Below are 71,042 nucleotides of genomic sequence, written 5' to 3' on the forward strand. Positions count from 1 at the left end.
TTCCCCAAAGGTGAGGTCTTTATTCCATAAATTTTGTTCATCTTACAAAAATAAACTATCCAAACAATAAATAATCAATACAACTTAGGTGTGTTCATATGCCCTTTTGTCCTTCTGTAGAGAAGAAACCGATACCAGCTCCAACCGGAAGGTTGTCCCCTCTCCCCGGTCCCTCCTCCCCCCCTTACACCAGAAATTCAGCCGTCCATGTTGGCCCCCAGTTCTGAACAGACACCCCCCCAAAGGTGAGTTCTCTTAAATTCACATTTGTGTGTTTGACTATAGCAATTTCCCTTTGTGTAATGTGTTATAATAAGCCACTACCTGTGTTTCCCTCTGTAGACAAGAAACTGAAGCCAGCTCCATCTACAATCAACAAGGGGGTCAGGAGGAAAGATAAGCGGCACCCATCAATAAGCAAACCCCCTATTGCTAGAGTTGTTGCCGCTTCCACCCCCACAAAAGGGTCTCTCTCCCCTTTTCTCTCTCCCCCTTTCGCTCTCTCTCTCTCTCCCCTTTTCTCTCTCTCCCTCCTTTCTCCGCTCTCTCCCACTTTCTCTCTCCCTTTTTCTCTCTCCCTCCCTTTTCCTTTGAGAGAAAATGGGGGAGAGAGAAAAAGGGGGAGAATGAGGAGAGAAAAGAGAGAGAGAAAAGGGAGAGAGAGAGCAAAAGGGGAGAGAAAAAGGGAGAGAGAGAGAGAGAAGGGGAGAGAGAAAAAGGGAGAGAGAAAGCGAAAGGGGAGAGAGAGAAAAGGGAGAGAGAGAGAAAGGGGAGAGAAAGTGGGAGAGAACGGAGAAAGGGGGAGAGAGAGAAAAGGGGAGAGAGAGAGAGAGCGAAAGGGGGAGAGAGAAAAGGGGAGAGAGAGAAAGGGGAGAGAGAAAAGGGGAGAGAGAAAGGGAAGAGGGAGAGAAAGGGGAGAGAGAAAAGGGGGAGAGAGAGAGAAAGGGGAGAGAGAAAAGGGGAGAGAGAAAGGGAAGAGGGAGAGAAAGGGGAGAGAGAAAAGGGGAGAGAGAGAGAAAGGGGAGAGAGAGAAAAGGGGAGAGAGAGAGAAAGGGAAGAGGGAGAGAAAGGGGAGAGAGAAAAGGGGGAGAGAGGGGAGAGAGAAAGGGAAGAGGGAGAGAAAGGGGAGAGAGAAAAGGGGAGAGAGAGAGAAAGGGGAGAGAAAGTGGGAGAGAGCGGAGAAAGGAGGGAGAGAGAGAAAAGGGGAGAGAGAGAGAGAGCGAAAGGGGGAGAGAGAAAAGGGGAGAGAGAGCGAAAGGGGGAGAGAGAAAAGGGGAGCGAGAGAGAGAAAATGGGGGAGAGAGAAAGGGAGGGAGGGGTAATGTCCTGACGGGAAGGAAGGGGTAATGGCCTGACAGGAAGGAAGGAGGGAGGGGTAATGTCCTGACAGGAAGGAAGGAGGGAGGGGTAATGGCCTGACAGGAAGGAAGGAGGGAGGGGTAATGTCCTGACAGGAAGGAAGGAAGGAGGGGTAATGTGCTCTGCCAGCTGAGGCCTGCTGGGAGTCCAGAATGGCACCCTATTCCCTACATAGTCCATTATTTCTGACCAAGGCCCATAGGAATAGACAAACTGTATAAGTCATAGTGTTTCTCACATCTTATAGAGCACTAATAGATAGTGTAGTGCACTACTTTAGAAGGGCAGAAGCCCCCACAGGGTTCTGGTCTAAAGTAGTGCACTATAAAGGGAACACCATTAGGGACTAGACCCCGCTCCGTTCCCTGGTCAGAAGGGAGAGAGGCTGGGCACTTTGATATTGATGTCTCCGATGTTTATGTTGCGAGGCATTTCTGGGAGGTTCATGTTCTTCACCGCAGAGATCGCCCGCCCTGGCGCCGCCGAGAAGCCCCCCTGAAACAGACACAGATCAGTCAGAACTCTGGTTTTAGGGTTTTCTACACCAGCTATGTGGAAGATAAAATACAATGCAGTAAAAGTAACTAATCATTTGTAACACTAGAAATCATGTTGAATGGAGAATCTCCAGTAGGCTTCATCTCTTTCTGGGAGACGAGGGTCGTATTCACTTGGAACCTAGGAAGCAAACAGGCCAAAACGGGGAGGGACCTACAGTACCTGAATTTGTCCAATAAAGACTTGTTTTCCGTTGCAAATGTTTTAGCTTACGGTGTTCACTAATGAATAAGACCCAGCCCTAAAGGTCTAGAGTCAAGACTAACATAATACTACTAATAAATCCATGTGCCTTTGTTGGTAAACCAATGCCTGCAACCTGGTTCAGGTTATCAGTCAACCTACCAGGTTAGTTACAAACAGCACAGGAATGAAATCATCAACATGTATTGATCACATCTTTACTAATGCTGCAGAAATGAGCTTGAAAGCAGTATCCAGATCCATCAGATGTAGTGATCACAATATAGTAGCCATATCTAGGAAATCCAAAGTTCCAAAGGCTGGGCCTAATATAGTGTATAAGAGGTCATACAATAGGTTCATATGTTGATGATGTAAAGAATATGTGCTGGTCTGTGGTGTGTAATGAGGAGCAACCAGACGCTGCACTGGACACATTTATGAAATTGATTCCAGTTACTAATAAGTTTAAGAAAATGACCCTGTGGATTAATGAGGAACTGAAAATGTGTTTGGTTGAGAGAGATGAGGCAAAAGGAATGGCAAATAAGTCTGGCTGTGCAACTGACTGGCAAACGTACTGCAAATTGAGAAATCATGTTACTAAACTGAATAAAAAGAAGAAGAAGCAACACTATGAAACAATGATAAATAAAGAATAAAGAATGATGATAGAAAGCTTTGGAGCACCTTAAATTAAATTTTGGGAAAAAAGGCAAACTCAGCTCCATCATTCTTTGAATCAGATGGCTCATTCATCAAAAAACCAACTGATTTTGCAAACTATTTTAATTATGTTTTTATTAGCAAGATTAGCAAACTTAGGCATGACATGCCAGCAACAAACGCTTACACTACATACCCAAGTATAACTGACCAAATTATGAAAGACAAGCATTGTAATTTTGAATTCCGTAAAGTGAGTGTGGAAGAGTATTGTTGTCTATTAACAATGACAAGCCAGCGGGGTCTGACAACTTGGATGGAAAATTACTGAGGATAATAGCAGACAATATTGCCACTATTTGCCATATTTTATCTCCAGTGTATATTTGGCCTTGTATTTTAAGTTATTGTGCTGCAGAAAGATGAATTCATCTTCCAGTGTCTGTTGGAAAGCAGACTATCAGGTTTTCCTCTAGGATTTTGCCTGTGCTAAGCTCTACTCAGTTTCTTTCCATCCTAGAAAACTCCAGCACCATCCCCCCATCACCATCTCCTGAAGAATGAAGTGGACCTGTAAATGATGGGTATATACACACAAGGTAATGTAGTGGACCTGTAAATGATAGGTATATACAAGGTAATGTAGTGGACCTGTAAATGATAGGTACAGTGCCTAGCGAAAGTATTCACCCCCCTTGGCATTTTTCCTATTTTGTTGCCTTACAACCTGGAATTAAAATAGATTTTTGGGGGGTTTGTATCATTTGATTTACACAACATGCCTACCACTTTGAAGATGCAACATATTTTTTCTTGTGAAACAAACAAGAAATAAGACAAAAAAAAACAGAAAAGCTTGAGCGTGCATTACTATTCACCCCCCCAAAAATCACTACTTTGTAGAGTCACCTTTTGCAGCAATAACAGCTGCAAGTCTCTTGGGGGATGAGAGATGTTGGGTTTGCGCCAGACATAGCGTTTTCATTGATTGGCAAAAAGCTCAATTTTAGTCTCATCTGACCAGAGTACCTTCTTCCATATGTTTGGGGAGTCTCCCACATGCCTTTTGGCAAACACAAAGCGTGTTTGCTTATTTTTTCTTTAAGCAATGGCTTTTTTTCTGCCACTGATACCAACCTCCGCTGTGGAGCTTTGCAGCTCCTTCAAGGTTATCTTTGGTCTCTTTGTTGCCTCTCTGATTAATGCACTCCTTTCCTGGTCTGTGAGTTTTGGTGGGCGGCCCTCTCTTGGCAGGTTTGTTGTGGTGCCATATTCTTTCCATTTTTTAATAATGGATTTAATGGTGCTCTGTGGGATGTTCAAAGTTTCGGATATTTTTTAATACATCTCCACAACTTTGTCCCTGACCTGTTTGGAGAGCTCCTTGGTCTTCCTGGTGTTGCTTGCTTGGTGGTGCCCCTTGCTTGGTGGTGTTGCAGACTCTGGGGCCTTTCAGAACAGGTGTCTATATACTGAGACCATGTGACAGATCATGTGACACTTAGATTGCACACAGGTGGACTTTAACTAATTATGTGACTTCTGAAGGTAATTGGTTGCACCAGATCTTATTGGGGGTTCATAGCAAAAGGAGTGAACACATATAAACACACCACTTTTAAAAAAATAATTTATTGAAACAAGTCATTTTTTTCATTTCACCAATTTGGACTATTTTGTGTATGTCCATTACATGAAATCCAAATAGAAATCCATTTCAATTACAGGTTGTAATGCAACAAAATAGGAACAGTACAGTTGACTGTCTGTCTGGGAAAGGAGAGGTGAGTGGACAGTACAGCTGACTGTCTGTCTGGGAAAGGAGAGTTGAGTGGACAGTACAGCTGACTGTCTGGGAAAGGAGAGGTGAGTGGACAGTACAGCTGACTGTCTGGGAAAGGAGAGGTGAGTGGACAGTCCAGCTGACTGTCTGGGAAAGGAGAGTTGAGTGGACAGTACAGCTGACTGTCTGGGAAAGGAGAGGTGAGTGGACAGTCCAGCTGACTGTCTGTCTGGGAAAGGAGAGGTGAGTTGACAGTCCAGCTGACTGTCTGTCTGGGAAAGGAGAGGTGAGTGGACAGTACAGCTGACTGTCTGTCTGGGAAAGGAGAGGTGAGTGGACAGTCCAGCTGACTGTCTGTCTGGGAAAGGAGAGATGAGTGGACAGTACAGCTGACTGTCTGTCTGGGAAAGGAGAGTTGAGTGGACAGTACAGCTGACTGTCTGTCTGGGAAAGGAGAGGTGAGTGGACAGTACAGCTGACGTCTGGGAAAGGAGAGTTGAGTGGACAGTACAGCTGATTGTCTGGGAAAGGAGAGTTGAGTGGACAGTACAGCTGACTGTCTGGGAAAGGAGAGGTGAGTGGACAGTACAGCTGACTGTCTGGGAAAGAAGAGGTGAGTGGACAGTACAGCTGACTGTCTGTCTGGGAAAGGAGAGGTGAGTGGACAGTACAGCTGACTGTCTGGGAAAGGAGAGGTGAGTGGACAGTCCAGCTGACTGTCTGTCTGGGAAAGGAGAGGTGAGGACAGTACAGCTGACTGTCTGTCTGGGAAAGGAGAGGTGAGTGGACAGTACAGCTGACTGTCTGTCTGGGAAAGGAGAGTTGAGTGGACAGTCCAGCTGACTGTCTGTCTGGGAAAGGAGAGGTGAGTGGACAGTCCAGTTGACTGTCTGTCTGGGAAAGGAGAGGTGAGTGGACAGTACAGCTGACTGTCTGTCTGGGAAAGGAGAGGTGAGGACAGTCCAGTTGACTCTCTGTCTGGGAAAGGAGAGGTGAGTGGACAGTACAGCTGACTGTCTGTCTGGGAAAGGAGAGGTGAGGACAGTCCAGTTGACTGTCTGTCTGGGAAAGGAGAGGTGAGGACAGTCCAGTTGACTGTCTGTCTGGGAAAGGAGAGGTGAGTGGACAGTACAGCTGACTGTCTGTCTGGGAAAGGAGAGGTGAGGACAGTCCAGTTGACTGTCTGTCTTGGAAAGGAGAGGTGAGGACAGTCCAGTTGACTGTCTGTCTGGGAAAGGAGAGGGTGAGTGGACAGTACAGGTTCCATGGAATCCATTAGTTTGCTGACTGTTGCACGCATGATGAAAAGGCACCAGGTGTCTCTAAAACAGCATAGTTTGCTGACTATTACACGCATGCTGAAAAGGCACCAGGTGTCTCTATAACAGCTATACCGTGGGCCTTTTGAAAGAAAAGCAGACAGAGTGAAGTAACTGAGGACTGAGTATGTTCAGGTATGTTCAGTTTCATGATGCCTGTTGTGAAAAATTCCCCCCCAAATTCTATATCATTGTAATCAGTAATTCTCTTTCCAAAATGCATTTTGTGTGATGGAGTTGGACGCTGACGAAAACCATCACAAATTCCTCGTTTTTGGATGAGGCAGGCTTCAACCTGGTCAAGACAAGGAGGAGAGGTCAGAATTCCATTGGCCAGCGAGTAACAAATCAGGTCTGTAGAGCTGATGGAGTGGTGGGATGCAGACCTCCTATTGGATCATATAATGCAGCTCTCCTTGTATCCTTCCTTGATGAGATAAATCAGGTCTGTAGAGCTGATGGAGTGGTGGGATGCAGACCTCCATAATGCAGCTCTCCTTGTATCCTTCCTTGATGAGATAAATTAGGTCTGTAGAGATGATGGTGTGGTGGGATGCAGACCTCCATAATGCAGCTCTCCTTGTATCCTTCCTTGATGAGATAAATCAGGTCTGTAGAGATGATGGTGTGGTGGGATGCAGACCTCCATAATGCAGCTCTCCTTGTATCCTTCCTTGATGAGATAAATCAGGTCTGTAGAGATGATGGTGTGGTGGGATGCAGACCTCCATAATGCAGCTCTCCTTGTATCCTTCCTTGATGAGATAAATCAGGTCTGTAGAGATGATGGTGTGGTGGGATGCAGACCTCCATAATGCAGCTCTCCTTGTATCCTTCCTTGATGAGATAAATCAGGTCTGTAGAGATGATGGTGGGGTGGGATGCAGACCTCCATAATGCAGCTCTCCTTGTATCCTTCCTTGATGAGATAAATCAGGTCTGTAGAGCTGATGGTGTGGTGGGATGCAGACCTCCTATTGGATCATATAATGCAGCTCTCCTTGTATCCTTCCTTGATGAGATAAATCAGGTCTGTAGAGATGATGGTGTGACCTATGTCATTGTGTGGGATAATGTCAGGTTCCACCATGCTCAAATGGTGCAAGCATGGTTTAAAGGCCCAACCACAATTTACCACCCTGTACTTACCCCCATTCTCTCTTTTCCTTAACCCGATTGAGGAATGTTTCTCCACATGGAGGTGGAAGGTATATGATAGGCGCCCTCACGAACAAGCCGCCCTTCTCCAGGTCAGGCCAGTGTCAGCCTGGATTCGCCCGAAGATTCTTCCCAAGATGTTTGGCTGATGAAAACATCCTTTTTGTGATGTGGATGAGAAGCTGAGCCAAATCCACAAGACAAGGTTGATGGAAATATAGAAGTACAGTAATCAATCCTTTGCTTTTTACAGTAAGCCAGGTGAGGAACACTGCAGTTGATGTTTTACTATTATTTTCCTTTTTTGTAGCTAATTATTTTTGCTTTGATTCAAAGAAACCTATGTTGTGATTTTATTGTATTTCATCAATAAATTTCATATTTTGTTCAGTGATTTCACTGTGTCTGTAGTGATGTATTTATGTGTAGTAGCATAATGAAACATGTATCACATATTTTGTACTACAATATTTAATGATTGTACGAGCAACTACACAGTGAAACTATCGGTAAAACTCAAAACGGTCATCACTTGTAACACAGGCTGTCCAATGTTCAAAACATTGTAGATTCATATCTTTAAAGAAACTGTGCACTTGCAGAATCATTGGTTCAAATAACTCATTTATCATGAAATACCATAGGAACATTCATTTAGATCAGCCACACACAAAATGCCGTCTAGAGTTTTGAAAAATGATTACAAGGTTCTGAAATTAGTGCCAAAGTGATTGTAAACAACTGTATGATGCTGAGTAGGACTAACAGCACAAATGGCCATAATAAAACTTGGACTTTTGACGTTATTTGTATAACTTTTACAGAGCCTTTGTCGGGCAGTGTGGACCTCCTGGACGAACCCAACCCCTCTCTGGATTCAACTTTATGGGCCAGAGAGTCAGTGGGAATGTAAGGGTGTGTATGTATCTGTGTGTGTATGTGCATATGTGTGTGTGTGTGTGTGTTGTGTGTATTACTCACAGGTCTGCTTGGTCTCATGGCAGGTGTTGTTGTCCTCCAGAGAGAAGATGGGGGGAACACAGGCTGCCGTGGTCCCCAGACCCTGGCCATGCCCTGGCCTAACCCCTGGCCCAACCACTGGCCCAGCCCCTGGCCCAGCTCCTGGCCCAGCCCCTGGCCCAGCCCCTGGCCCAACCCCTGGCCCAACCCCTGGCCCAACCCCTGGCCCAACCCCTGGCCCAGCCCCTGGCTGAGGTAGGAGGCAGAGGAGTAGTAAGAACGCATCCGGTACTGAGGAGACACTTTGTGGCTGGATAGACGACTCTCGCCGTTCGGCATCTGTTGATAACACACACACACACACACACCACACACACACCACACACATACACACACACAAAGACAGGTGGGGAGAAAATAATTGGCTTTCTCAATTTCAAAATTATATTTAAACAGAGCTTTAAACAGATCTCAAACAGAGCTAAAAGGAAGCTAAAGGTTAAACAATGGTTAGAGACAGGTAGCCTAGTGGTTAGAGACAGGTAGCCTAGTGGTTAGACAGGTGGTTAGAGACAGGTAGCCTAGTGGTTAGAGACAGGTAGCCTAGTGGTTAGAGGCAGGTAGCCTAGTGGTTAGAGACAGGTAGCCTAGTGGTTAGAGACAGGTAGCCTAGTGGTTAGAGACAGGTAGCCTAGTGGTTAGAGACAGGTAGCCTAGTGGTTAGAGACAGGTAGCCTAGTGGTTACACAGGTGGTTAGAGACAGGTAGCCTAGTGGTTAGAGACAGGTAGCCTAGTGGTTAGAGGCAGGTAGCCTAGTGGTTAGAGACAGGTAGCCTAGTGGTTAGAGACAGGTAGCCTAGTGGTTAGAGACAGGTAGCCTAGTGGTTAGACAGGTGGTTAGAGACAGGTAGCCTAGTGGTTAGAGACAGGTAGCCTAGTGGTTAGAGACAGGTAGCCTAGTGGTTAGAGACAGGTAGCCTAGTGGTTAGAGACAGGTAGCCTAGTGGTTAGAGACAGGTAGCCTAGTGGTTAGACAGGTGGTTAGAGACAGGTAGCCTAGTGGTTAGAGACAGGTAGCCTAGTGGTTAGAGACAGGTAGCCTAGTGGTTAGAGACAGGTAGCCTAGTGGTTAGAGACAGGTAGCCTAGTGGTTAGAGACAGGTAGCCTAGTGGTTAGAGGCAGGTAGCCTAGTGGCTAGAGACAGGTAGCCTAGTGGTTAGAGGCAGGTAGCCTAGTGGTTAGAGACAGGTAGCCTAGTGGTTAGAGACAGGTAGCCTAGTGGTTAGAGGCAGGTAGCCTAGTGGCTAGAGACAGGTAGCCTAGTGGTTAGAGGCAGGTAGCCTAGTGGTTAGAGACAGGTAGTCTAGTGGTTAGAGACAGGTAGCCTAGTGGTTAGAGACAGGTAGCCTAGTGGTTAGAGACAGGTAGCCTAGTGGTTAGAGGCAGGTAGCCTAGTGGTTAGAGACAGGTAGCCTAGTGGTTATAGACAGGTAGCCTAGTGGTTAGAGGCAGGTAGCCTAGTGGTTAGAGACAGGTAGCCTAGTGGTTAGAGACAGGTAGCCTAGTGGTTAGAGGCAGGTAGCCTAGTGGTTAGAGACAGGTGGTTAGAGACAGGTAGCCTAGTGGTTAAAGGCAGGTAGCCTAGTGGTTAGAGACAGGTAGCCTAGTGGTTAGAGACAGGTAGCCTAGTGGTTAGAGGCAGGTAGTCTAGTGGTTAGAGGCAGGTAGCCTAGGCTGCAGGGTAGGATTATGGTAGGGTAGGGTTACAGAGAGGTCTACCTGGTATTGTTGGTCTACCTGGTATTGTTGGTGGTTGTACAGGTTACTGTAGTAGGCTGCAGGGTAGCGTGATGGCTGGTAGAAGTTGTAGTAGGAGGTATCCACCAGGAGGTCAGCTGTTCCATCAGTAGACTGCCCCCTACTGAACGCTGTGGGGCTGGAAGCCAGGCCAGAACGACTACCTACAGGGGATAGAGGACAGGGTTAAAGGTCAGGCAGGGCCAGGAATTCTGTCCCTCAAACCAGACCGACTCCCTGCAGGGACAGTGGAACAGGGTTAGGGTTAAATGTCAGGCAGGGCCAGGTATACTGTCCCTCAGACCAGACCAACTCCCTGCAGGGACAGAGGTACAGGGTTAGGGTTAAAGGTCAGGCAGGGCCAGGTATACTGTCCCTCAGACCAGACCGACTCCCTTCTCTGCTCCCACTGCTCTCCATATGTACACATGCTGAAACGATGGACATACTACCACCTCTAGTACACTGATACCAACTCTACCGTTGCAGTTCCAACGGAGTTCACAAGGTTGGAAACTAATTGCAAAAATGACTGAAGTTGGAGACTTATATCTCCCTCACTAACTTCAAGCATCGGCTGTCAGAGCAGCTTCTCGGTCGATGCAGCTGTACATAGCCCATCTGTAAATAGCCCATCCAACCATCTACCTACCTCATCCCCATTATAATTTTTTCCCCTGCTCTTTTGCACACCAGTATCTCTACTTGCACATCCTCATCGACACATCTATCACTCCAGTGTAAATTGCTAAATTGTAATTACTTTTCCACTATGGCCTATTTATTACCTTACCTCCTTACTTCATTTGCATACACTGTATATAGATTTTCAATTGTGTTATTGACTGTAAGTTTGTTTATCCCATGTGTAACTCTGTGTTGTTGTTTGTGTCGTACTGCTTTGCTTTATCTTGGCCAGGTCGCAGTTGTAAATGAGAAAGTGTTCTCAACTGGCCTACCTGGTTAAATAAAGGGTTATATATATAATATATAAATACCTGGTTAAATAAAGGGTTATATATATAATATAATATATAAATACCTGGTTAAATAAAGGGTCAGGGTTATATATATAATATAATATATAAATACCTGGTTAAATAAAGGGTCAGGGTTATATATAGATACACACTAACCCACTAACCCTAGATACACACTAACCCTAGATACACACTAACCCTAGATACACACTAACCCTAACCCTAGATACACACTAACCCTAGATACACACTAACCCTAACCCTAGATACACAATGTGATCAGATATTAAAGTTGCCCATCCTTGGCCTGTAAAATAATCTGTTCAGATATTAAAGTTGCCCATCCCTGGCCTGTAAAATAATGTGTTCAGATATTATAGTTGCCCATCCCTGGCCTGCCCATCCCTGGCCTGTAAAATAATGTGTTCAGATATTAAAGTTGCCCATCCCTGGCCTGTAAAATAATGTGTTCAGATATTATAGTTGCCCATCCCTGGCCTGTAAAATAATGTGTTCAGATATTAAAGTTGCCCATCCCCGGCCTGTAAAATAATGTGTTCAGATATTATAGTTGCCCATCCCTGGCCTGTAAAATAATGTGTTCAGATATTAAAGTTGCCCATCCCTGGCCTGTAAAATAATGTGTTCAGATATTATAGTTGCCCATCCCCTGCCTGTAAAATAATGTGTTCAGATAATATAGTTGCCCATCCCTGGCCTGTAAAATAATGTGTTCAGATATTAAAGTTGCCCATCCCTGGCCTGTAAAATAATGTGTTCAGATATTATAGTTGCCCATCCCTGGCCTGTAAAATAATGTGTTCATTGTCATGTCTGATGTCCTAAAAAACATATTGTGAAGAACCGTAAATGAATGAGTGTGTTAATAAACCAGGGCAAAATACTCCTGTTGGAAAACGCCTCTAAAGCCATGAAAATAGCTGCAAAATAATTCTGACACAGTTGGAAAGCTGTTATTCCCCTATAATCAACATTGGCCAAGTCATTCTGACAACATTCAAATATTCTTAGAATAGCCTAAACCACAAATAACTGCCAATGCTGTCAATAGATCTCCAGGGAAACCTGAATATTTTAGCCTTACCAGGCAGATAAACATGTTGGTTAGTTACCTTGCTTTGAGGTAGCCAACCTTAGCCATTTGATCCTTTATTCATTAAAGTAGGAAAGTATTTTATAAAGACATAAAAAGTATTTGGTTGTAATTGGAATGTTGTAATATTTCTTAGGCCAACCATCCTTCAGGAGAGCCTTAAAGGGAAAGTGTTCTATTTTGAGACAAGCTTGACTCTGCAAAGAAGCCAATAGGCAGAGGGGAGCCTGCATTTCAATCTGATTCTCTGAATGGAAGTAATAATAATAATAATCATAATAATAATCATAATAATAATAATAATGATAATAATAATAATAATAATAATAATAATAATAATGATAATAATAATAATAATAATAATAATAATAATGATGATAATAATAATGGTCCACTATTGATCAGAACAGCCTGTTAGCATGGTGGACCATCCTGGTCTATACCCTGTCTATTGATCAGAACAGCCTGTTAGCATAGTGGACCATCCTGGTCTATACCCTGTCTATTGATCAGAACAGCATGGTGGACCATCCTGGTCTATACCCTGTCTATTGATCAGAACAGCCTGTTAGCATGGTGGACCATCCTGGTCTATACCCTGTCTATTGATCAGAACAGCCTGTTAGCATGGTGGACCATCCTGGTTTATACCCTGTCAATTGATCAGAACAGCCTGTTAGCATAGTGGACCATCCTGGTCTATACCCTGTCTATTGATCAGAGCAGCCTGTTAGCATAGTGGACCATCCTGGTCTTTACCCTGTCTATTGATCAGGACAGCCTGTTAGCATGGTGGACCATCCTGGTCTATACCCTGTCTATTGATCAGAACAGCTTAGTGCACCATCCTGGTCTATACCCTGTCTATTGATCAGAACAGCCTGTTAGCATGGTGGACCATCCTGGTCTATACCCTGTCTACTGATCAGAACAGCATGGTGGACCATCCTGGTCTATACCCTGTCTATTGATCAGAACAGCCTGTTAGCATGGTGGACCATCCTGGTCTATACCCTGTCTATTGACCAGAACAGCCTGTTAGCATGGTGGACCATCCTGGTTTATACCCTGTCTATTGATCAGAACAGCCTGTTAGCATAGTGGACCATCCTGGTCTATACCCTGTCTATTGATCAGAACAGCATGGTGGACCATCCTGGTCTATACCCTGTCTATTGATCAGAACAGCCTGTTAGCATGGTGGACCATCCTGGTCTATACCCTGTCTATTGATCAGAACAGCCTGTTAGCATGGTGGACCATCCTGGTCTTTACCCTGTCTATTGATCAGAACAGCCTGTTAGCATGGTGGACCATCCTGGTCTATACCCTGTCTATTGATCAGAACAGCCTGTTAGCATGGTGGACCATCCTGGTCTATACCCTGTCTATTGATCAGAACAGCATGGTGGACCATCCTGGTCAATACCCTGTCTATTGATCAGAACAGCATGGTGGACCATCCTGGTCTATACCCTGTCTATTGATCAGAGCAGCCTGTTAGCATAGTGGACCATCCTGGTCTATACCCTGTCTATTTATCAGAACAGCATGGTGGACCATCCTGGTCTATACCCTCTCTATTGATCAGAGCAGCCTGTTAGCATGGTGGATCATCCTGGTCTATACCCTGTCTATTGATCAGAACAGCCTGTTAGCATGGTGGACCATCCTGGTCTATACCCTGTCTATTGATCAGAACAGCCTGTTAGCATAGTTTACCATCCTGGTCTATACCCTGTCTATTGATCAGAACTGCCTGTTAGCATGGTGGACCATCCTGGTCTATACCCTGTCTATTGATCAGAACAGCCTGTTAGCATGGTGGACCGTCCTGGTCTATACCCTGTCTATTGATCAGAACAGCCTGTTAGCATGGTGGACCATCCTGGCCTATACCCTGTCTATTGATCAGAACAGCCTGTTAGCATGGTGGACCATCCTGGTTTATACCCTCTCTATTGATCAGAACAGCCTGTTAGCATAGTGGACCATCCTGGTCTATACCCTGTCTATTGATCAGAACAGCATGGTGGACCATACTGGTCTATACCCTGTCTATTGATCAGAGCAGCCTGTTAGCATAGTGGACAATCCTGGTCTATACCCTGTCTATTGATCAGGACAGCCTGTTAGCATGGTGGACCATCCTGGTCTATACCCTGTCTATTGATCAGAACAGCTTAGTGGACCATCCTGGTCTATACCCTGTCTATTGATCAGAACAGCCTGTTAGCATGGTGGACCATCCTGGTCTGTACCCTGTCTATTGATCAGAACAGCATGGTGGACCATCCTGGTCTATACCCTGTCTATTGATCAGAACAGCCTGTTAGCATGGTGGACCATCCTGGTCTATACCCTGTCTATTGATCAGAACAGCATGGTGGACCATCCTGGTCAATACCCTGTCTATTGATCAGAACAGCATGGTGGACCATCCTGGTCTATACGCTGTCTATTGATCAGAGCAGCCTTTTAGCATAGTGGACCATCCTGGTCTATACCCTGTCTATTGATCAGAACAGCATGTTGGACCATCCTGGTCTATACCCTGTCTATTGATCAGTGCAGCCTGTTAGCATGGTGGACCATCCTGGTCTATACCCTGTCTATTGATCAGAACAGCCTGTTAGCATGGTGGACCATCCTGGTCTATACCCTGTCTATTGATCAGAACAGCTTGTTAGCATGGTGGACCATCCTGGTTTATACCCTGTCTATTGATCAGAACAGCCTGTTAGCATAGTGGACCATCCTGGTCTATACCCTGTCTATTGATCAGAACAGCATGGTGGACCATCCTGGTCTATACCCTGTCTATTGATCAGAGCAGCCTGTTAGCATAGTGGACCATCCTGGTCTATACCCTGTCTATTGATCAGGACAGCTTAGTGGACCATCCTGGTATATACCCTGTCTATTGATCAGAACAGCCTGTTAGCATGGTGGACCATCCTGGTCTATACCCTGTCTATTGATCAGAACAGCCTGTTAGCATGGTGGACCAGGGGTGTTTAACAATAACAGATAAGTATAGCAAATGGGTAGAAGCGTTCCCAACTTACTTGGTGGACATGATTATGGTAGCTAAAATATTAAGTCAAGATATTATCCCTAGACTTGGTTTACTAAGAGCCATCTCTTTAAATGATGGATGACAGTTTAGCTAATCAGGTAGAGCCTATAGAATGCCAGAGTTAGAGATACCAGAACAGGTAGACATAGAAATTAAAGATATACTGGCAGAGCACATGAGAAGACTGTTAACCAAACCCGTATGTCCAAGATTTTGTGTCCAACAGGTGAATTGCAGGAGAAGGTGATTCACTCAATCCAACTAGGAGACTAGGTGTGGATCCAGTCCCTGAGGAGAAAAAACTGGAAGCAGTCCCGTTGGGAAGGCCCATTCCAGGTGCTGTTAAACCATTGCCTTTGCCATTAGGAAAGCTGAGAGAGTCACATGGGTCCACGTTACCCACTGCAAGAAGGTATGTACACATATGAGCACTGATGATCACACACAGAGTTAGGAGAAGAACCGAGAACCAATAAGGTCCGGGGGTTACCTCCTTAACGAAGATTTCCTATCCCGACCGTTCATCACTGTGTGTGCTCCTAGAGGTGTGAGTATGGGGTGGTACCTAGCAGATCGACTAAGGGCAGGAGAGGGTTGACGGTTTTTGGGAAGAGTAGAGGCTCTGAGCTGCATCATAATCTAATCTTTCTGATACATTCAGATCCAACACCTTCGGGTACTAATCATACGATACCGTTGTCATTGAGAAGAAGTAGAAGATAAACTATATAATACACTGATGAGTGACGTACAGAATAAGGAATTTTAGGTGAGCATTAAACAATTCCTTGGGGAAGCAGACAACTGTACAGGAATTGGGGTTGGCCAGATTGAAGTACTCAGCCAACCCACCTCGGTTCACCTGGATTCCTGATGAGCACCAGTGTTATAGATACAAGAATGGCACCGAGAATTGAGATGATTTTAACGGCTGGAAAGGTAATCGTTAATGTGACTGACTTAGGTTTGAAAGCACAGGAGAAAATGTGTAACCTCATAGCACCTATGGCTGATGAAGGGTGGGCTAGTACCAGCAAAGGACGCATACGACAAGAATTACCACAAAGGGTGGTTAGGAACTTGCGCCCTGGGGTTATTGGTCCAACCAGTTTGAATTAGTGATAAGAGACCAGTTATAGGAGGCTAAAGTAGGTACAGGAGGAGTTTTGATAAGGATGGGAATGGCTTTGTCTAGATGGATGCTATTGGCATCCTCAGGGAGGTTCCAGATGAATACAAAGTTATGAATCAAATATGTGAAGGCTTTAACACTACATTATGTTGGTAGTTGACAATAAATAATAATGTGGATTGAATTAATGACATCTTTTATAATCAACAGAGATTCATGAATGAAACAGGGGATGCAGTAAAGAGGTTCTCTGACCAATTAGCCGCCACCTCCCTCATGACCTGGTAAAATAGACTGACTCTCGATAGGTTACGGGCAAAGAGGATGGTGTAGGTAGAATGATTAGGTTCATTGCTGTACGTACATTTTTGATAACACAGCTCATGTTTGGGAAATGGAAAAGTGTTGCAAGAACTGTATTATGGGCTGCTTTAACCTGTATGAGTGTGTTTGGGTTGTGTGGTTGTTGTTTGGTCATGTGTGCAATAGGTTTAATAACCAGAACTTTAGAGAGATGATAAAGGAGCAGATGGTGAGCTACGGACCGAGTGAAAGTTCAGATCAATGAGACGACAAGTACCTACCGCCGAGCAAGCCTGTTCCCCTTTTTCTTTGTCACGTCTTGCAGACGTGAAGAGGGGGATTTGTAATAAAGATAATCTAACGTTTTACCTAATGATATATAAGGAGGGCATTTGCACAACATGCTTCACAACAGCACACAACAAAATTCCAGAGACATATTGAGCAACCAACTGATACCAATCACGACCACACCCAGAGACAGATGGCTGACTTAAGCACTCACACAAAAATGTCAAGACATGAAAGCGCCCTAGCCACACGAACTGACCACTGGTGTAAAAAACAACATTCCATGAATATCGTAACCAACCAGACACGAATTAGCAGAAAAACACACTTAGGGGTGTTGGACTCCGAGGACAAAGGACACTGCCCAGGGCCAATGGGAAGTCGACACCACCTGGAGAATGGACCGTCCCTCCACTCATCGACCAGTCAGGAGAGCGGACCTACTAGACTCAACCTACGTCAACACACTGTTATTTCATTGTATAAATTGGATGCACACCATGTTTCGGCGCTTTCTTCCGCTAGTTCCCTATGAGCTAAACGAAGGAGTCCGTGCACGCTTTGCCAAATATCTTTGTCTCATAATAAAATGCCTTACTATAATTGAATCCACCCAGTCCAGCGTCCTGACTTGGTCTCCTTCTCAAGTAACTGATCATCAACACGTGTCAAAGAGCACTGTTTCCGCCCGGTTTCGAACCAAGGACCTTTCGCGTGTAAAGCGAACGTGATAACCACTACACTACAGAAACCGCTGCTCGATTTTTCTGCAAGTGGTAAACCGAATTTTACCGATATTCATGGCACGTATTCGAATTTCCAAAATAAGGCATTAATGAATTTCTCTGTTACCACTATGATACTTCTTGAATGTGTCAATGAGCGTTGTCCCCGCCCGGTTTCGAACCGAGGACCTTTCGCGTGTAAAGCAAACGTGATAACCACTACACTACAGTAACTGTTACTTAATTTTCCTGCAAGGAGTAAACCGAATTTTACAGATATTCATGGCACGTATTCAAATTTCCAAAATAATGAATTTCTCTGTTACCACTATGGTACTTCTTGAATGTGTAAATGAGCGTTGTCCCCGCCCGGCTTCGAACCGTGGACTTTTCGCGTGTGAAGCAAACTTGATAACCACTACACTACAGAAACTGCTGCTACATTTAGCTACAAGGAGTAAACCGAATTTTACAGATATTCATGGCACGTATTCGAATTTCCAAAATACAGAATTTATGAAAATAACTTTTCTCTGTTAAAAGTACAGTACCTACTGCACTTGTCAAAGAGCACTGTTTCTGCCCGGTTTCAAACCGAGGACCTTTCGCGTGTAAAGCAAACGTGATAACCACTACACTACAGAAACTGCTATTTAATATTTCTGCAAGGAGTAAACCGAATTTTACAGATATTCATGGCACGTATTCGAATTTCCAAAATAAAGAAATATTGAAATTCTCTGTTACCACTATGGTACTTCTTGAATGTGTCAATGAGCGTTGTTCCCGCCCGGTTTCGAACCAGGGACTTTTCGCGTGTGAAGCAAACATGATAACCACTACACTACAGAAACTGCTGCTACATTTAGCTACAAGGAGTAAACCGAATTTCACAGATATTCATGGCACGTATTCGAATTTCCAAAATTAGGGATTTATGAAAATAATTATTCTCTGTTAAAAGTACAGTACCTACTGCACATGTCAAAGAGCACTGTTTCCGCCCGGTTTTGAAACGAAGACCTTTCGCGTGTAAAGCGAACGTGATAACCACTACACTACAGAAACCGCTGCTCGATCGTTTTGCAAGGAGTAAACCGAATTTTACCGATATTCATGGCAAGTATTCGAATTTCCAAAATAAGTCATTAATGAATTTCTCTGTTATCACTATGATACTTCTTGAACGTGTTAATGAGCGTTGTTTCCACTGGTTTCGAACCAGGGACCTTTCGTGTGTGAAGCGAACGTGATAAATACTACACCACAGAAACTACTGCTACAATTAGCTGCAAGAAGTAAACCAAATTTTAAAGATTTTCATGGAACGTATTCGAATTTCCAAAATAAGGGATTAATGAAATTCTCTGTGGTACTAATTGAATGTGTTAATGAGCGTTGTTTCCACCTGGTTTCAAACCAGGGACCTTTCGCATGTGAAGCGAACGTGATAACCACTACACTACAGAAACTGCTGCTTGATTTTTCTGCAAGGGGTAAACCGAATTTTACAGATATTCATGGCACGTATTCAAATTTCCAAAATAAGGCATTATTGAAATTCTCTGTTACCACTATGGTACTTCTTGAATGTGTCAATGAGCGTTGTTCCCGCCCGGTTTCGAACCAGGGACTTTTCGCGTGTGAAGCAAACATAATAACCACTACACTACAGAAACTGCTGTTACAGTTTGCTACAAGGAGTAAATGGAATTTTACAGATATTCATGGCACGCGTTCAAATTTCCAAAATTAGGTAGTTATGAAAATAACTATTCTCTGTTAAAAGTATAGTACCTACTGCACATGTCAAAGAGAACTGTTTCCACCCGGTTTCGAACCGAGGACCTTTCGCGTCTTCGGTTCGACGTGATAACCACTAGAATACAGAAACTGCTGCTTCAATTAGCTACAAGGAGTAAACCGAATTTTACCGATATTCATGGCACGTATTCGAATTTCCAAAATAAGTCATTAAGGAATTTCTCTGTTATCACTATGATACTTCTTGAACGTGTCAATTAGCATTGTTTCCGCCTGGTTTCGAACCAGGGACCTTTCGTGTGTTAAGCGAATGTGATTACCACTACACTACAGAAACTGCTGCTACATTTAGCTACAAGGAGTAAACCGAATTTTAAAGATATTCATGGCACGTATTCGAATTTCCAAAATACAGAATTTATGAAAATAACTTTTCTCTGTTAAAAGTACAGTACCTTACTGGACGTGTCAAAGAGCACTGTTTCAACCCGGTTTCGAACCGAGGACCTTTCGCGTGTTAAGCGAACGTGATAACCACTACACTACAGAAACTGCTGCTACAGTTTGCTATTAGGAGTAAACTGAATTTTACTGATATTCATGGCACGTATTCGAATTTCCAAAATACAGAATTTATGAAAAGAACTATTCTCTGTTAAAAGTACAGTACCTACTGCACGTGTCAAAGAGCACTGTTTCTACCCGGTTTTGATCCGAGGACCTTTTGCGTGTTAAGCGAACGTGATAACCACTACACTACAGAAACTGCTGCTACAATTATCTTGCAAGGAGTAAACCGAATTTTACTGATATACATGGCACGTGTTCAAATTTCCAAAATTAGGTATTTATGAAAATAACTATTCTCTGTTAAAAGTAAAGTACCTACTGCACGTGTTAAAGAGCACTGTTTCTGCCTGGTTTCGATCTGAGGACCTTTCGCTTGTTAAGCAAACGTGATAACCACTACACTACAGAAACTGCTTCTACAATTAGCTGCAAGGAGTAAAACAAATTTTACCGATATTCATGGCACGTATTCGAATTTGCAAAATAAGGCATTAACGAATTTCTCTGTTACCACTATGATACTTCTTGAATTTGTCATTGAGCGTTGTTTCCGACCGGTTTTGAACCAAAGACTTTTCGCATGTGAAGCAAACGTGATAACCACTACACTACAGAAACTGCTGCTACATTTATCTACAAGCAGTAAACCGAATTTTATAGATATTCATGGCACGTATTCGAATTTCCAGAATACAGAATTTATGAAAATAACTATTCTCTGTTAAAAGTATAGTGCCTACTGCAGGTGTTAAAGAGCACTATTTCCAGCCGGTTTCGAACCGAGGACCTTTCGCTTGTAAAGCGAACGTGATAACCACTACACTACAGAAACTGCTGCTACAGTAAGCTACGAGGAGGAAACCGAATTTTACTGATATTCATGGCACGTATTCTTATTTCCAAAATACAGAATTTATCAAAATAACTTTTCTCTGTTAAAAGTACAGTACCTACTGCACGTGTCAAATAGCACTGTTTCCAGCCGGTTTCGAACCGAGGACCTTTCGCTTGTAAAGCGAACGTGATAACTACTACACTACTGAATCTGCTGCTTGATTTTTTCTTCAAGGAGTAAACCGAATTTTACAGATATTCATGGAACGTATTCGAATTTCCAAAATAAGGCATTAATGAAATTCTTTGTTACCGCTATAGTACTTCTTGAATGTGTCAATGAGCGTTGTTTCCGCCCGGTTTCGAACCAGGGACCTTTCGCGTGTGAAGCAAACGTGATAACCACTACACTACAGAAACTGCTGCTACAATTATCTTGCAAGGAGTAAAACGAATTTTACTGATATACATGGCACGTGTTCAAATTTCCAAAATTAGGTATTTATGAAAATAACTATTCTCTGTTAAAAGTAAAGTACCTACTGCACGTGTTAAAAAGCACTGTTTCCGCCCGGTTTCGATCCGAGGACCTTTCGCATGTTAAGCGAACGTGATAACCACTACACTACAGAAACTGCTGCTACAATTATCTGCAAGCAGTAAACCGAATTTTACAGATATTCATGGCACGTATTCGAATTTACAAAATAAGTCATTAATGAATTTCTCTGTTATCACTATGGTACTTCTTGAATGTGTCAATTTGCGTTGTTCCCGCTGGGTTTCGAACCAGGGACTTTTCACGTGTGAAGCAAACGTGATAACCACTACACTACAGAAACTGCTGCAACAATTAACTGCAAGGAGTAAACCGAATTTTACAGATATTCATGGCACTCGTTCATATTTCCAAAATTAGGCATTTATGAAAATATCTCTTCTCTGTTAAAAGTACAGTACCTACTGCACGTGTCAAATAGCACTGTTTCCAGCCGGTTTCGAACCGAGGACCTTTCGCGTGTAGAGCGAACGTGATAACAACTACACTACAGAAACTGCTGCTACATTTAGCTACAAGGAGTAAACCGAATTTTACAGATATACATGGCACGTATTCGAATTTCCAAAAGAAGGCATTTATGAAAATAATTATTCTCTGTTTAAAGTACAGTACCTAATGCATGTGCCAAAGAGCACTGTTTCCACCCGGTTTCGAACCGAGGACCTTTCGCGTGTTAAGCAAACGTGATTACCACTACACTTCAGAAACTGCTGCTACATGTTGCTACAAGGAGTAAACCGAATTTTACAGATATTCATGGCACGTATTCGAATTTCCAAAATAAGGCATTAATGAAATTCTCTGTTACCGCTATAGTACTTGTTGAATGTGTCAATGAGCATTGTTTCCACCCGGTTTCGAACCAGGGACCTTTTGCGTATGAAGCAAACGTGATACCCACTACACTACAGAAACTGCTGCTACAAATATCTGCAAGGAGTAAACCGAATTTTACAGATATTCATGGCACGTATTCGAATTTCCAAAATACAGAATTTATGAAAATAACTTTTCTCTGTTAAAAGTACAGTACCTACTGCACGTGTCAAATTGCACTGTTTCCACCCGGTTTCTAACCGAGGACCTTTCGCGTGTAAAGCGAATGTGATAACCACTACACTAGAGAAACTGCTGCTTGATTTTTCTGCAAGGAGTAAACCGAATTTTACAGATATTCATGGCACGTATTGGAATTTCCAAAATACAGAATTTATGAAAATAACTTTTCTCTGTTAAAAGTATAGTGCCTACTGCAAGTGTCAAAGAGCACTGTTTCCGCCTGGTTTCGAACCAAGGACCTTTTGCGTGTTAAGCAAACGTTATAACCACTACACTACAGAAACTGCTTCTACAATTAGCTGCAAGGAGTAAACCGAATTTTACCGATATTCATGGCAAGTATTCAAATTTCCTAAATAAGGCATTAACGGATTTCTCTAATACCACTATGATACTTCTTGAATGTGTCAATGAGCGTTGTTTCCGCCCGGTTTCAAACCAAGGACTTTTCGGAGTGAAGCAAACGTGATAACAACTACACTACAGAAACTGCTGCTACATTTAGCTACAAGGAGTAAACCGAATTTTACAGATATTCATGGCACGTATTCGAATTTCCAAAAGAAGGCATTAATGAATTTCTCTGTTACCGCTATAGTACTTCTTGAATGTGTCAATGAGCATCGTTTCCGCCCGGTTTCGAAGCAGGGACCTTTCACATGTTAAGCAAACGTGATAACCACTACACTACAGAAACTGCTGCTACAATTATCGGCAAGGAGTAAACCAAATTTTACAGATATTCATGGCACGTATTCGAATTTCCAAAATACAGAATTTATGAAAATAACTATTCTCTGTTAAAAGTACAGTACCTACTGCACGTGTCAAAGAGCACTATTTCCACCCGGTTTTGATTCGAGGACCTTTCGCGTGTAAAGCGAAAATGATAACCACTACACTACAGAAACTGCTTCTACAATTAGCTGCAAGGAGTAAACCAAATTTTACCGATATTCATGGCACGTATTCGAATTTCCAAAATAAGGAATTAACGAATTTCTCTGTTACCACTATGATACTTCTTGAATGTGTCATTGAGTGTTGTTTCCGAGCAGTTTCGAACCAAGGACTTTTCGCATGTGAAGCAAACGTGATAACCACTACACTACAGAAACTGCTGCTACATTTATCTACAAGGAGTAAACCGAATTTTACAGATATTCATGGCATGTATTTGAATTTACAAAATACAGAATTTATGAAAATAACTATTCTCTGTTAAAAGTACAGTACCTTACTGGACGTGTCAAAGAGCACTGTTTCAACCCGGTTTCGAACCGAGGACCTTTCGCGTGTTAAGCGAACGTGATAACCACTACACTACAGAAACTGCTGCTACAGTTTGCTATTCGGAGTAAACTGAATTTTACTGATATTCATGGCACGTATTCGAATTTCCAAAATACAGAATTTATGAAAAGAACTATTCTCTGTTAAAAGTACAGTACCTACTGCACGTGTCAAAGAGCACTGTTTCTACCCGGTTTTGATCCGAGGACCTTTTGCGTGTTAAGCGAACGTGATAACCACTACACTACAGAAACTGCTGCTACAATTATCTTGCAAGGAGTAAACCGAATTTTACTGATATACATGGCACGTGTTCAAATTTCCAAAATTAGGTATTTATGAAAATAACTATTCTCTGTTAAAAGTAAAGTACCTACTGCACGTGTTAAAGAGCACTGTTTCTGCCTGGTTTCGATCTGAGGACCTTTCGCTTGTTAAGCAAACGTGATAACCACTACACTACAGAAACTGCTTCTACAATTAGCTGCAAGGAGTAAAACAAATTTTACCGATATTCATGGAACGTACTCGAATTTGCAAAATAAGGCATTAACGAATTTCTCTGTTACCACTATGATACTTCTTGAATTTGTCATTGAACGTTGTTTCCGACCGGTTTTGAACCAAAGACTTTTCGCATGTGAAGCAAACGTGATAACCACTACACTACAGAAACTGCTGCTACATTTATCTACAAGCAGTAAACCGAATTTTATAGATATTCATGGCACGTATTCGAATTTCCAAAATACAGAATTTATGAAAATAACTATTCTCTGTTAAAAGTATAGTGCCTACTGCAGGTGTTAAAGAGCACTATTTCCAGCCGGTTTCGAACCGAGAACCTTTCGCTTGTAAAGCGAACGTGATAACCACTACACTACAGAAACTGCTGCTACAGTTAGCTACGAGGAGGAAACCGAATTTTACTGATATTCATGGCACGTATTCTTATTTCCAAAATACAGAATTTATCAAAATAACTTTTATCTGTTAAAAGTAAAGTACCTACTGCACGTGTCAAATAGCACTGTTTCCAGCCGGTTTCGAACCGAGGACCTTTCGCTTGTAAAGCGAACGTGATAACCACTACACTTTAGTAACTGCTGTTTGATTTTTCTGCAAGGAGTAAACCGAATTTTACAGATATTCATGGAACGTATTCGAATTTCCAAAATAAGGTATTAATGAAATTCTCTGTTACCGCTATAGTACTTCTTGAATGTGTCAATGAGCGTTGTTTCTGCCACGGTTTCGAACCAGGGACCTTTCGCGTGTGAAGCAAACGTGATAACCACTACACTACAGAAACTGCTGCTACAATTATCTTGCAAGGAGTAAACCGAATTTTACTGATATACATGGCACGTGTTCAAATTTCCAAAATTAGGTATTTATGAAAATAACTATTCTCTGTTAAAAGTAAAGTACCTACTGCACGTGTTAAAGAGCACTGTTTCTGCCTGGTTTCGATCTGAGGACCTTTCGCTTGTTAAGCAAACGTGATAACCACTACACTACAGAAACTGCTGCTACAATTATCTTGCAAGGAGTAAAACGAATTTTACTGATATACATGGCACGTGTTCAAATTTCCAAAATTAGGTATTTATGAAAAAAACTATTCTCTGTTAAAAGTAAAGTACCTACTGCACGTGTTAAAGAGTACTGTTTCCGCCCGGTTTCGATCCGAGGACCTTTCGCGTGTTAAGCGAACGTGATAACCACTACACTACAGAAACTGCTGCTACAATTATCTGCAAGCAGTAAACCGAATTTTACAGATATTCATGGCACGTATTCGAATTTACAAAATAAGTCATTAACGAATTTCTCTGTTACCGCTATAGTACTTCTTGAATGTGTCAATGAGCATCGTTTCCGCCCGGTTTCGAAGCAGGGACCTTTCACATGTTAAGCAAACGTGATAACCACTACACTACAGAAACTGCTGCTACAATTATCGGCAAGGAGTAAACCAAATTTTACAGATATTCATGGCACGTATTCGAATTTCCAAAATACAGAATTTATGAAAATAACTATTCTCTGTTAAAAGTACAGTACCTACTGCACGTGTCAAAGAGCACTATTTCCACCCGGTTTTGATTCGAGGACCTTTCGCGTGTAAAGCGAAAATGATAACCACTACACTATAGAAACTGCTGCTACAATTAGCTGCAAGGAGTAAACCGAATTTTACAGATATTCATGGCACGTATTCGAATTTCCAAAATAAGGCATTAACGAATTTCTCTGTTACCACTATGATACTTCTTGAATGTGTCATTGAGTGTTGTTTCCGACCGGTTTCGAACCAAGGACTTTTCGCATGTGAAGCAAACGTGATAACCACTAAACTACAGAAACTGCTGCTACATTTATCTACAAGGAGTAAACCGAATTTTACAGATATTCATGGCATGTATTTGAATTTACAAAATACAGAATTTATGAAAATAACTATTCTCTGTTAAAAGTACAGTACCTTACTGGACATGTCAAAGAGCACTGTTTCAACCCGGTTTCGAACCGAGGACCTTTCGCGTGTTAAGCGAACGTGATAACCACTACACTACAGAAACTGCTGCTACAGTTTGCTATTCGGAGTAAACTGAATTTTACTGATATTCATGGCACGTATTCGAATTTCCAAAATACAGAATTTATGAAAAGAACTATTCTCTGTTAAAAGTACAGTACCTACTGCACGTGTCAAAGAGCACTGTTTCTACCCGGTTTTGATCCGAGGACCTTTTGCGTGTTAAGCGAACGTGATAACCACTACACTACAGAAACTGCTGCTACAATTATCTTGCAAGGAGTAAACCGAATTTTACTGATATACATGGCACGTGTTCAAATTTCCAAAATTAGGTATTTATGAAAATAACTATTCTCTGTTAAAAGTAAAGTACCTACTGCACGTGTTAAAGAGCACTGTTTCTGCCTGGTTTCGATCTGAGGACCTTTCGCTTGTTAAGCAAACGTGATAACCACTACACTACAGAAACTGCTTCTACAATTAGCTGCAAGGAGTAAAACAAATTTTACCGATATTCATGGCACGTACTCGAATTTGCAAAATAAGGCATTAACGAATTTCTCTGTTACCACTATGATACTTCTTGAATTTGTCATTGAACGTTGTTTCCGACCGGTTTTGAACCAAAGACTTTTCGCATGTGAAGCAAACGTGATAACCACTACACTACAGAAACTGCTGCTACATTTATCTACAAGCAGTAAACCGAATTTTATAGATATTCATGGCACGTATTCGAATTTCCAAAATACAGAATTTATGAAAATAACTATTCTCTGTTAAAAGTATAGTGCCTACTGCAGGTGTTAAAGAGCACTATTTCCAGCCGGTTTCGAACCGAGAACCTTTCGCTTGTAAAGCGAACGTGATAACCACTACACTACAGAAACTGCTGCTACAGTTAGCTACGAGGAGGAAACCGAATTTTACTGATATTCATGGCACGTATTCTTATTTCCAAAATACAGAATTTATCAAAATAACTTTTATCTGTTAAAAGTAAAGTACCTACTGCACGTGTCAAATAGCACTGTTTCCAGCCGGTTTCGAACCGAGGACCTTTCGCTTGTAAAGCGAACGTGATAACCACTACACTTTAGTAACTGCTGTTTGATTTTTCTGCAAGGAGTAAACCGAATTTTACAGATATTCATGGAACGTATTCGAATTTCCAAAATAAGGTATTAATGAAATTCTCTGTTACCGCTATAGTACTTCTTGAATGTGTCAATGAGCGTTGTTTCTGCCCGGTTTCGAACCAGGGACCTTTCGCGTGTGAAGCAAACGTGATAACCACTACACTACAGAAACTGCTGCTACAATTATCTTGCAAGGAGTAAACCGAATTTTACTGATATACATGGCACGTGTTCAAATTTCCAAAATTAGGTATTTATGAAAATAACTATTCTCTGTTAAAAGTAAAGTACCTACTGCACGTGTTAAAGAGCACTGTTTCTGCCTGGTTTCGATCTGAGGACCTTTCGCTTGTTAAGCAAACGTGATAACCACTACACTACAGAAACTGCTGCTACAATTATCTTGCAAGGAGTAAAACGAATTTTACTGATATACATGGCACGTGTTCAAATTTCCAAAATTAGGTATTTATGAAAAAAACTATTCTCTGTTAAAAGTAAAGTACCTACTGCACGTGTTAAAGAGCACTGTTTCCGCCCGGTTTCGATCCGAGGACCTTTCGCGTGTTAAGCGAACGTGATAACCACTACACTACAGAAACTGCTGCTACAATTATCTGCAAGCAGTAAACCGAATTTTACAGATATTCATGGCACGTATTCGAATTAACAAAATAAGTCATTAATGAATTTCTCTGTTACCGCTATAGTACTTCTTGAATGTGTCAATGAGCATCGTTTCCGCCCGGTTTCGAAGCAGGGACCTTTCACATGTTAAGCAAACGTGATAACCACTACACTACAGAAACTGCTGCTACAATTATCGGCAAGGAGTAAACCAAATTTTACAGATATTCATGGCACGTATTCGAATTTCCAAAATACAGAATTTATGAAAATAACTATTCTCTGTTAAAAGTACAGTACCTACTGCACGTGTCAAAGAGCACTATTTCCACCCGGTTTTGATTCGAGGACCTTTCGCGTGTAAAGCGAAAATGATAACCACTACACTATAGAAACTGCTGCTACAATTAGCTGCAAGGAGTAAACCGAATTTTACAGATATTCATGGCACGTATTCGAATTTCCAAAATAAGGCATTAACGAATTTCTCTGTTACCACTATGATACTTCTTGAATGTGTCATTGAGTGTTGTTTCCGACCGGTTTCGAACCAAGGACTTTTCGCATGTGAAGCAAACGTGATAACCACTAAACTACAGAAACTGCTGCTACATTTATCTACAAGGAGTAAACCGAATTTTACAGATATTCATGGCATGTATTTGAATTTACAAAATACAGAATTTATGAAAATAACTATTCTCTGTTAAAAGTACAGTACCTTACTGGACGTGTCAAAGAGCACTGTTTCAACCCGGTTTCGAACCGAGGACCTTTCGCGTGTTAAGCGAACGTGATAACCACTACACTACAGAAACTGCTGCTACAGTTTGCTATTCGGAGTAAACTGAATTTTACTGATATTCATGGCACGTATTCGAATTTCCAAAATACAGAATTTATGAAAAGAACTATTCTCTGTTAAAAGTACAGTACCTACTGCACGTGTCAAAGAGCACTGTTTCTACCCAGTTTTGATCCGAGGACCTTTTGCGTGTTAAGCGAACGTGATAACCACTACACTACAGAAACTGCTGCTACAATTATCTTGCAAGGAGTAAACCGAATTTTACTGATATACATGGCACGTGTTCAAATTTCCAAAATTAGGTATTTATGAAAATAACTATTCTCTGTTAAAAGTAAAGTACCTACTGCACGTGTTAAAGAGCACTGTTTCTGCCTGGTTTCGATCTGAGGACCTTTCGCTTGTTAAGCAAACGTGATAACCACTACACTACAGAAACTGCTTCTACAACTAGCTGCAAGGAGTAAAACAAATTTTACCGATATTCATGGCACGTACTCGAATTTGCAAAATAAGGCATTAACGAATTTCTCTGTTACCACTATGATACTTCTTGAATTTGTCATTGAACGTTGTTTCCGACCGGTTTTGAACCAAAGACTTTTCGCATGTGAAGCAAACGTGATAACCACTACACTACAGAAACTGCTGCTACATTTATCTACAAGCAGTAAACCGAATTTTATAGATATTCATGGCACGTATTCGAATTTCCAAAATACAGAATTTATGAAAATAACTATTCTCTGTTAAAAGTATAGTGCCTACTGCAGGTGTTAAAGAGCACTATTTCCAGCCGGTTTCGAACCGAGAACCTTTCGCTTGTAAAGCGAACGTGATAACCACTACACTACAGAAACTGCTGCTACAGTTAGCTACGAGGAGGAAACCGAATTTTACTGATATTCATGGCACGTATTCTTATTTCCAAAATACAGAATTTATCAAAATAACTTTTATCTGTTAAAAGTAAAGTACCTACTGCACGTGTCAAATAGCACTGTTTCCAGCCGGTTTCGAACCGAGGACCTTTCGCTTGTAAAGCGAACGTGATAACCACTACACTTTAGTAACTGCTGTTTGATTTTTCTGCAAGGAGTAAACCGAATTTTACAGATATTCATGGAACGTATTCGAATTTCCAAAATAAGGTATTAATGAAATTCTCTGTTACCGCTATAGTACTTCTTGAATGTGTCAATGAGCGTTGTTTCTGCCCGGTTTCGAACCAGGGACCTTTCGCGTGTGAAGCAAACGTGATAACCACTACACTACAGAAACTGCTGCTACAATTATCTTGCAAGGAGTAAACCGAATTTTACTGATATACATGGCACGTGTTCAAATTTCCAAAATTAGGTATTTATGAAAATAACTATTCTCTGTTAAAAGTAAAGTACCTACTGCACGTGTTAAAGAGCACTGTTTCTGCCTGGTTTCGATCTGAGGACCTTTCGCTTGTTAAGCAAACGTGATAACCACTACACTACAGAAACTGCTGCTACAATTATCTTGCAAGGAGTAAAACGAATTTTACTGATATACATGGCACGTGTTCAAATTTCCAAAATTAGGTATTTATGAAAAAAACTATTCTCTGTTAAAAGTAAAGTACCTACTGCACGTGTTAAAGAGCACTGTTTCCGCCCGGTTTCGATCCGAGGACCTTTCGCGTGTTAAGCGAACGTGATAACCACTACACTACAGAAACTGCTGCTACAATTATCTGCAAGCAGTAAACCGAATTTTACAGATATTCATGGCACGTATTCGAATTTACAAAATAAGTCATTAATGAATTTCTCTGTTATCACTATGGTACTTCTTGAATGTGTCAATTTGCGTTGTTCCCGCTGGGTTTCGAACCAGGGACTTTTCACGTGTGAAGCAAACGTGATAACCACTACACTACAGAAACTGCTGCAACAATTATCTGCAAGGAGTAAACCGAATTTTACAGATATTCATGGCACGCGTTCAAATTTCCAAAATTAGGCATTTATGAAAATATCTCTTCTCTGTTAAAAGTACAGTACCTACTGCACGTGTCAAATAGCACTGTTTCCAGCCGGTTTCGAACCGAGGACCTTTCGCGTGTAGAGCGAACGTGATAACCACTACACTACAGAAACTGCTGCTTGATTTTTCTGCAAGGAGTAAACCGAATTTTACAGATATTCATGGAACGTATTCGAATTTCCAAAATAAGGCATTAATGAAATTCTCTGTTACCGCTATAGTACTTCTTGAATGTGTCAATGAGCGTTGTTTCCGCCCGGTTTCGAACCAGGGACCTTTCGCGTGTGAAGCAAACGTGATAACCACTACACTACAGAAACTGCTGCGACAATTATCTAGCAAGGGTTAAAACCAAATTTTACTGATATTCATGGCACGTGTTCAAATTTCCAAAATTAGGTATTTATGAAAATAACTATTCTCTGTTATAAGTAAAGTACCTACTGCACGTGTCAAAGAGCACTGTTTCCGCCCGGTTTCGATCCGAGGACCTTTTGCGTGTTAAGCAAACGTGATAACCACTACATTACAGAAACTGCTTCTACAATTAGCTGCAAGGAGTAAACCGAATTTTACCGATATTCATGGCACGTATTCAAATTTCCAAAATAAGGCATTAACGGATTTCTCTGTTACAACTATGATATTTCTTGAATGTGTCAATTAGCGTTGTTTCCGCCCGGTTTCGAACCAAGGACTTTTCGTTGGTGAAGCAAACGTGATAACAACTACACTACAGAAACTGCTGCTACATTTAGCTACAAGGAGTAAACCGAATTTTACAGATATACATGGCACGTATTCGAATTTCCAAAAGAAGGCATTTATGAAAATAATTATTCTCTGTTTAAAGTACAGTACCTAATGCATGTGTCAAAGAGCACTGTTTCTGCCCGGTTTCAAACCAAGGACCTTTCGCGTGTTAAGCAAAAGTAATTACCTCTACACTACAGAAACTGCTGCTACATTTTGCTACAAGGAGTAAACCGAATTTTACCGATATTCATGGCACGTATTCTAATTTCCAAAATTAGGCATTAACGAATTTCTCTGTTACCACTATGATACTTCTTGAATGTGTCATTGAGCGTTGTTTCCGACCGTTTTCGAACCGAGGACCTTTCGTGTGTTAAGCGAACATGATAACCACTACACTACAGAAACTGCTGCTACAGTTTGCTACAAGGAGTAAACCGAATTTAACAGATATTCATGGCACGTATTCAAATTTCCAAAATACACAATTTATGAAAATAAGTATTCTCTGTTAAAAGTACAGTGCCTACTGCACGTGACAAAGAGCACTGTTTCCACCCGGTTTCGAACCGAGGACCTTTCGCGTGTTAAGCAAACATGATTACCACTACACTTCAGAAACTGCTGCTACATTTTGCTACAAGGAGTAAACCGAATTTTACAGATATTCATGGCACGTATTCGAATTTCCAAAAGAAGGCATTAATGAAATTCTCTGTTACCGCTATAGTACTTGTTGAATGTGTCAATGAGCATTGTTTCCACCCGGTTTCGAACCAGGGACCTTTCGCGTGTGAAGCAAACGTGATAACCACTACACTACAGAAACTGCTACTACAATTACCTGCAAGGAGTAAACCGAATTTTACAGATATTCATGGCACGTATTCGAATTTCCAAAATACAGAATTTATGAAGATAACTTTTCTCTGTTAAAAGTACAGTACCTACTGCACGTGTCAAATAGCACTGTTTCCACCCGGTTTCTAACCGAGGACCTTTCGCGTGTAACGCGAACGTGATAACCACTACACTACAGAAACTGCTGCTTGATTTTTCTGCAAGGAGTAAACCGAATTTTACAGATATTCATGGCACGTATTCGAATTTCCAAAATAAGGCATTAATGAAATTCTCTGTTACCGCTATAGTACTTCTTGAATGTGTCAATGAGCGTTGTTTCCGCACGGTTTCGAACCAGGGACCTTTCGCGTGTGAAGCAAACGTGATAACCACTACACTACAGAAATTGCTGCTACAATTATCTTGCAAGGAGTAAACCGAATTTGACTGATATAAATGGCACTTGTTCAAGTTTCCAAAATTAGGTATTTATGAAAATAACTATTCTCTGTTAAAAGTAAAGTACCTACTGCACGTGTTAAAGAGCACTGTTTCCGCCCGGTTTCGATCCGAGGACCTTTCGCGTGTTAAGCGAACGTGATAACCACTACACTACAGAAACTGCTGCTACATTTAGCTACGAGGAGGAAACCGAATTTTACTGATATTCATGGCACGTATTGGAATTTCCAAAATACAAAATTTATGAAAATAACTTTTCTCTGTTAAAAGTACAGTACCTACTGCACGTGTCAAAGAGCACTGTTTCCACCCGGTTTCGAACCGAGGACCTTTCACGTGTTAAGCAAACGTGATAACCACTACACTACAGAAACTGCTGCTACAGTTTGCTACAAGGAGTAAACCGAATTTTACAGATATTCATGGCAAGTATTCGAATTTCCAAAATAAGGCATCAATGAAAATCTCTGTTACCGCTATAGTACTTCATGAATTTGTCAATGAGCGTTGTTTCCGCCCGGTTTCGAACCAGGGACCTTTCGCGTGTGAAGCAAACGTGATAACGACTACACTACAGAAACTGCTGCTACAATTAGCTGCAAGGAGTAAACTGAATTTTACTGATATTCATGGCACGTGTTCAAATTTCCAAAATTAGGTATTTATGAAAATAACTATTCTCTGTTATAAGTAAAGTACAAACTGCACGTGTCAAAGAGCACTGTTTCCGCCCGGTTTCGATCCGAGGACCTTTTGCGTGTTAAGCAAACGTGATAACCACTACATTACAGAAACTGCTTCTACAATTAGCTGCAAGGAGTAAACCGAATTTTACCGATATTCATGGCACGTATTCAAATTTCCAAAATAAGGCATTAACGGATTTCTCTGTTACCACTATGATACTTCTTGAATGTGTCAATGAGCATTGTTTCCGCCCGGTTTCGAAACAAGGACTTTTCAGATGTGAAGCAAACGTGATAACAACTACACTACAGAAACTGCTGCTACATTTAGCTACAAGGAGTAAACCGAATTTTACAGATATAAATGGCACGTATTCGAATTTCCAAAAGAAGGCATTTATGAAAATAATTATTCTCTGTTTAAAGTACAGTACCTAATGCATGTGTCAAAGAGCACTGTTTCTGCCCGGTTTCAAACCAAGGACCTTTCGCGTGTTAAGCAAACGTGATAACCACTACACTACAGAAACTGCTGCTACATTTTGCTACAAGGAGTAAACCAAATTTTACCGAAACTCATGGCACGTATTCTAATTTCCAAAATTAGGCATTAACGAATTTCTCTGTTAACACTATGATACTTCTTGAATGTGTCATTAAGCATTGTTTCCGACCGGTTTCGAACCGAGGACCTTTCGTGTGTTAAGCGAACATGACAACCACTACACTACAGAAACTGCTGCTACAGTTTGCTACAAGGAGTAAACCGAATTTTACAGATATTCATGGCACGTATTCAAATTTCCAAAATACACAATTTATGAAAATAAGTATTCTCTGTTAAAAGTACAGTGCCTACTGCACGTGACAAAGAGCACTGTTTCCACCCGGTTTCGAACCGAGGACCTTTCGCGTGTTAAGCAAACGTGATTACCACTACACTTCAGAAACTGCTGCTACATGTTGCTACAAGGAGTAAACCGAATTTTACAGATATTCATGGCACGTATTCGAATTTCCAAAACAAGGCATTAATGAAATTCTCTGTTACCGCTATAGTACTTGTTGAATGTGTCAATGAGCGTTGTTTCCACTGGGTTTCGAAACAGGGACCTTTTGCGTGTGAAGCAAACGTGATACCCACTACACTACAGAAACTGCTGCTACAAATATCTGCAAGGAGTAAACCGAATTTTACAGATATTCATGGCACGTATTCGAATTTCCAAAATACAGAATTTATGAAAATAACTTTTCTCTGTTAAAAGTACAGTACCTACTGCACGTGTCAAATTGCACTGTTTCCACCCGGTTTCTAACCGAGGACCTTTCGCGTGTAAAGCGAACGTGATAACCACTACACTAGAGAAACTGCTGCTTGATTTTTCTGCAAGGAGTAAACCGAATTTTACAGATATTCATGGCACGTATTGGAATTTCCAAAATACAGAATTTATGAAAATAACTTTTCTCTGTTAAAAGTATAGTGCCTACTGCACGTGTCAAAGAGCACTGTTTCCGCCAGGTTTCGAACCAAGGAGCTTTTGCGTGTTATGCAAACGTGATAACCACTACACTACAGAAACTGCTTCTACAATTAGCTGCAAGGAGTAAACCGAATTTTACCGATATTCATGGCAAGTATTCAAATTTCCTAAATAAGGCATTAACGGATTACTCTAATACCACTATGATACTTCTTGAATGTGTCAATGAGCGTTGTTTCCGCCCGGTTTCGAACCAAGGACTTTTCGGAGTGAAGCAAACGTGATAACAACTACACTACAGAAACTGCTGCTACATTTAGCTACAAGGAGTAAACCGAATTTTACAGATATTCATGGCACGTATTCGAATTTCCAAAAGACGGCATTAATGAATTTCTCTGTTACCGCTATAGTACTTCTTGAATGTGTCAATGAGCATCGTTTCCGCCCGGTTTCGAAGCAGGGACCTTTCACATGTTAAGCAAACATGATAACCACTACACTACAGAAACTGCTGCTACAATTATCGGCAAGGAGTAAACCAAATTTTACAGATATTCATGGCACGTATTCGAATTTCCAAAATACAGAATTTATGAAAATAACTATTCTCTGTTAAAAGTACAGTACCTACTGCACGTGTCAAAGAGCACTATTTCCACCCGGTTTTGATTCGAGGACCTTTCGCGTGTAAAGCGAAAATGATAACCACTACACTATAGAAACTGCTGCTACAATTAGCTGCAAGGAGTAAACCGAATTTTACAGATATTCATGGCACGTATTCGAATTTCCAAAATAAGGCATTAACGAATTTCTCTGTTACCACTATGATACTTCTTGAATGTGTCATTGAGTGTTGTTTCCGACCGGTTTCGAACCAAGGACTTTTCGAATGTGAAGCAAACGTGATAACCACTACACTACAGAAACTGCTGCTACATTTATCTACAAGGAGTAAACCGAATTTTACAGATATTCATGGCATGTATTTGAATTTACAAAATACAGAATTTATGAAAATAACTATTCTCTGTTAAAAGTATAGTGCCTACTGCACGTCTCAAAGAGCACTGTTTCCGCCCTGTTTCAAACCGAGGACTTTTCGCGTGTTAAGCGAACGTGATAACCACTACACTACAGAAACTGCTGCTACATTTAGCTATGTGGAGGAAACCGAATTTTACTGATATTCATGGCACGTATTCGAATTTCCAAAATACAGAATTTATGAAAATAACTTTTCTCTGTTAAAAGTAAAGTACCTACTGCATGTGTTAAAGAGCACTGTTTCCGCACGGTTTCGGTCCGAGGACCTTTCGCGTGTTAAGCGAACGTGATAACCACTACACTACAGAAACTGCTTCTACAATTAGCTGCAAGGAGTAAACCGAATTTTACCGATATTCAAGGCACGTATTCTAATTTCCAAAATAAGGCATTAACGAATTTCTCTGTTACCACTATGATAATTCTTGAATGTGTCATTGAGCGTTGATTCCGACCGGTTTCGAACCGAGGACCTTTCGCGTGTTAAGCGAACATGATAACCACTACACTACAGTAACTGCTGCTACAATTATCTGCAAGGAGTAAACCGAATTTTACAGATATTCATGGCACGTATTTGAATTTCCAAAATACAGAATTTATGAAAATAACTTTTCTCTGTTAAAAGTACAGTACCTACTGCACGTGTCAAATAGCACTGTTTCCACCCGGTTTCGAACCGAGGACCTTTCGCGTGTAAAGCGAACATGATAACCACTACACTACAGAAACTGCTGCTTGATTTTTCTGCAAGGAGTAAACCGAATTTTACAGATATTCATGGCACGTATTCGAATTTCCAAAATAAGGCATCAATGAAATTCTCTGTTACCGCTATAGTACTTCTTGAACGTGTCAATGAGCGTTGTTTCCGCCCGGTTTCGAACCAGGGACCTTTCGCGTGTGAAGCAAATGTGATAACCACTACACTACAGAAACTGCTGCTACAATTATCTTGCAAGGAGTAAACCGAATTTTACTGATATACATGGCACGTGATCAAATTTCCAAAATTAGGCATTAATGAAATTCTCTTTTACCGCAAAAGTACTTCTTGAATGTATCAATGAGCATTGTTTTCGCCTGGCTTCGAACCAGGGACCTTTTGCGTGTGTAGCGACCGTGATAACCACTACACCACAGAAACTAGTACTACAATTAGCTGCAAGGAGTAAACCGAATTTTAAAGATATTCATGGCACGTGTTCGAATTTCCGAATTAAGGGATTAATGAAATTCTCTGTTACCACTATGGTTCTTCTTCATTGTGTCAATGAGCGTTGTTTCCGCCTGTTTTCGAATCAGGGACCTTTCGCGTGTGAAGCAAACGTGATAACCACTACAGTACAGAAACTGCTGCTACAATTTTTGCAAGGAGTAAAACGAATTTTACTGACATTCATGGCACGTGTTCAAATTTCCAAAATTAGGTATTTATGAAAATAACTATTCTCTGTTAAAAGTAACGTACCTACTGCAGGTGTTAAAGAGCACAGTTTCCGCCCTGTTTAGATCCGAGGACCTTTTTGCGTGTTAAGCAAACGTGATTACCACTACACTACAGAAACTGCTTCTACAATTAGCTGCAAGGAGTAAACCGAATTTTACAGATATTCATGGCACGTATTCGAATTTCCAAAATAAGGGATTCATGAAATTCTCTGTGGTACTAATTGAATGTGTTAATGAGCGTTGTTTCCGCCTGGTTTCGAACAGGGGACCTTTCGCATGTATAGCGAACGTGATAAACACTACACCACAGAAACTACTGCTACAATTAGCTGCAAGGAGTAAACCGAATTTTAAAGATATTCACGGAACGTATTCGAATTTCCAAAATAAGGGATTCATTAAATTCTCTGTGGTAATAATTGAACGTGTTAATGAGCGTTGTTTCCGCCTGGTTTCGAACCAGGGACCTTTCGTGTGTGAAGCGAACGTGATAACCACTACACTACAGAAACTGCTGCTTGATTTTTATGCAAGGAGTAAACCGAATTTTACAGATATTCATGGCACGTATTCAAATTTCCAAAATAATGCATTAATGAAATTCTCTGTTACCGCTACAGTACTTCTTGAATGTGTCAATGATTGTTGTTTTCGCCCGGTTTCGAACCAGGGACCTTTCGCGTGTGAAGCAAACATGATAACCACTACACCACAGAAACTAGTACTACAATTAGCTGCAAGGAGTAAACTGAATTTTAAAGATATTCATGGCACGTATTCGAATTTCGAAAATAAGGTATTAATGAAATTCTCTGTTACCACTGTGGTACTTCTTCAATGTGTCAATGAGCGTTGTTTCCGCCTGGTTTCGAACCAGGGATGTTTCGCGTGTGAAGCAAACATGATAACCACTACACTACAGAAACTGCTGCTATAGTTCTGCAAGGAGTAAACCGAATTTTACTGATATTCATGGCACGCGATCAAATTTCCAAAATTAGGTATTTATGAAAATAACTATTCTCTGTTAAAAGTATAGTACCTACTGCACATGTCAAAGAGCACTGTTTCCACCCGGTTTCGAACCGAGGACCTTTCGCGTGTTAAGCAAACGTGATTACCACTACACTTCAGAAACTGCTGCTACATGTTGCTACAAGGAGTAAACCGAATTTTACAGATATTCATGGCACGTATTCGAATTTCCAAAACAAGGCATTAATGAAATTCTCTGTTAACGCTATAGTACTTGTTGAATGTGTCAATGAGCGTTGTTTCCACTGGGTTTCGAAACAGGGACCTTTTGCGTGTGAAGCAAACGTGATACCCACTACACTACAGAAACTGCTGCTACAAATATCTGCAAGGAGTAAACCGAATTTTACAGATATTCATGGCACGTATTCGAATTTCCAAAATACAGAATTTATGAAAATAACTTTTCTCTGTTAAAAGTACAGTACCTACTGCACGTGTCAAATTGCACTGTTTCCACCCGGTTTCTAACCGAGGACCTTTCGCGTGTAAAGCGAACGTGATAACCACTACACTAGAGAAACTGCTGCTTGATTTTTCTGCAAGGAGTAAACCGAATTTTACAGATATTCATGGCACGTATTGGAATTTCCAAAATACAGAATTTATGAAAATAACTTTTCTCTGTTAAAAGTATAGTGCCTACTGCACGTGTCAAAGAGCACTGTTTCCGCCAGGTTTCGAACCAAGGACCTTTTGCGTGTTATGCAAACGTGATAACCACTACACTACAGAAACTGCTTCTACAATTAGCTGCAAGGAGTAAACCGAATTTTACCGATATTCATGGCAAGTATTCAAATTTCCTAAATAAGGCATTAACGGATTTCTCTAATACCACTATGATACTTCTTGAATGTGTCAATGAGCGTTGTTTCCGCCCGGTTTCGAACCAAGGACTTTTCGGAGTGAAGCAAACGTGATAACAACTACACTACAGAAACTGCTGCTACATTTAGCTACAAGGAGTAAACCGAATTTTACAGATATTCATGGCACGTATTCGAATTTCCAAAAGACGGCATTAATGAATTTCTCTGTTACCGCTATAGTACTTCTTGAATGTGTCAATGAGCATCGTTTCCGCCCGGTTTCGAAGCAGGGACCTTTCACATGTTAAGCAAACGTGATAACCACTACACTACAGAAACTGCTGCTACAATTATCGGCAAGGAGTAAACCAAATTTTACAGATATTCATGGCACGTATTCGAATTTCCAAAATACAGAATTTATGAAAATAACTATTCTCTGTTAAAAGTACAGTACCTACTGCACGTGTCAAAGAGCACTATTTCCACCCGGTTTTGATTCGAGGACCTTTCGCGTGTAAAGCGAAAATGATAACCACTACACTATAGAAACTGCTGCTACAATTAGCTGCAAGGAGTAAACCGAATTTTACAGATATTCATGGCACGTATTCGAATTTCCAAAATAAGGCATTAACGAATTTCTCTGTTACCACTATGATACTTCTTGAATGTGTCATTGAGTGTTGTTTCCGACCGGTTTCGAACCAAGGACTTTTCGAATGTGAAGCAAACGTGATAACCACTACACTACAGAAACTGCTGCTACATTTATCTACAAGGAGTAAACCGAATTTTACAGATATTCATGGCATGTATTTGAATTTACAAAATACAGAATTTATGAAAATAACTATTCTCTGTTAAAAGTATAGTGCCTACTGCTCGTCTCAAAGAGCACTGTTTCCGCCCTGTTTCGAACCGAGGACTTTTCGCGTGTTAAGCGAACGTGATAACCACTACACTACAGAAACTGCTGCTACATTTAGCTATGTGGAGGAAACCGAATTTTACTGATATTCATGGCACGTATTCGAATTTCCAAAATACAGAATTTATGAAAATAACTTTTCTCTGTTAAAAGTAAAGTACCTACTGCATGTGTTAAAGAGCACTGTTTCCGCACGGTTTCGGTCCGAGGACCTTTCGCGTGTTAAGCGAACGTGATAACCACTACACTACAGAAACTGCTTCTACAATTAGCTGCAAGGAGTAAACCGAATTTTACCGATATTCAAGGCACGTATTCTAATTTCCAAAATAAGGCATTAACGAATTTCTCTGTTACCACTATGATAATTCTTGAATGTGTCATTGAGCGTTGATTCCGACCGGTTTCGAACCGAGGACCTTTCGCGTGTTAAGCGAACATGATAACCACTACACTACAGTAACTGCTGCTACAATTATCTGCAAGGAGTAAACCGAATTTTACAGATATTCATGGCACGTATTTGAATTTCCAAAATACAGAATTTATGAAACTAACTTTTCTCTGTTAAAAGTACAGTACCTACTGCACGTGTCAAATAGCACTGTTTCCACCCGGTTTCGAACCGAGGACCTTTCGCGTGTAAAGCGAACGTGATAACCACTACACTACAGAAACTGCTGCTTGATTTTTCTGCAAGGAGTAAACCGAATTTTACAGATATTCATGGCACGTATTCGAATTTCCAAAATAAGGCATCAATGAAATTCTCTGTTACCGCTATAGTACTTCTTGAACGTGTCAATGAGCGTTGTTTCCGCCCGGTTTCGAACCAGGGACCTTTCGCGTGTGAAGCAAATGTGATAACCACTACACTACAGAAACTGCTGCTACAATTATCTTGCAAGGAGTAAACCGAATTTTACTGATATACATGGCACGTGATCAAATTTCCAAAATTAGGCATTAATGAAATTCTCTTTTACCGCAAAAGTACTTCTTGAATGTATCAATGAGCATTGTTTTCGCCTGGCTTCGAACCAGGGACCTTTTGCGTGTGTAGCGACCGTGATAACCACTACACCACAGAAACTAGTACTACAATTAGCTGCAAGGAGTAAACCGAATTTTAAAGATATTCATGGCACGTGTTCGAATTTCCGAATTAAGGGATTAATGAAATTCTCTGTTACCACTATGGTTCTTCTTCATTGTGTCAATGAGCGTTGTTTCCGCCTGTTTTCGAATCAGGGACCTTTCGCGTGTGAAGCAAACGTGATAACCACTACAGTACAGAAACTGCTGCTACAATTTTTGCAAGGAGTAAAACGAATTTTACTGACATTCATGGCACGTGTTCAAATTTCCAAAATTAGGTATTTATGAAAATAACTATTCTCTGTTAAAAGTAACGTACCTACTGCAGGTGTTAAAGAGCACAGTTTCCGCCCTGTTTAGATCCGAGGACCTTTTTGCGTGTTAAGCAAACGTGATTACCACTACACTACAGAAACTGCTTCTACAATTAGCTGCAAGGAGTAAACCGAATTTTACAGATATTCATGGCACGTATTCGAATTTCCAAAATAAGGGATTCATGAAATTCTCTGTGGTACTAATTGAATGTGTTAATGAGCGTTGTTTCCGCCTGGTTTCGAACAGGGGACCTTTCGCATGTGAAGCGAACGTGATAAACACTACACCACAGAAACTACTGCTACAATTAGCTGCAAGGAGTAAACCGAATTTTAAAGATATTCACGGAACGTATTCGAATTTCCAAAATAAGGGATTCATGAAATTCTCTGTGGTAATAATTGAACGTGTTAATGAGCGTTGTTTCCGCCTGGTTTCGAACCAGGGACCTTTCGTGTGTGAAGCGAACGTGATAACCACTACACTACAGAAACTGCTGCTTGATTTTTATGCAAGGAGTAAACCGAATTTTACAGATATTCATGGCACGTATTCAAATTTCCAAAATAATGCATTAATGAAATTCTCTGTTACCGCTACAGTACTTCTTGAATGTGTCGATGATTGTTGTTTTCGCCCGGTTTCGAACCAGGGACCTTTCGCGTGTGAGGCAAACATGATAACCACTACACCACAGAAACTAGTACTACAATTAGCTGCAAGGAGTAAACTGAATTTTAAAGATATTCATGGCACGTATTCGAATTTCGAAAATAAGGTATTAATGAAATTCTCTGTTACCACTGTGGTACTTCTTCAATGTGTTAATGAGCGTTGTTTCCGCCTGGTTTCGAACCAGGGACCTTTCGCGTGTGAAGCAAACATGATAACCACTACACTACAGAAACTGCTGCTATAGTTCTGCAAGGAGTAAACCGAATTTTACTGATATTCATGGCACGCGTTCAAATTTCCAAAATTAGGTATTTATGAAAATAACCATTCTCTGTTAAAAGTATAGTACCTACTGCACATGTCAAAGAGCACTGTTTCCACCCGGTTTTGAACCGAGGACCTTTCGAGTCCTCGGTTCGACGTGATAACTACTAGACTACAGAAACTGCTGCTACAATTAGCTGCAAGGAGTACACCGAATTTTACCGATATTCATGGCACGTATTCGAATTTCCAAAAGAGGCACTAACGAATATCTCTGTTACCACTATGATACTTCTTGAATGTGTCATTGAGCGTTGTTTCCGACCGGTTTCGAACCAAGGACTTTTCGCATGTGAAGCAAACGTAATAACCACTACACTACAGAAACTGCTGCTACATTTATATACAAGGAGAAAAACTGAATTTTACAGATATTCATGGCACGTATTCGAATTTCCAAAATACAGAATTTATGAAAATAACTATTCTCTGTTAAAAGTACAGTACCTACTGCACGTGTCAAAGAGCACTATTTCCACCCGGTTTTGATTCGAGGACCTTTCGCGTGTTAAGCGAATGTGATAACCACTACACTACAGAATCTGCTGCTACAATTAGCTGCAAGGAGTAAACCGAATTTTACCGATATTCATGGCACGTATTCGAATTTCCAAAATACAGAATTTATGAAAATAACTATTCTCTGTTAAAAGTACAGTACCTACTGCACGTGACAAAGAGCACTGTTTCCGGCCGGTTTTGAACCGAGGACCTTTCGCGTGTTAAGCGAACGTGATAACCACTACACTACAGAAACTGTTGCTACATTTTACTACAAGGAGTAAACCGAATTTTACAGATATTCATGGCACGTATTCGAATTTCCAAAATAAGTCATTAATGAAATTCTCTGTTACCACTATGATACTTCTTGAATGTGTCATTGAGCGTTGCTTCCGACCGGTTTCGAACCAAAAGACTTTTCGCATGTGAAGCAAACGTGATATCCACTACACTACAGAAACTGCTGCTACATTTATCTACAAGGAGTAAACCGAATTTTACAGATATTCATGGCACGTATTCGAATTTCCAAAATACAGAATTTATGAAAATAACTATTCTCTGTTAAAAGTATAGTGCCTACTGCACGTGTCAAAGAGCACTGCTCCGGCCCAGGTTTCGAACCGAGGACTTTTCGCGTGTTAAGCGAACGTGATAACCACTACACTACATGAACTGCTGCTACATTTAGCTACGAGGAGGAAACAGAATTTTACTGATATTCATGGCACTTATTGGAATGTCCAAAATACAGAATTTATGAAAATAACTTCTCTCTGTTAAAAGTACAGTACCTTACTGGACATGTCAAAGAGCACTGTTTCCACCCGGTTTCGAACGGAGGACCTTTCGCGTGTTAAGCAAACGTGATAACCACTACACTACAGAAACTGCTGCTACATTTTGATACAAGGAGTAAACCGAATTTTACAGATATTCATGGCACGTATTCAAATTTTCAAAATAAGGCATTAATGAAATTCTCTGTTACCGCTATAGTACTTCTTGAATATGTCAATTAGCATTGTTTCCGCTGGTTTCGAACCAGGGACCTTTCGTGTGTGAAGCGAACGTGATTAACACTACACCACAGAAACTGCTGCTACAATTATCTGCAAGGAGTAAACCGAATTTTAAAGATATTCATGGAACGTATTCGAATTTCCAAAATAAGGGATTCATCAAATTCTCTGTGGTACTAATTGAATGTGTCAATGAGCGTTGTTTCCGACCGGTTTCGAACCAGGGACCTTTCGCGTGTGAAGCAAACATGATAACCACTACACTACAGAAACTGCTGCTTGATTTTTCTGCAAGGAGTAAACCGAATTTTACAGATATTCATGGCACGTATTCGTATTTCCACAATACAGAATTTATGAAAATAACTATTCTCTGTTAAAAGTACAGTGCCTACTGCACGTGACAGAGAGCACTGTTTCCACCCGGTTTCGAACCGAGGACCTTTCGCGTGTTAAGCAAATGTGATTACCACTACACTACAGAAACTGCTGCTACAATTTGCTACAAGGAGTAAACCGAATTTTACAGATATTCATGGCACGTATTCGAATTTCCAAAATAAGGAATTAATGAAATTCTCTGTTACCGCTATAGTACTTCTTGAATGTGTCAATGAGCATTGTCTCCGCACGGTTTCGAACCAGGGACCTTTCGCATGTGAAGCAAACGTGATAACCACTACACTACAGAAACTGCTGCTACAATTACCTGTAAGGAGTAAACCGAATTTTACAGATATTCATGGTACGTATTCGAATTTCAAAAATACAGAATTTATGAAAATAACTTTTCTCTGTAAAAGTACAGTACCTACCGCACGTGTCAAATAGCGCTGTTTCCACCCGGTTTCGAACCGAGGACTTTTCGCGTGTAAAGCGAACGTGATAACCACTACACTACAGAAACTGCTGCTTGATTTTTCTGCAAGGAGTAAACCGAATTTTACAGATATTCATGGCACGTATTCGAATTTCCAAAATAAGGCATTAATGAAATTCTCTGTAACCGCTATAGTACTTCTTGAATGTGTCCATGAGCGTTGTTTCTGCCCGGTTTCGAACCAGTGACCTTTCGCGTGTGAAACAAACATGATAACCACTACACTACAGAAACTGCTGCTACAATTAGCTGCAAGGAGTAAACCGAATTTTACCGATATTCATGGCACGTATTCGAATTTCCAAAATAAGGCATTAACAAATTTCTCTGTTACCACTATGATACTTCTTGAATGTGTCATTGAGCGTTGTTTCCGACCGGTTTCGAACCAAAGACTTTTCGCATGTGAAGCAAACATGATAACCACTACACTACAGAAACTGCTGCTACAATTAGCTGCAAGGAGTAAACCGAATTTTACCGATATTCATGGCACGTATTCGAATTTCCAAAATAAGGCATTAACAAATTTCTCTGTTACCACTATGATACTTCTTGAATGTGTCATTGAGCGTTGTTTCCGACCGGTTTCGAACCAAAGACTTTTCGCATGTGAAGCAAACGTGATAACCACTACACTACAGAAACTGCTGCTACATTTATCTACAAGGAGTAAACCGAATTTTACAGATATTCATGGCACGTATTCGAATTTCCAAAATAAGGCATTAATGAAATTCTCTGTTACCGCTATAGTACTTCTTGAATGTGTCCATGAGCGTTGTTTCCGCCCGGTTTCGAACCAAGGACCTTTCGCGTGTGAAGCAAACGTGATAACCACTACACTACAGAAACTGCTGCTACAATTATCTTGCAAGGAGTAAACCGAATTTTACTGATATACATGGCACGTGTTCAAATTTCCAAAATTAGGTATTTATGAAAATAACTATTCTCTGTTAAAAGTAAAGTACCTACTGCAAGGGATAAAGAGCACTGTTTCCGCCCGGTTTCGATCCGAGGACCTTTCGCGTGTTAAGCGAACGTGATAACCACTACACTACAGAAACTGCTTCTACCAAGGAGTAAACCAAATTTTACCGATATTCATGGCACGTATTCGAATTTCCAAAATAAGGCATTAACAAATTTCTCTGTTACCACTATGATAAGAGAATTATCTATTAAAGGTAAATGAATCAATAGACCATGATGAATTATTAGTCATACAGAATTGTTAATGAATAATCAATGTAATGATCAATGTAGGGATAGATAAGTTTGATTAGTTCTGGAAAGTTCAGGAACCATGTGATAGGGAAAGGAATGTGTATATGCAATTAGAGGGACACCAGGAGACACATGGTCCTGGGAGTGCAAGCTTCAAAGCATTTCTTATCTTGAGGGAAAGAAACAGGCGAGCTCGGGAGAGTGATAAAGAGGGTGAGAAGTTTGTGGGGGAGACAGGTCACCAACAGTTTGTGTGTAAATGCATGCGCGTAAGAAAGCAAGAACTATATAATGACTGTTTTGTTATCCTGACCTCAGAACGTTCTCTGAATAAAAGCTACAGATACCTTTTGCAGAAAGCTGAGTCCTTGCCTAATTATTTTAACCCATTGTCTTACAAACCTTGGGCATTAGTCAAGGCGAATTGATTCTTGATTATTATCATCAAAGATATAAAATTCCTTTATCAATTGGTCCTTCGAGACGGATCTCAAACTGCCGCTGTCGTTCCAAGGAGACACCGAAACCGTGCACGGGCGGATGAAATATCCGTAAATCAAAGACCTGGCCCTTTTCTGTGGGTTCTTTACAGGCCGTTGGCAAATTGGTACGCGACAGAGGTGGTGACGAGATTCAACGAACATTAAAAAACTCAGCTGCAAATGATAAGGTTAGTAGACTTTATTCATACTTTTGGGTAATAGCACCTGTATGATTACATTAAATAAGGGGTGAGTGATATACCTATAGGTTTGCATTGCATAGTGAAATGAGTGATATACCTATAGGTTTGCATTGCATGGTGAAATGAGTGAAATGAGTGATACACCTGTGTGTATGCATTGCATGAGGGAATAAGGGACACAATTGGGTGTTGGCATTTGATGAGAAATGAGTGAAAGACAAAAACGATTGTTGAGAGTGCAAGGCAAAGCGATTGTTGAGAGTGCAAGGCAAAAGCGATTGTTATGAGTGAAAGGTACTCTGGGTACGCTGAGGTTAAGAATGTTATAGCTGGTGACCTGGGCTCAGAAGTTCGTGCGGAGAAAAATCGGTTTTAAAGGGAATCAAGTAGTCTGCGCGAATAGAAGAAAGGAATCAGTCGTAAATTCAAAATCTCATTGATGTAGAGGATTTTAATGTACTCTGGGTGTTAGACGCTGAAAGTCGGGGAGGTTATAGCTGGTGATCTGGCTTCGGAAGTTCGCGTGGAGAAAAATCGGTTTTAAAGGGAATCAAGTATTCTGCGCGAATGGAAGGCAGAAATTAGTTGTAAATCCAAAAGGACGAATTCGAAAACGATGGAGGGTCCGAAATAGACCCTCGGCAACTGTGGCCACTGCATAAAACTAAACTAGGTCTTATGGTGAGAACCTGATAACGTAAAAGGGTTAATAGTCCATAGGGGGATAGTCGGTACCTAAATACGGCTTTGGGTCTGATATCTATGGGAAAGGTGAGACCTAATATGGTGGAGTGAGATACAGGTATTGGTGTCAAGAGTTACATGAAGCAACAGATAAATAGGCTGTTAACTAGGGCTTTACGACCCCTGGAAAGTAGTTTATAGTTGCATACGTATGCGATCTAATGTCTGATCGAAAATCCCCGCTGTAGATAAAGTTTTGAGAGAGATAGAGTGATTATGCTGTTATGAGGGATTGCGTGTGAGGAGAATTCTGTCGATAAATCGCGAGGAAAAGACAGACAGTAAAACCTAAATATAAAACGGGTTGCAGTGTTTGCCTATGAGCGAGATAAAGACCGGGTTAGGATAGATACGTATAAATCATTCTAGCAGAACTACTCTATAATTGAAAAGAAGGTTAATAACGAAAACATCTTGCTAGAATCAACAGTCGCAAGAAAAAAGCCGTTTGTCCTTTTTGAGCGATGAGATAGAAGCAATTTGTAATATAGAACGATTATTCCCCAAATTCTAGGTTAAGAACGGTAAAATAGCATAACCCTAAAGATTAACAACGAGGAGACACTGATCGTATTTGGTTTGGAGTTGTATAAATTAAAGCACATAGTTTAAGGTTCTTACGAATAATATTTCTAAAACTCTAGATTGGGAGAAGAAACAGAATAAATACGTGTGTACTTTAAACGATTTAAGCAACATGGGTAGTAAATCCTCTAAGGGAATCCCGGTCTTGACGGGAGATGAATGTTTCATGCTGGGAAAAGATAAAAGAAACATTCATTTTGGGCAAAGATGGAGGAAGAACTATGATTTTGATGGATGTTTAAATGTTGAAAGATTGGAATTAATGGTAAAACAAATACATAAGGTCAGTGGGGGTAAGACGGAGAAGCAGCGCACAGAGGGGCTTGACACCGCTCGTGTTTGGCTGGCAGAAGCTAGACAAAGAGAGGAAGGAGCCAGGGCAGTAGAAGGGGTAGGACATCCCAAGACAGGAATGGATGGATTCAAGAGAGATTTGGAGGCTCTGGCAGCCAGCTTTAAACTAAACACGGGTGAAGTAGAGCGTGCAGTCAGACAGTTGGTGGGAAAAGATTGGGCAGCAGTTAGGGGAAATTGGATACCAGGGAATGGGGATTTGTTAGTAATGCCCTGGGCGATAGATGGACAATATGTCGAGAAAGTCACACAGCTGTGTAATAATCTGAGGGACCACTATCATAGACATGCAGATTTCTCTAAGGTTCACGAGTGTAAACAAGAAGACAGTGAGACTATAAGCCAATACCTAGAGAGATTAAAGGATGTGTTCAACGCAAACAGTGGGTTAATAGAACCCCCTGTAGTGGATGGATTTGATGCCCCGTATTATCAGCAATTATAAATCGCTTTCCTCAGTGGAATGCGTCCCGAGATATGTCGCGCCATCAAACAGAACCTCGTAGGGTGGGGGCTAGCAGATCTGAGGGAAGTAAAGAGATATGCTGTACACTATGAGCAACTTGGCAAAGGTGAGAAAGAGAAGAAGGAAAGGAAAGGAGCAGAATATCTGATGGCCACTCTAGGAGAGATTGCAGGGAATGGTAGAGGTGACAAAAGAGAAAAAAATAGCAAGGCAGGAGAGAAAGGGGGAAATAGATGTTACAATTGTGGCGAGACAGGACATTTTGCTAGAGAATGTGAGGAGCCGTGTAAACACTGCAATAAAGTAGGCCATAATCACCGAGATTGCAAAAATAACAAAGACAGGAGAGGCCAGAGAGGGGGTCGAGACAAATACAGAGAGAAGGTCAGGCGCCCACAGAAAGGCATGTTCAATCACATAAACCATTGAGAAAGTTTAAAACTAATGATTGGGGGGAGTACAATGGAATTTTAAGTATTATTAGGTTTTGTTTATAGTCAACTTTTGGGTTTTTGAATCAGTGTGACAGGATGAAATGCTGACCAAGTGGTTATTGTATGGAAAAAGAAGCGCTTAGCTCTCTTTGGGAAAAAAAAAAAAAAAAAAAAAAAAATTCCTAGGGACATGATATCTTAAAGGGGAATACGAGTGTTTCAATTGTCACAAGCTAGGACACCTTGCTAGACAGTGTAACGCACCGTGTAACCGCTGCAGGGGGGGAAACCATTCTGGTAGAGATTGTAACAAAAACAGAGACAAGCAAGGCCAGAGAGGGAGTAGAGATAAAGAAAGAAGGTCAGGCGCCCCCAGCCAGACTCAGAGGAGGAGGATGGGGCATGACTAACTATGGAGAGCAGGGGAACAGACACTAGTGAGGGGAAGGACGATTTTCAGAATTTAGTTATAAACAGCGATTGTGAAGTTTTTGAATTGGCTACAATTGATTTGGCAGAACAACAAGAACAGAAACCCTATTTGACACTAACAGTAATGGGAGAGAGAATCAAATTTCTGTGTGATACTGGGGAGTGTCTTGTTTTCAGAGTTTTAATAAACACATGAAATTCATTTGATAGGGAATGTTCTGGGAACCTGGGATACAAAATGTAGATGAAGTTCTTAGCTTTAATTTGTTTAATGTAGTAAGAAACACGGTTCTGAAAGGGTGGTATGACTTGTTGACCCCTCTGGTGACTTTTCCTGTGTGGTCTGATCAGCCACATTGAAAAGCCATTTGGATGGTGAATTAAGGTCATTGGTGATATTGATTTTAAGGGAATTTGAAGAACTGATAATGATGATGGAGTTAAAGTTCTTAGAGACAATTGATAATTTGAACCAATGATAGGACTAAAAGGGCAAAGCCTTAGACTAAGGGTAGGCTTCTTTAAGTCTATTTTCCTAGAACAATAAGGGTAAAATATTTTTCCTGGGTGTAGTAAATCAGATGAGTCATTTTGATCTGATTATGTGATTTGAAAATATTTTGACCAGTAGCAGGGATATTTTTTTTACATGATGTAGATACATTTATTTTCCCTTAGGAAGTCAGCTGTTGTTGAATTCAGTGTAAGAGATTTAACACAACAAGGCTGTGGAATTGATATACTAGTATTACTATATTTTGTTGTGAAGAAGTTTAATAATGGTAGACTTAGGTCAACAGGACAGGGATACATGACATCTGTAGGTGATCCAGGATTATTGAGGGTATCGAGATAAATTTCAGTAGATATGCAATATCTAGAAAGGTTGATTTTTCTAAAGTTCAGGAGTGCAACCAAGGAGACAATGAGACATTTAGTCAATATTTGGAAACAACCCAGATTTGATACTTTCTGTTATGAGAAAAAGCTGGAGACAGATAGAAGGGCAGACAGAGAGATCCTCCCCTGCACTGCTGAAACCTTGAGGGTTGGGGAGAAGCACGAAGAAAGAAGGGGGGCCAGCAGGAGTAGATAGGAAGAGAATTTGGTTCACTTAGCTTTAGGATATTAATTCATGGAGAGACTATCGGCTCCATTGGCAGGCATGTATTTTAGTTTGATTTTAAGTTTATGTTTGGTAAATTCGCTAGGAGGAGATATGATCATTTTGTTGAAAGTAATTGTTACCCTAACTAAAAGGGCTTAGTTGGTTTCAGGTGTTAGACACTGAACCATTGCCCAGACACTATTCTGCACAGGAGGCCTAAATAGTAGCATTGACTAGAACCGGTGAAATAAGAAAGGAGAGAAAAGTTACTATTTACACAGACAAGCACATAGACATTTAAAACCATACAAAGCAGCATAGATAAATCTTAAAGACGATAAGAAACTAGACAGAGAATTTTTACAGAATAGCCGAGGATGAAGGCCCCAGGGAGAATTGGACATGTAGAAAATGAAAGGGGGCATCCTACAAGAGAAGATCTGACATAAGGATAATTTACTTATCCTACCAAAGATACGCAGCAATATTGATACATAGGCTAAGCAATGTATCAAGGGGAAGGGAGTATAGTAGAGTAGTTAGGAAAGAGTGATGGCCTAGAGGATAATTACTTAAAAAAAAAAAATTGTAACAAGCTCCATTCCAACATTTGGAATTGGACTTATTGAAATATTCCGAAAGGAGGGGAAGAAGGGGTGTTTAACAAGAATAGATAAGTATAGCAAATGGGTAGAAGCATTCCCAACTTACTTGGTGGACATGATTATGGTAGAGAAAATATTAAGTCAAGATATTATCCCTAGAGTTGGTTTACTAGGAGCCATCTCTTTAAATGATGGATGACAGTTTAGCTAATCAGGTAGAGCCTATAGAATGCCAGAGTTAGAAATACCAGAACTGGTAGACATAGAAGTTGAAGAAATACTAGCAGAGCACATGAGAAGACTGTTTGTTAACCAAACCCGTATGTCCAAGATTTTGTGTCCAACAGGTGAATTACAGGAGAAGGTGATTCACTCAATCCAACTAGGAGACTGGGTGTGGATCCAGTCCCTGAGGAGAAAAGACGGGAAGCAGTCCCGTTGGGAAGGCCCATACCAGGTTCTGTTAAACCACTGCTTTTGCCATTAGAAAAGCTGAGAGTCACTTGGGTCCACGTTACCCACTGCAAGAAGGTATGTACACATATGAACACTGTTGATCACACACAGAGTTAGGAGAAGAACCGATACCAATAGGGTCCGGGGGTTACCTCCTTAACGAAGATTTCCTATCCCGACCGTTCATCACTGTGTGTGCTCCTAGAGGTGTGAGTATGGGGTGGTACCTAGCAGAGAGACTAAGGGCAGGAGAGGGTTGGCGGTTTTTGAGAAGAGTAGTGACTCTGAGCTGCATCATAGTCTAATCTGACTGATACATTGATCCACCACCTTCTGGTACTAATCATACGATACCGTTGTCATTGAGAAGAAGGAGAAGATAAACGATATAATACACTGATGAGTGACATACAGAATAAGGAGTCGAAGAAGATCAAGATGTAGAATTTAAGGTAAACATTAAACAATTTCCTGGGGAAGCAGACAACTGTACAGGAATTGGGGTTGGCCAGATTGAAGTACTCAGCCAACCAACCTTGGTTCACCTAAATTCCGGATGAATACCAGTGTTATAGATACAAGAATGGCACCGAGAACTTAGATGATTTTAATGACTGAAAGGTAATTGGTAATGTGACTGACTTAGGTTTGAGAGATGAATGGAACATTCTTAACCTCATAGCACCTATCACTGATGAAGGGTGGGCTAGTACCAGCAAAGGACGCATACGACGGAAATTACCACAAAGGGTGGTTAGGAACTTGCGCCCTGGGGTTATAGGTCCAACCAAGTCAAGTTATTCATCAGAGGCCAGTTATAGGAGGCTAAAGTAGGCACAGAAGGAGTTTTGACCAGGATGGGAGTAGCTTTGTCTAGATGGATGCTATTGGCATCCTCAGGGAAGTTCCAGGTGAATACAAAGCTATGAATCAAATATGTGAAGGCTTTAACACTACATTATTTTGGTGGTTGACAATAAATAGAAATGTGGATTGGATTAATGACATCTTTTAGAATCAACAGAGATTCATGAATGAAAACGGGGATGCAGTAAAGAGGTTCTCTGATCAATTATCCGACACCTCCCTCATGACCTGGTAAAATAGACTGACTCTCGATACGTTATTGGCAGAAGAGGGCAGTGTAGGTAGAATGATTAGGTTCAGCGCTACACGTACATTCCTGATAATACATCCCATGTTTGGGAAATGGAAAAGTGTTGTAAGAACTGTATTTTGGGCTGCTTTCACCTGTATGAGTGTGTTTGTGTTGTGTGGATGTTGTCTCGTCCCATGTGTGAGAGGTTTAATCACCAGGACTCTAGAGAGATCGATGACGCAACAGATGGTGAGATATGGACCTATTCCGAGCTCTGATCAGTGGGATGGCGATTGCGGCCCTCCAGGCCAGGGAGATGATTCCGTCTCTTTCGACAACGAGGAGCCAATGTTTGATGAAACAATTTTCAACATTTAGATACACTGTTCCTTAAATGAAAATTATGATGAAAATCCTAAACAGAAGTGTCATAATTGGAAATAGGCCTAGGACAGTAATGGATGTATATGAGGAATATTCATGTATTGTATTTCCATATAGCGTGTGATGTGATGTATTTACATATAGTGTGTGATGTATTTCCATATAGCGTGTGCCATGTAGCGAGTGATTATTGCATTTACATATAGCGTGTGATTAGTATGGTTCTCATATAGCATCTGATCAAATCATGGTGAATTATTGAATCATTTAAGGGTGGAATTGATAAGAGAATTATCTATTAAAGGTAAATGAATCAATAGAACATGATGAATTATTAGTCATACATAATGGTTAATGAATAATCAATGTAATGATCAATGTATGGATAGATAAGTTTGATTAGTTCTGGAAAGTTCAGGAACCATGTGATAGGGAAAGGAATGTGTATATGCAATTAGAGGGACACCAGGAGACACATGGTCTTGGGAGTGAAAGCTTCAAAGCATTTCTTATCTTGAGGGAAAGAAACAGGCGAGATCAGGGGAGTGATAAAGAGTGTGAGAAGTTTGTGGGGGAGACAGGTCACCAACAGTGTGTGTAAATGCATGTGCGTAAGAAAGCAAGAACTATATAATGACTGTTTTGTTATCCTGACGGCAGAACGTTCTCTGAATAAAAGCTACAGATACCTTTTGCAGAAAGCTGAGTCCTTGCCTAATTATTTTAACCCATTGTCTTACAAACCTTGGGCATTAGTCAAGGCGAATTGATTCTTGATTATTATCATCAAAGATATAAAATTCCTTTAACAATTGGTCCTTCGAGCCGGATCTCAAACTGCCGCTGTCGTTCCAAGGAGACACCGAAACCGTGCACGGGCGGATGAAATATCCGTAAATCAAAGACCTGGCCCTTTACTGTGGGTTCTTTACAGGCCGGTGGCAAACTGGTACGCGACAGAGGTGGTGACGAGATTCAACGAACATTGAATTCTCAGCTGCAAAATAAGGTCAGTAATCTTTATTCATTAGTTTGGGGTTAAATTAAAAAAAGTGACTAACAACAAAAGAGCTGTGTTACACTTACCACATTGTCGGTGACCCACTGGAATCAAAATGCATCACTTCAAAATGTAGCTAGCTGTTTTCTACAAGTTGTCCTCTAACCAGTGATGTACACATTATTCCCTCCTCTCGGCACAATTGATTTCAACATGATATCAATGAGTGAGGACAAATAAGTGTTGCGTTCCTTTGTTTAGCGACCCCTACATTTAAATGCATCACTCCAAAATGTAGCTGACTGTCTTCTGCAGGTTGTCCTCTAATCAGTGAGGTAAAAGATATCTCCCATTTCCATGTGTTTTTTTAGTTGTGTTAGTTTCAACATCACGTACAACCTGATTACCCCCCCTAATCGATATGTGATTTATTGCTACTTGTCAAAACAACAGCGTTTTTGGTGCTTGTGCAGTTTATAAGGTGCTTGTTTAAAAAAAATACAAGTAATATGATTATTGTGGCAGATGTTTGTGTATATAGCACATTTGTTATTATTCCATACCTCACCATTAAGTGAATTATTGCCAATACATATTAACAAAGGGGAGTACATTTGCTTTTGATATTTACAATTTATGTAACATTTAGTAATCCTAATTATTTATGCAACCAACTGACAGTTTTTTTGGGTACAATTATATTGACATTGCTGCCCTGCTTTTAGAATATCAGGGTTCATTCTCAGATGTGCCAAACCAAATGTACTAGAGCATGACATTGGGGACTGGGCCCCGATCCAACAACATGCCTATCTAGTGAACCCTGAAAAGAGAGAGAAGCTCTGACATGTCCGTGGTAAGGACAACTTGGTTTCTTGGTTTGTCTCAAGGGTGGGCAGTCAAAAAGATTTGTGTTTTGCGTTTAGCCAGTGCGTTGCCATGGATCACAATTTATTTTGACACGTTTTTCCATGTTGGAGATGAGTTTTATCTCTTATTCTTTTCTGTATGTTTTTGAAACTGCACTGTTGGTTAGGGGCTCGTAAGTCAGCATTTCACTGTTAGGTCTACAGGTCTACTACACCTGTTGTATTCAGCACACGTGACTAATACAATTTGATTTGAGTTTATTTTGGGGTTCCTTCCAAGGGGACGAGAGTTCTAGAAGCTAGTGAGTTTTAGGAAGATGAGAGTTCTAGTAGCTAGTGGGGGAAAATATTTTTTTCTTGTTGACATCCAGTAGACACCATGTTTATATTGGTGAAGGTGAAGCATTGTAGTTGATTATAATGAGAAATGGAAGTTGTTTTCTGTTGGTGGTGAGCAAACTTGTTCAATAAAAATATAGGATATATTTGTTGTCTTAAGGGGGAAGGTGTTACAGGCTTTGGTTTTTCCATTTATGGTTTGAGGTTTGGATTTTAGCACGTCTAGCTCGTTAGCACGTCTAGCTCGTTAGCACGTCTAGCTCGTTAGCACGTCTAGCCCGTTAGCACGTCTAGCCGGTTAGCACGTCTAGCTCGTTAGCACGTCTAGCTCGTTAGCACGTCTAGCTCGTTAACACGTCTAGCTCGTTAGCACGTCTAGCTCGTTAGCCCGTCTAGCTCGTTAGCGCGTCTAGCTCGTTTGCACGTAGGACGCACTGATTGGTGTAACCTCGTTAGTCAGTATGTGTTACACCTGTGCTGGCTTGTCCATCTCGTTAGTGGGAAGGTGTTTCACCTGAGCTGGTCCAGGTTCTATTTAAGAGTGTCTGGCCCAGTGCTCCAGTTGTCTTGATACATGTGGAGAGTCAACACCTTTAGTTGCTCCACCTTTTTGGTTTGCTTCCTGTCTTTAAGTTTGGTGTGGGTTTTTCTTTTGTTTGCCTCTTCTTGGGCAGATTTAGTGGGTCTCATGGTGGGTGTCTTTTAGGTCCCAGTTGTTGTTACTAGTCAACTTCCAGTGGACACCCCCATAGTGTCTTTCAGAGACCCTCCTAAAAAACAAGTTATATTTTGGGTTGGATGTTGCATCCAATTAATATTTTAATCAATGGCATTTCCTTAGAATGTTCATTAGTCTTTCAGTTGTTAATCTTCTGTTTGTTGTGTACTATATATTTCTGTTTATTTTCATTTTTTTCCTGTGAAGCCATTGTGTTGCATCCATGTCTGAAATGTGCTGTATAAATAAAGCTTGATTTGATTTCAACAAATTAACCCAATGACTGACCAATCAACAGACTCTTGGTCCCTCTTAGTATGAAAAACAGTTTCAATCCCACTTTTCCAGCCTGCTGAAGGCGTGGTGGAGTGGTAAACACCACCCCCGGCTCTACCAGGGGCTTGAGGTGGTCTCCCACAGCTCTGCTTATGTCATGTTCTGTGGCCTTGCTGTTCCATTTCTTGACTGTCCCTGCAACACAGAAACACATTTAGTCATATTATATAAAACACTCAAAGTAATGGATATGGAGCATCTATGGCCTCAGTTACACCTGGCACCTAAATGTGACTTCTGTCATCTGATGACTCCAAACTGCATTAGGTTCAGATCTTCCAGGATCTTCCAGGATGGGACTTTGACATAGTCTGGATGCAGTCAGGCCACCGAATATGCATCAGCAATGTAAAGAGATGGGGTGAATGAGTGGGGAAAAGTACATTTTACACAAATGACCTTCATAATATCAAAGAACAAATGTGTGTGCCTGAGAGGAAATTAACTTTCATACAGCCCAAAGGGATGAGAAATTACACCAATATCAGTGGACAATTTGCACTAATGTAAATAAACATAGATGATGGAACATATTCCCTTTAGCTGACGTGATGAACCGCTAAGGGAATATAAATATTTACCATCTAAACCATGCGTGACCTCTCACCTCTCTGGCTGTATAGGTGTTCTTCCTAACCAGTCCCTCAACAGCTCTCTGACTGAGCTCCACCCTCACTGGGTCTTCAGAGGAGAGGAAGGCTGAGGAGCAGTGGTGATTTTAACATGTAAATCTTGGTTGGGCAAACACAGCACTAAACAATACATTAATTGCACTATAACGGTGACAAACGGTGCCCACAGACTGTTAAGGCATACATAAAGCTGTCCCAACATCTTACCACTGCAACACCTGTCTATCAGTGGATCCTTGTCTGGCAGTTCATTCAGCTTCATTTACTGACTTTAAAAAAAACATAGCTAATATGGCTGACTTGCTTAAACAAATGTGGTTTCTACTGACAATTGAGATGTACAAACTATGGCATAAGGGGACGACAAGCAGATAAGAGGCAATCCGTAATTTCGATGAAGGCATTAATGAGCGAGCTAGGACCGACGTAGTCAATATAACTATTTGTTTAGCACTTTTGAAATGTACAGTGACAGAATTCAGAACATGGGCCGTTCTTACAATGTCCTCCCTGTACACCAAGTCATAACCGTAGGATAAATAAAGGGGGCAAATAAGCAGACAATTAAAGTTTTTACAATATTCAACGATTACATTTCTCTAAAACAGGTTATAGGCTACATGTGCACCACCAAGTCAGAACAGTAGGAGAAATTAAGAGGGGAAAATAAACAAATTATTAGGGTGAGGCACATGGGCTACTAACATCTTACTACACAACATACACTTATTATTACTTTCTTAGCTACAGTATACATATCTCTGGCATATTACATAATTTATGCAGCAGCATAGAATATATTATATGAAAGATATTTTTGGACTCACTGAGTTGTTCTGTGCTCACTTGAACAGGAAGGTGACCTTCGTGGGCAAATTTTGTCATCAAAGTCTGTCATTCTCTGGATTTATGGTGATTTCAAGACAACTGGGAACTCGGGGGGGGAAAAACAAGGTTGAATCCTGATGATGTCAGTGATCTTCAGGTCGTAGCTCGAGAAAGAGTCCCGAGTTCCGGATTTACAATTCCCAGTTGGATGACCGATCAAAACGTATTTTCCCAGTCAGAGCTTGGTTTTTCCTGAGTTCCCAGTTGGATGACCGATCAAAACGTATTTTCCCAGTCAGAGCTTGGTTTTTCCTGAGTTCCCAGTTGGATGACCGATCAAAACGTATTTTCCCAGTCAGAGCTTGGTTTTTCCTGAGTTCCCAGTTGGATGACCGATCAAAACGTATTTTCCCAGTCAGAGCTTGGTTTTTCCTGAGTTCCCAGTTGGATGACCGATCAAAACGTATTTTCCCAGTCAGAGCTTGGTTTTTCCTGAGTTCCCAGTTGTCTTGAACTCACGTTTTCATAGTTCCTGAGTTAACAGTTGTTTTGAGTGTGGCACAAACAATGCTTCATTGACAATTCATTAAAATTGGGTTTGATTCAGACCCTGCCAGTGTGCCAGGTGGATATTGGGTTTGATTCAGACCCTGCCAGTGTGCCAGGTGGACATTGGGTTTGATTCAGACCCTGCCAGTGTATCAGGTGGACATTGGGTTTGATTCAAACCCTGTCAGTTTGCCAGGTGGACATTGGGTTTGATTCAGACCCTGCCGGTGTGCCAGGTGGACATTGGGTTTAATTCAGACCCTGCCAGTGTACCAGGTGGACATTGGGTTTGATTCAAACCCTGCCAGCATGGCCAGAAATGTATTCCAAGGTCAGTAACTTATAACCACAGAACCACACCAGACCATTCATGCATGACTGAAAACACCTAAGTATTAGATTTACTGCCATGGTCTAGTATGTCACCGCCTCAGACACCAATTTATTCGTACAGCAGCCAACATTTTGAATGGTTCGGTAATAATATGTCATGTTTCACTCGTACCTCAGCCAGCATTGTGAATGGTTAGGGAATAATATGTAATGTTTCACTCGTACCTCAGCCAGCATTGTGAATGGTTAGGGAATAATATGTCATGTTTTACTCGTACCTCAGCCAGCATTGTGAATGGTTAGGGAATAATATGTCATGTTTTACTTGTACCTCAGCCAGCATTGTGAATGGTTAGGGAATAATATGTCATGTTTTACTTGTACCTCAGCCAGCATTGTGAATGGTGTCTGATGCAGTGACATACTAGACCATGGCAGTAAATCTAATACTTAGGTGTTTTTAGTGAGGCATGAAAGGTCTGTGTTGGTTCCGTGGTCATAAGTTACATCTCTGGCCATGCTGGCAGGGTCTGAATCAAACCCAATGTCCAGTGGGATTGATCTGTTTGATCCAATTGTTTGTTTCAGTTTTCAGTAGTTCAATCCTTTGACATATTGTTGATTTCAACATTTTTAATTTTCAACTATTTTTTTATTTATTTATTCCACCTTTATTTAAGCAGGTAGGCAAGTTGAGAACAAGTTCTCATTTACAATTGCGACCTGGCCAAGATAAAGCAAAGCGGTTTGACACATACAACAACACAGAGTTACACATGGAGTAAAACAAACATACAGTCAATAATATGTTAGAAAAATAAGTCTATATACAAAGTGAGCAAATGAGGTGAGATAAGGCAAAAAAGGCCATGGTGGCGAAGTAAATACAATATAGCAAGTAAAACACTGGAATAGTAGATTTGCAGTGGAAGAAGGTGCAAAGTAGAAATAATGGGGTGCAAACGAGCAAAATAAATAAATAAATACAGTAGGGAAAAGGTAGTTGTTTGGGCTAAATTATAGATGGGCTATGTACAGGTGCAGTAATCTGTGAGCTGCTCTGACAGCTGGTGCTTAAAGCTAGTGAGGGAGATAAGTGTTTCCAGTTTTAGAGATTTTTGTAGTTTCGTTCCAGTCATTGGCAGCAGAGAACTGGAAGGAGAGGCGGCCGAAGGAGGAATTGGCTTTGGGGGTGACCAGAGAGATATACAGTGCCTTGCGAAAGTATTTGGCCCCCTTGAACTTTTCGACCTTTTGCCACATTTCAGGCTTCAAACATAAAGATATAAAAATGTAATTTTTTGTGAAGAATCAACAACAAGTGGGACACAATTATGAAGTGGAACGAAATTTATTGGATATTTCAAACTTGTTTAACAAATAATAAACTGAAAAATTGGCCGTGCAAAATTATTCATTCTGCTGTCCCCCCACTCCCTCCCTCTCCCCCTCTCCCCCCTCCTCCACTGGTCCTGCCACCGACTCCTTCTCCACCACCTCTCCCTCCATTGCTGCCCTCTCTGGCTCCTCCACTGGTCCTGCCACCGACTCCTTCTCCACCACCTCTCCCTCCATTGCTGCCCTCTCTGGCTCCTCCACTGGTCCTGCCACCGACTCCTTCTCCACCACCTCTCCCTCCATTGCTGCCCTCTCTGGCTCCTCCACTGGTCCTGCCACCGACTCCTTCTCCACCACCTCTCCCTCCATTGCTGCCCTCTCTGGCTCCTCCACTCCCTTGCTTCCTTCCACCTCTTTTCCCTCCTCTCCTCCCGGTTCTGCTGCTCCCGTGCCTTCTCTGTCCCCCTCTCCTCCTGCTGCCGCTCTTTGCTCTTCCTCCTTCCGTGAGGCCGTCCCCTCTGGGCCTGTGTTCGGTTCTTGGTCTGGGCCTCCTCCCCTTCTTCCCCCATCCCCCGCTCCTGCTCCTCCCCCAGCCGCAGACACGTATGATCTCTGACGAGCTGGGCATTCCTGCCCCAGGTGTGCTGACGAGCCACACCCGTGGCATGCCTTGAAATCGTCACAGTCCTTCGCCTTGTGCTCCCCAGATCCACAAAATCTGCACTTTCTTGTGCTGCACGAGGCTAGGATGTGGCCGTAGGCCATACAACGCCTGCAAAACGGGGGCTGACGTGCATAAAACAATGTCCCCCTGTCAGCCCCCAGGGAGAACAGAGCTGGAGGATGAAGGTAGCCGCCCAGTCCCTTTGGGTCCTCCCTGAGGAGGGCCTGGAAGTCTCTCCTCCCGTTCCAAAAACCCAGGGAGTCCTTGAGGTGCCTTGCTGAGGAGATGTCATCCATGTATCTCCCCAGAAAGGCCCTCACTTCCTCGTCCTTGACGTACGGGTTATAAATGTTCACAGTTACAATCCTGAAATTGTTGTTGCTGTTTTTTGCCAAGCTGGTTACCTCGTAGTGACACATCGGCCTCGTACCTCCCACTTCCCTCACCTTTTTCAGGATCTCGTCGTGTTTTTCTTCTGTGTGTAAAGCCACATCATAAGTTCCCTCCAACGGGTGACCTTGGAGGCAAAACACATCCTTCCCTGTCAGTTTAAGGATCCACATCAAGATAGTCCTTCCAAAAGTTTCACGTCCGAATGGCTCCATCTCCTTGTCCTTCCATGCAAAGCAAACCGTATTCGCCAGTCCGATCCCAGGGACCGACCTATTTGAAGAATTTTGCGCCATCTCCACTCCTGCCCTCTTCCAAAAAAGGAAAAACTGAAAAGAAAAGCAAAAACGGCTGAGAATCGTTACCCCCCCAAAAAACTTTTTTACCGCCCTCCAGCCTTTGACTTTCAGCTAAGAGGTTACGGACCTCAGTACCCAACTTGAACTTAGCCACACAGGAAAAGCCTTATAGCTGTGATCAATGTGACAAGAGATACTCTCATTCATGTGGTCTGATTAAACATCAGAAAATATATGCAGGAGATCCACAGAGTGTAGAATGATCTCCAACACCAGACCTCTATACATCAAATCACATTGTATTTGTCACATACACTTGTTTAGCAGATGTTATTGCGGGTGTAGCAAAATGCTTGTGTTTCTAGCTCCAACAGTCCAGTAATATCTAACAATACACACAATCTAAAGGAATGGAATTAAGAATATATAAATATTTGGATGAGTGATTTCAGAGCGGCATAGACTAAGATACAGTAGAATAGAATACAGTATATACATATGAGATGAGTAATACATAGACTAAGATACAGTGGAATAGGATAGAATACAGTATATACCAGAGGTGGGACCAAGTCATTGTTTTACAAGTCACAAGTAAGTCTCAAGTCTCAGCACTCAAGTCAAGACAAGCTATGGGGCGCAATCGGGCGATGTTGGCTTGTACACAATCGCCCAACCTTAACACACACACCCTCTCTGTGTGTGGTTACAGTTGGCTAACGTATGTCAATGGTTTTAGGAACAGCAGTAACATCAGGCAGGATTTAGGCTACCAACAGCCTAGCCAGTTGTAGCTCAATCTTGGGTGCAATGATCACGTTCCTGCACTGACTGTGGAGGCTCATTCATTTAATGTTACGTTAGCCTACATGCTATACTAGCAAAATAAATATTGTATAGCTGTCGGCTATATTAGCCACGACTTACCGTTCTTTGTGCAGCTTCAAATGTCGAACAACGTTGGAATTTGTTGCGCCTCCGTCTGTAATTTTCTTCCCTGATGTTTTGCAAGTTGCAATCCGTTTTTTTGTTGATACAGCGTAGTCTTTATATCCGAAAATAATAATTACATCACGCGTTCCAATGGTAAAACGTTTGATTTAATTACATCACGCGTTCCAATGGTAAAACGTCTGATTTAATTACATCAAGTGTTCCAATGGTAAAACGTCTGATTTAATTACATCAAGTGTTCCAATGGTAAAACGTCTGATTTAATTACATCACGCGTTCCAATGGTAAAACGTCTGATTTAATTACATCAAGTGTTCCAATGGTAAAACGTCTGATTTAATTACATCACGCGTTCCAATGGTAAAATGTTACAGTTCATTGTGACACGGTCACTTTGCCTGCAGTTTATTGCCACGTTGGGATGCAACTTTTTTTTAATATCCTTTTTTTTATATAAATATAATTTTACCCCCGTTTTTTCTCTTCAATTTCAATCTTGTCTCATCTTTGCAACTCCCCAACAGGCTGGGGAGGCGAAGGTCAATACAAGAGGTTCAGCCAGGACTCATATACCAAAGACTGATCCTAAAGTAATCTACCCAAGGCCCTACAAGAGGTTCAGCCAGGACTCATATACCAAAGACTGATCCTAAAGTAACCTACCCAAGGCCCTACAAGAGGTTCAGTCAGGACTCATATACCAAAATGCTGATCCTAAAGTAACCTACCCAAGGCCCTACAAGAGGTTCAGCCAGGACTCATTTGTGGATGAGGTTCAGAATGTGCGATGGCTGGAAGAATGTAGTGAGGATGATCCTGAAAGGGCACTGAGTGTGTTTATGAAATTATTTATGAGTTTTGTTGATAAGCAAGGCCCCATTAAGAAAACAGACTGAGGTCAAACAATGCCCCAGGGATTAATGAGCTGAGAAATGGAACAGTTCAACGTAATGAAACCAAAAAGGTAGCGGACAGATCTGTCTGATGAGCAAAGTTATTGTAAATGAATACATCTAGTGACCAAGCTAGACCAGTTATTGTAGATTAATACATCTAGTGACCAAGCTAGACCAGTTATTGTAAATGAATACATCTAGTGACCAAGCTAGACCAGTTATTGTAGATTAATACATCTAGTGACCAAGCTAGACCAGTTATTGTAAATGAATACATCTAGTGACCAATCTAGACCAGTTATTGTAGATTAATATATCTAGTGACCAAGCTAGACCAGTTATTGTAAATGAATACATCTAGTGACCAAGCTAGACCAGTTATTGTAAATGAATACATCTGGTGACCAAGGTAAAAAGAAAGGATATTATCATCACTAAATCAAGGCTGATGGACAACATCTATGGACAACTTTGATTCAACACAAGTGGCAGACATGTTTGAATTCTTACCCATTATGACATTCATTACCAAAACCACCTGACATTGCAAATTACTTTAATTACTGTTTGACAGGTCAGGTGGACACATTGAGAAATGAGTCCAACTGACGGCTCCCTGAATCATACTGCAGAGTGAAGGAAAAGCAGCCAACAAGTGCTCAGCATATGTGGGAACTCCTTCAAGACTGTTGGAAAAGCATTCCAGGTGAAGCTGGTTAAGAGAATGCCAAGAGTGTGAAAAGCTGTCAATAAGGCAAAGCGTGGCTATTTGAAGAATTTCAAATATAAAATATATTTTGAATTGATTAACACTTTTTTGCTTACTACATGATTCCATATGTGTTATTTCATAGTTTTGATGTCTTCACTATTATTCTACTATGTAGAAAATAGTAAAAATAAAGAAAGCCCCTTGAATGAGTAGGTGTTCTAAAACTTTTGACCAGTAGTGTATATTATGTTATATAATAAATATGTAATAACATTAAAACATAACTGTTTGTCCTTATAGGGAACCAGATTGTGACTACAACTCAGTTACTAAGTCTTTAACAACACTGTGTTGTTACACTGGTGAGTAAAAACTCATGCTTCCTACACTTTAACTTTTTGTCTGAAAATTAAAATATACATTTTACTCAACTGCGTTACCCACTCCAGTCAGCAGATGGCGGTCTGGGAATTTAAGGTAATACTGTTGGTGTGACGTATAATGTAGTGGACGGAACGCTTCTTTCAACAGCAGCAACAGTTAATCAGATACCTCGGTAGCTCGCTAGACAAAATAGCCGAACCAATAAAGCTCTTCAGATTTCTGTCGTCAAGTTAGTTATCCGATTTAATTTCATATTTACGGCGTTGTTGTTATTAGTTAGCAAGCGGGTTAAGTTAGCATTAGCCTAGCTAGCTAACATCCCCGACCATGAGTTCACTAAGCTACTCTCCTCCTGCTAAAGAAGAGGCCTGCTGGACGGAGAAAGAAGCTTTCGTCAAAGCGGAGGAGGAAGAGGAGGCTGTTGAAATACAAAAACAAGTAGAGGGTGAGGCTGTTACTGTGAAAGAAGAAGAGAGAGACGTTTCAGTTAAAGAAGAGGAAGACGCGTTCAGAGTGAAAGAGGAGGAGGAGGGGGAGATGACTGTCACATCCAAAAAGGAGGTGGAAGAAGAGGAGGAAACTAGACATCTGGGCCCGGTTTCCCAAACGCATCTTAAGGCATCCAATAATGAACTTAGCCATAAGATGGTTTTGAGAAACCGTTCCCTGATTAACACTAGTAAGTACTGTCTTAAAAACAGAGGCACAAACTCTGCAGTTGTTGAACTGATGTGTGGTGTTAAAGGGGAAATCTGCATTAATTACATCAATTTTTGGACTTTTAAATTATTTATAGCCATTGATTCTTGAAGAATATAACACATGCCTCATGAGCTTAGTTCAACTGTTGTACCCCATCAGAACCCCAAATATGCTTTTTTACTCCAATGTTTAGAAACAATGTAAATCAACACTGTATAGCCTCTGTCTATGCATTTGAGACTAGTTACATTTCTCCAGACCCATCCATCAGCTTATTACCAAAACAGTGTTTGAACTGCAGATTGGTTGATTGATTGATGTGTTTTTTTTTAAACAGCAACAAAATGGCTGCCCAGAAACTTGGCGTAACAGTAACATCTTGGCGTAACAGTTATTAGGTGTTGGTTTGACAGTCACTGGACCCAGGTTTGAGTTCAGCTCAGGGCTACCCCCTGAATTCACTACACTATGAATACAAGGACTGGCCATCCATGATGTCGTAATGATAGTTTAACCAGGTTTCTAGGCTATATAGTATATTCTAGAATTCATCCATGATGTCATAATGATAGTTTAAGCAGGTTTCTAGGCTATATAGTATATTCTAGAATTCATCCATGATGTCATAATGATAGTTTAACCAGGTTTCTAGGCTATATAGTATATTCTAGAATTCATCCATGATGTCATAATGATAGTTTAACCAGGTTTCTAGGGTATATAGTATATTCTAGAATTCATCCATGATGTCATAATGATAGTTTAACCAGGTTTCTAGGCTATATAGTATCTTCTAGAATTCATCCATGATGTCGTAATGATAGTTTAACCAGGTTTCTAGGCTATATAGTATATTCTAGAATTCATCCATGATGTCATAATGATAGTTTAACCAGGTTTCTAGGCTATATAGTATATTCTAGAATTCATCCATGATGTCATAATGATAGTTTAACCAGGTTTCTAGGGTATATAGTATATTCTAGAATTCATCCATGATGTCATAATGATAGTTTAACCAGGTCTCTAGGATATATAGTATATTCTAGAATTCATCCATGATGTCATAATGATAGTTTAACCAGGTTTCTAGGCTATATAGTATATTCTAGAATTCATCCATGATGTCATAATGATAGTTTAACCAGGTTTCTAGGCTATATAGTGTATTCTAGAACTGCCAGTGTAGATTTCTTGTGGAGGCAAATTATTAGAGCTGTTGATAAGTCATTTGTATAATATTCAGCCAATTTTTTTAATGCCATTACGTTAAAGGCGAAACATACCTAGATTTAATTACGTTCATGAATTGGTTTGAAACCTTTGTTTTAAAACCTTCTCAAAGTTGTTCCCTTGACGGATTTGTAGAAAACAGTTTGTCGTAAAACACTTTTTTTATTTATTTAAATGTAACCTTTTATTTAACTAGGCAAGTCAGTTAAGAACAAATTCTTATTTACAATGACTGCCTACCCCGGACGACGCTGGGCCAATTGTGCGCTGCCCTATGGGACTCCCAATCAAGGCCAGTTGTGATACAGCCTGGATTTGAACCAGGGCGTCTAGTGACGCCTCAAGCACTGAGATGCAGTGTCCACTGTGCCACTCTGGAGCCCCAAAATCATGTTATAGGCCTACATTTGCACACAGGCCAGGTAGACTAGTCCTACTTCTATATGTGTAATCAGGTGTGCGTCGTTACTCAACATTGACAGGAGTGTTTCAAACAAAAGACAATGAATAAATTGACAAAACTGACGCGTCTTGAGGGGTCAGGTCTGGGTGGTCTGCCATGGGCCGTTTCATTTAGTATCCGTTTGGGTCAGCATGGGGAATGATTGTATTTCCCCATAGTATGTTGTACCGAAGTTGACCGACTAAAAGGGAGTGTAAGTTAATGACTATTGTTGGATTCTAAACTTTGAACATATTAAAGACATGATAGATCAGAGGCAGAGTATATAAAGGACTGAGATCTGTAGAAAGACAGAGTGGCTGTGGAATGTGCTGGGTGGACGGGAGGAGATCACAGGATTGCTTTAGGGGGAGCGGATGGACATCTGTGGATTAGGCGAAGGAGGGGTTGAGGTCAGGAGGTCAGGTCAGATACCCTGAAGGGAGTAATAAGGGTTTAGTATCCTGTTACCCTCTTCCTGACGAAACCAGAAGATGTAATGATTGGATAGGAGTGTCCAAAGTGGGGTATATATACTTGTGATGGTGAGAACATGTTTTGTCTGACTTACAGCTGTAATGACCCTTTGGGAAGAATTAAACTTGGTTAACCTCTCTGGGATTTGTCAACCAAGAGTCAGCCAGTGAAATTGCAGGGCACCAAATTCAAACAACAGAAATCTCATAATTAAAATTCCTCAAACATACAAGTATTATACACCATGTTAAAGAAACTTCTTGTTAATCCAACGTGGATTTAATAGTATGTTGTACCTAGTTTCCCTCCTTCAGGGAACAGTAGTTATATTCATAACGTGTGGATTTAATAGTATGTTGTACCTAGTTTCCCTTCTTCAGGGAACAGTAGTTATAGTCATAACATTACGCTTGTCATATGATGAACTTCAACTTAAATACTGGATTTTGCTGTCGGACAGTTTTTTGTATTCAGATCTCTGAAATGCTCTCTAACTACGTAACATTTAGTGTCTCCTTATGTTACGCTGGGAAAACAGTTTTCATGGGAACAGAAATCCTAAATCATTTCAGAGTTTGCTAAATCCAGTGGTTCTAACCGAGAGTCATCTTAACTTTGTTGACAACACCCAAATGGATACTGTCATTAATGTGGTTCTTCAATAATTACACGTCATTCTTAATACTGTAGCTGTTTAGTTACAGTCACATGTTCAACTATCATCAGCTGATCCAGGAAATAATTTTCTGAATGACAAACATCACGACATGCAACAACAACCAAAGTGCTTCTTCATTCATTACTCTGGTAAAGACAGTTATGCCGTGCTCCACGTTGGATCCAACATCCCTAACAAATTCATTTTTATACTGCGTTATTGTCTGCTTGATTTACAGTAGGGTCTCGTTAGTCTGTTTGCACACAGAGATACTTAGCTCATAATGTGTAGAGAACTGTTCCTTGATGGATAGGCTATTGTACAACACACAGAGCTATTTTCCTTTATTCGGGACATTTAGAATGACAACACATTACAGAGTAGCCTAGTGGGATTATTCACAAAATTATCTGGTGATCAGGTTATGACAAAGACATTTTAATTTCCTAGTTTCACCTGAAATATTAAATGATTTATAGTCCTAGGTCTATGTTGTTGTTAGGTGAAGTTATGGGTCCTACAGTAGGTCTATGGTATTGTTTGGTGAAGTTATGGGCCAATTTGTTAAACACTTAGTGTACAAACCCTCATTGTCATAGCCTTCCCTGTGGCTCAGTTGGTAGAGCATGGTGTTTGCAACGCCAGCATGGTGTGTGCAACGCCAGGGTTGTGGGTTCGATTCCCACGGGGGGGCAGTACAAAAACAATTAAATAAAATGCTTGAAATAAAATGTATGCATTCACTAATGTAAGTCGCTCTGGATAAGAGTGTCTGCTAAATGACTAAAATGTAAATGTAAATGTCAGGCTGATGGCAAAGCTAGCCATAGAGCATTTTACTGGTTGAAGTGTTTTTTAAAGTATAAATCAGTTGATTTGTGACACTAACACAAACATTATATTAAGCAGGAGATTCAAGCAAGCCTAACAATTATAATCCAAAAGTAATGTGAAATGCACTCATAAGCAACCTGGAGGCTATTTTTGCTGTCAGTCTATGAGAACTCTCCTGAGTTTCCCCCACGGTGGTGAATTAGTGAATAGACACAGAGCTTAATGTGACTTTCCTTGAGTAGCACTCCTGATATTGCGCTGTAATATTCAGAATACATTGTGAAAAACTAAAATCTTTGCTCACCATTTTTGCTCCAGGCAGATATACTACATTCATAACTAGCGGTTTCCTCATTACCAGATATACTACATTCATAACTAGTGGTTTCCTCATTACCAGATATACTACATCCATAACTAGTGGTTTCCTCATTACCAGATATTCTACATCCATAACTAGTGGTTTCCTCATTACCAGATATACTACATCCATAACTAGCGGTTTCCTCATTAGCAGGGAGGTGTTTCTGCAATCAAATTGTGTGCGCATTGCCCTCATGCCCCGATTTTATTGAACACAGAACGGGGCCTATATTGGAGACCAAAAGTCGTCTGGCACACTGCTTAGGATGTCAACAACTTTATTAACTTATTTCTAGCTACCACTAATGTGAAAACAAGACAAAATATGATTGTTGCTAAGTTAACTGTCTTAATTGTCAAATAATTTAACAGACGTCAATTGTTGTACAACTTCATGGGTATGCTCTGGGCATCACCTTTTACCTCAAATAAACAGTGGATTTCTGCTGTTGTGGACCTTTAACCATCTGTCTGACTTTGTTGTTCACACAGGAGAGAGACGTGACTATCGTGGATCCTCTGGGGAGCCTCAACAACCTCATGATGCTGACGAGGCAGAGAAGAGTCTCTCCACATCAGAACACCTCAAGAAACACCAGCAGAGACCCACAGGGAAGAAATCTTACTGCAAATTGTCGTCAGAACTTAAAATACACCAGCAAGTACACACAGGAGGGAAAGCTCACCACTGTTTTGATTGTGGGAAGAGTTATTCAAGAGCAGATGCACTGAAAGTACCCCTGAGAATTCACACAGGAGAGAAACCTTTTGGCTGTGATCAATGTGGGAAGAAATTTACTGTGTCAAACTCCTTGATAGTGCACCAGAGAATACACACAGGAGAGAAACCTTATAGCTGTGGTCAATGTGGGAAGAGTTTTGGTCAATCTGTCCATTTGACAGTGCACCAGAGAAGACACACAGGAGAGAAACCTTTTAGCTGTAATCAATGTGGGAAGAGTTTTAGTACATCTGGCTATCTGACTATACACCAGAGAACACACACAGGGGAGAAACTTTATAGCTGTGATCAATGTGACAAGAGATTCTCCGATAAAAGATCTCTGATCAACCATCAGAAAATACATACATGAAGGAGTTGTTTCATGATATCAATGAAATATCCCACCTAGCAACATGTAATTGAAAAGAAGACTATGCTCGAAGTCCAATATACGTTCGGTTTTAGTTGAAAGTTAAAAATATGTATTTTCGGGTTGTTTTTTTCAATGACTTGAAAACAACTTCATTTCAACGTACTTGCAGTCTATTCACATGGACGCAGTATAATAAATTAGTCTATAATCAATTTTATTAACAATCCTACATCACTCCAGTATTTCTTTACAACATTCAATTGCTAATTGTCTTTATTCCACTACTAAAGAAGCATGACTCAAATCACCTCATATTTCAAACATCCAGCCTGACAAAAGATACAAGTTTTATTATTCCATGCCTCAGCATTAAGTTAATTATTGCCAATACATATTAACCAAGGGGTGTACATTTGGTTTTGATATTTACAATTCATGTAATGTTTAGT

General features: G+C 40.9%; 28 non-coding genes across 28 annotated transcripts; all 28 read right to left on the reverse strand.

Annotated features, from left to right (window-relative positions):
* Nucleotides 1-17,363: 17,363 nt before the first annotated feature.
* trnav-uac (transfer RNA valine (anticodon UAC)) lies at nucleotides 17,364-17,436 on the reverse strand. Its single transcript has one exon. It is a non-coding gene; the product is annotated as a tRNA-Val (tRNA).
* A 547-nt stretch (nucleotides 17,437-17,983) lies between these two features.
* trnav-uac (transfer RNA valine (anticodon UAC)) lies at nucleotides 17,984-18,056 on the reverse strand. The gene has a single exon. It is a non-coding gene; the product is annotated as a tRNA-Val (tRNA).
* Nucleotides 18,057-18,404: 348 nt separating this feature from the next.
* trnav-uac (transfer RNA valine (anticodon UAC)) lies at nucleotides 18,405-18,477 on the reverse strand. Its single transcript has one exon. It is a non-coding gene; the product is annotated as a tRNA-Val (tRNA).
* A 1,175-nt stretch (nucleotides 18,478-19,652) lies between these two features.
* trnav-aac (transfer RNA valine (anticodon AAC)) lies at nucleotides 19,653-19,725 on the reverse strand. Its single transcript has one exon. It is a non-coding gene; the product is annotated as a tRNA-Val (tRNA).
* A 777-nt stretch (nucleotides 19,726-20,502) lies between these two features.
* Nucleotides 20,503-20,575, reverse strand: trnav-uac (transfer RNA valine (anticodon UAC)). Its single transcript has one exon. It is a non-coding gene; the product is annotated as a tRNA-Val (tRNA).
* A 349-nt stretch (nucleotides 20,576-20,924) lies between these two features.
* Nucleotides 20,925-20,997, reverse strand: trnav-cac (transfer RNA valine (anticodon CAC)). The gene has a single exon. It is a non-coding gene; the product is annotated as a tRNA-Val (tRNA).
* Nucleotides 20,998-21,139: 142 nt separating this feature from the next.
* trnav-aac (transfer RNA valine (anticodon AAC)) lies at nucleotides 21,140-21,212 on the reverse strand. The gene has a single exon. It is a non-coding gene; the product is annotated as a tRNA-Val (tRNA).
* A 769-nt stretch (nucleotides 21,213-21,981) lies between these two features.
* Nucleotides 21,982-22,054, reverse strand: trnam-cau (transfer RNA methionine (anticodon CAU)). The gene has a single exon. It is a non-coding gene; the product is annotated as a tRNA-Met (tRNA).
* Nucleotides 22,055-22,409: 355 nt separating this feature from the next.
* Nucleotides 22,410-22,482, reverse strand: trnav-aac (transfer RNA valine (anticodon AAC)). The gene has a single exon. It is a non-coding gene; the product is annotated as a tRNA-Val (tRNA).
* A 976-nt stretch (nucleotides 22,483-23,458) lies between these two features.
* Nucleotides 23,459-23,531, reverse strand: trnav-aac (transfer RNA valine (anticodon AAC)). Its single transcript has one exon. It is a non-coding gene; the product is annotated as a tRNA-Val (tRNA).
* Nucleotides 23,532-25,160: 1,629 nt separating this feature from the next.
* Nucleotides 25,161-25,233, reverse strand: trnav-aac (transfer RNA valine (anticodon AAC)). Its single transcript has one exon. It is a non-coding gene; the product is annotated as a tRNA-Val (tRNA).
* A 770-nt stretch (nucleotides 25,234-26,003) lies between these two features.
* On the reverse strand, nucleotides 26,004-26,076 carry trnav-aac (transfer RNA valine (anticodon AAC)). Its single transcript has one exon. It is a non-coding gene; the product is annotated as a tRNA-Val (tRNA).
* A 1,198-nt stretch (nucleotides 26,077-27,274) lies between these two features.
* Nucleotides 27,275-27,347, reverse strand: trnav-cac (transfer RNA valine (anticodon CAC)). The gene has a single exon. It is a non-coding gene; the product is annotated as a tRNA-Val (tRNA).
* Nucleotides 27,348-27,704: 357 nt separating this feature from the next.
* On the reverse strand, nucleotides 27,705-27,777 carry trnav-aac (transfer RNA valine (anticodon AAC)). The gene has a single exon. It is a non-coding gene; the product is annotated as a tRNA-Val (tRNA).
* Nucleotides 27,778-28,547: 770 nt separating this feature from the next.
* trnav-aac (transfer RNA valine (anticodon AAC)) lies at nucleotides 28,548-28,620 on the reverse strand. The gene has a single exon. It is a non-coding gene; the product is annotated as a tRNA-Val (tRNA).
* Nucleotides 28,621-29,818: 1,198 nt separating this feature from the next.
* Nucleotides 29,819-29,891, reverse strand: trnav-cac (transfer RNA valine (anticodon CAC)). Its single transcript has one exon. It is a non-coding gene; the product is annotated as a tRNA-Val (tRNA).
* A 357-nt stretch (nucleotides 29,892-30,248) lies between these two features.
* trnav-aac (transfer RNA valine (anticodon AAC)) lies at nucleotides 30,249-30,321 on the reverse strand. The gene has a single exon. It is a non-coding gene; the product is annotated as a tRNA-Val (tRNA).
* A 555-nt stretch (nucleotides 30,322-30,876) lies between these two features.
* Nucleotides 30,877-30,949, reverse strand: trnav-cac (transfer RNA valine (anticodon CAC)). The gene has a single exon. It is a non-coding gene; the product is annotated as a tRNA-Val (tRNA).
* A 1,828-nt stretch (nucleotides 30,950-32,777) lies between these two features.
* On the reverse strand, nucleotides 32,778-32,850 carry trnav-aac (transfer RNA valine (anticodon AAC)). The gene has a single exon. It is a non-coding gene; the product is annotated as a tRNA-Val (tRNA).
* A 3,722-nt stretch (nucleotides 32,851-36,572) lies between these two features.
* Nucleotides 36,573-36,645, reverse strand: trnav-uac (transfer RNA valine (anticodon UAC)). Its single transcript has one exon. It is a non-coding gene; the product is annotated as a tRNA-Val (tRNA).
* Nucleotides 36,646-36,779: 134 nt separating this feature from the next.
* Nucleotides 36,780-36,852, reverse strand: trnav-cac (transfer RNA valine (anticodon CAC)). Its single transcript has one exon. It is a non-coding gene; the product is annotated as a tRNA-Val (tRNA).
* A 952-nt stretch (nucleotides 36,853-37,804) lies between these two features.
* Nucleotides 37,805-37,877, reverse strand: trnav-cac (transfer RNA valine (anticodon CAC)). Its single transcript has one exon. It is a non-coding gene; the product is annotated as a tRNA-Val (tRNA).
* Nucleotides 37,878-40,748: 2,871 nt separating this feature from the next.
* trnav-uac (transfer RNA valine (anticodon UAC)) lies at nucleotides 40,749-40,821 on the reverse strand. Its single transcript has one exon. It is a non-coding gene; the product is annotated as a tRNA-Val (tRNA).
* A 134-nt stretch (nucleotides 40,822-40,955) lies between these two features.
* On the reverse strand, nucleotides 40,956-41,028 carry trnav-cac (transfer RNA valine (anticodon CAC)). The gene has a single exon. It is a non-coding gene; the product is annotated as a tRNA-Val (tRNA).
* A 952-nt stretch (nucleotides 41,029-41,980) lies between these two features.
* trnav-cac (transfer RNA valine (anticodon CAC)) lies at nucleotides 41,981-42,053 on the reverse strand. The gene has a single exon. It is a non-coding gene; the product is annotated as a tRNA-Val (tRNA).
* Nucleotides 42,054-42,394: 341 nt separating this feature from the next.
* Nucleotides 42,395-42,467, reverse strand: trnav-cac (transfer RNA valine (anticodon CAC)). The gene has a single exon. It is a non-coding gene; the product is annotated as a tRNA-Val (tRNA).
* Nucleotides 42,468-44,918: 2,451 nt separating this feature from the next.
* Nucleotides 44,919-44,991, reverse strand: trnav-uac (transfer RNA valine (anticodon UAC)). Its single transcript has one exon. It is a non-coding gene; the product is annotated as a tRNA-Val (tRNA).
* A 970-nt stretch (nucleotides 44,992-45,961) lies between these two features.
* Nucleotides 45,962-46,034, reverse strand: trnav-aac (transfer RNA valine (anticodon AAC)). The gene has a single exon. It is a non-coding gene; the product is annotated as a tRNA-Val (tRNA).
* Nucleotides 46,035-71,042: the final 25,008 nt, after the last annotated feature.

This window comes from Salmo trutta, unplaced genomic scaffold (assembly GCF_901001165.1).
Source record: "Salmo trutta unplaced genomic scaffold, fSalTru1.1, whole genome shotgun sequence".
In the NCBI taxonomy this organism is placed as follows: Eukaryota; Metazoa; Chordata; class Actinopteri; order Salmoniformes; family Salmonidae; genus Salmo; species Salmo trutta.